Genomic DNA, 72,089 nt, shown 5'->3' with positions numbered 1-72,089 from the left:
CAAGAGGGTTGAGGTCAGGAGAGCGTGGAGACCATGGAATTGGTCCGCCTCTACCAATCCATCGGTCACCGAATCTGCTGTTGAGAAGCGTACGAACACTTCGACTGAAATGCGCAGGAGCTCCATCGTGCATGAACCACATGTTGTGTCGTACTTGTAAAGGCACGTGTTCTAGCAGCACAGGTAGAGTATCCCGTATGAAATCATGATAACGTGCTCCATTGAGCGTAGGTGGAAGAACATGGAAAATGAGCTCTAACATGGAAATTAAGCGTTTCCGGACACATTCCACATAACATCTTTTCTTTATTTGTGTGTGAGGAATGTTTCCTGAAAATTTGGCCGTACCTTTTTGTAACACCCTGTATATCTCGCGAAATAGCCGTGACTCGAAAATTACGGAAAGTAGAGATCATACAGTGGTTACGGACTATGGTTTTTACTATGCAGCATTCACGAACAGAATAGGGGAGGGGAAATTATGGCAGTACCTCAAACAGACATGTACGGACACTCACCAAGTGCCGACGGAACTCGGTGGGTGCTGCCTTCTACCGGCAAGTTCCTGATAACGTGCACAACATTTGAGTTTGGCAGAGCTTGTACAGGCACAGTTCGCGAATGTGAAGCTGGATGCCCAGGTCGCGGTAGTTGCGGAGCCTGCTAGCACTAACCGACTTACAAAAGAGACGCACTGGGACAATGGAAGTATTTTGGTATTTTTCGTGCCCATTATTGCCATACCTAACATGTGTGGAAGTGTTAAGTTCTTTCAGTTCTTGCGGCAAGCACGTGATCGAGGTAATTATGAAATAAAATGTCAGATGCGTTCGCAACTTTGCCATTTGAACAAAACGTACTCTGTAAAGTAGCCGGAAACTGAAAAACTTGCTTATTCCCTATTACACATTCGAAAAGAGGCATTCCACTCAAAATATACATCACATTACTGAAAACGTCAAAAACACTTACATTCACTGCTTAGTAGTTGGCAGCTTCTTCATAATAATGAATCAGTTTTTGCCAGAACTACACTGTTTTGTGTACTCAGTTGCTCGACAGTCCCATTGACCATTTTCAGTGACGCCATGTCCTGGGAATCAGATTGCTCTTATTTCTAAGTGAAAATTCAGATTTGTTTTGTTTTTGTCTTATTCCTTTTACGGTTTCTTGATAGTCACTGAATGAGACAAATACATCGATTTCACTATTGACGGCGGGTTTGAAAGACGTTCCGGTAACTGAATACGACATATCGTGTACTAAGGGCATAACTGTATGTTAATAATGATCACAAGATGAAAACGAACATGAAATAATCATTTTAAACAAGCATTTTGTTGAATTTCGTTCAGCGGGAGGCTCCTTGGTAATTGTTGTTAGCTTTTTTTGGAAGATTAACATATCCTGAACTACGGAAATTGTATGCTAAACATTTACCTCATTATACATCGCATATCTCTCACAGCTCTTGTTCACTGACATATTTCCAAAATAGTAGGAGATAACTACTTACCTCCAACCTCACACTCCTCCTGAATATTTAACAGCACGTATATGAAAAGCACAACATTGTGTATGTTCGACGATATCAACTTATTTTGTTAGCCGGCTTTCGGGTTACAAGTCCATCATCAAACGTTAACAGAGTATCGGCGTCACAGAAGATACAGTATTCATGATCAATATTGTGTAACATCTTTTTCAGTGTTTTTCAAGAATATTTTATTTTCTTCGACGACGATAATCAGTTAATGTCTGATAATGACCCTGTAAGCCGAAAATTAGTTAACAAAATAATTTACAGTGAAGACTTCAATGGCAGCGAAGGCGGGTAGAATGGATTTTGGAACGGCGGAACTAGCGGAAGAAGCAACACAAGAAAAAATACGCTATGCGTTTGAACTGCTATTGACGGAAAGTCATCGAGTAAAACAGAAGTGATTTCTGGCGTTCCCCAAGGTAATGTTTTAGGCCCTTTGCTGTTCCTTATCTATATGAACGATTTGGGAGAAAATCTGAGCAGCCGTCTTCGGTTGTTTGCAGATGACGCTGTCGTTTATCGACTAATAAAGTCATAAGAAGATCAAAACAAACTGCAAAACTATTTAGAAAAAATATCTGAATGGTGCGAAATGTGGCAGTTGACCCTGAATAACGAATAGTGTGAGGTCATCCACATGAGTGCTAAAAGGAACTCAAACTTCGGTTACACGATAAATCAGTCTAATCTAAAAGCCGTAAATTCAACTAAATACCTAGGTATTACAACTACGAACAACTTAAATTGGAAGGAACACATAGAAAATGTTATGGGGAAGGCGAACCACAGACTGCGTCTTATTGGCAAGACACTTAGAAAATGTAACAGACCTGCTAAGGAGACTGCCTAAACTACGCTTGTCCGTCCTCTTTTAGAATACTGCTGCGCGGTGTGGGATCCTTACCAGATAGGTCTGACGGAGTACATCGAAAAAGTTCAAAGAAAGGCAGCACGTTCTGTATTATCGCGAAATATGGGAGCGAGTGTCACAGAAATGATACAGGATTTGGGCTGGACATCATTAAAAGAAAGGCGTTTTACGTTGCGACGGAATCTTCTCGCGAAATTCCAATCACCAACTTTCTCCTCCGAATGCGATAATATTTTGTTGACACCGACCTACATAGGGAGGAACGACCACCACGATAAAATAAGGGAAATCAGAGCTCGAACGGAAAGATATAGGTGTTCATTCTTTCCGCACGCTATACGAGATAGGAATAATAGAGAATTGAGAAGGTGGTTCGATGAACCCTCTGCCAGGCACTTAAATGTGATTTGCAGAGTATCCATGTAGATGTAGCTGTAGGTGTAGAAGCGGCAAAGTGATCAGCGTCTGTTCACCAGATGACTGCTGGAAACACATTCCCGAGAGTTAACGCGCTGAGCAGTATCTTTAGGGGAATTGACCCCCTAATTGAACAAGCAATCAACAAGGGAGATGCACTTTGTAAAAGACTTTAATCCAGCGAGCACGCAATCGCCCATTTCCTAGGAAATGATAAGTAGGCATTCGTATTCTGCAAAGGATGAGTCGGAGTATTCTGAAGCCTGCGTTAAACAACAAACCCCTAAAATCATCACAGAAACGTAAGTTCCCGAGTCACTTTTAACGTAAATTCACTCTCAGAAACAGGAAAATTTAAAACTTTAATAAACTCTCTGAAGGAAACAAATGTAATGATAAAAGCACTGTAAACAACAAGATTTACTGATGAACGTCTTTTACACTCCTGGAAATTGAAATAAGAACACCGTGAATTCATTGTCACAGGAAGGGGAAACTTTATTGACACAATCCTGGGGTCAGATACATCACATGATCACACTGACAGAACCACAGGCACATAGACACAGGCAACAGAGCATGCACAATGTCGGCACTAGTACAGTGTATATCCACCTTTCGCAGCAATGCAGGCTGCTATTCTCCCATGGAGACGATCGTAGAGATACTGGATGTAGTCCTGTGGAAAGGCTTGCCATGCCATTTCCACCTGGCGCCTCAGTTGGACCAGCGTTCGTGCTGGACGTGCAGACCGCGTGAGACGACGCTTCATCCAGTCCCAAACATGCTCAATGGGGGACAGATCCGGAGATCTTGCTGGCCAGGGTAGTTGACTTACACCTTCTAGAGCACGTTGGGTGGCACGGGATACATGCGGACGTGCATTCTCCTGTTGGAACAGCAAGTTCCCTTGCCAGTCTAGGAATGGTAGAACGATGGGTTCGATGACGGTTTGGATGTACCGTGCGCTATTCAGTGTCCTCTCGGCGATCACCAGTGGTGTACGGCCAGTGTAGGAGATCGCTCCCCACACCATGATGCCGGGTGTTGGCCCTGTGTGGCTCGGTCGTATGCAGTCCTGATTGTGGCGCTCACCTGCACGGCGCCAAACACGCATACGACCATCATTGGCACCAAGGCAGAAGCGACTCTCATCGCTGAAGACGACACGTCTCCATTCGTCCCTCCATTCACGCCTGTCGCGACACCACTGGAGGCGGGCTGCACGATGTTGGGGCGTGAGCGGAAGACGGCCTAACGGTGTGCGGGACCGTAGCCCAGCTTCATGGAGACGGTTGCGAATGGTACTCGCCGATACCCCAGGAGCAACAGCGTCCCTAATTTGCTGGGAAGTGGCGGTGCGGTCCCCTACGGCACTGCGTAGGATCCTACGGTCTTGGCGTGCATCCGTGCGTCGCTGCGGTCCGGTCCCAGGTCGACGGGCACGTGCACCTTCCGCCGACCACTGGCGACAACATCGATGTACTGTGGAGACCTCACGCCCCACGTGTTGAGCAATTCGGCGGTACGTCCACCCGGCCTCCCGCATGCCCACTATACGCCCTCGCTCAAAGTCCGTCAACTGCGCATACGGTTCACGTCCACGCTGTCGCGGCATGCTACCAGTGTTAAAGACTGCGATGGAGCTCCGTATGCCACGGCAAACTGGCTGACACTGACGGCGGCGTTGCACAAATGCTGCGCAGCTAGCGCCATTCGACGGCCAACACCGCGGTTCCTGGTGTGTCCGCTGTGCCGTACGTGTGATCATTGCTTGTACAGCCCTCTCGCAGTGTCCGGAGCAAGTATGGTGGGTCTGACACACCGGTGTCAATGTGTTCTTTTTTCCATTTCCAGGAGTGTAGATTCAGAACGATTCAGAATATTTGAGGGAAAACGAAGAAAAGAAAAACGTACCCAAATTTGGAACGGGTTTCATTGTAAACGAAAATTTATTAAACTTAATAACGGAACTTAAATAGATTAATGACGGACTTTCTACACTAACATTTAAATCATCATACAAAGATTACACCACTTTAAATACACATGCAGCAACAAATGAGAAAAACATAACACAGAAAGAAAAAAACTGAAAATGTTTGGCAAAAATGTGTCAAACACGCTAGATCACAGCCCATTGAAAACCACAGTACTACTACTTGGAGACTTTAATGCACAAATTAGCAAAGAGCGTCACCACAGATCAATAGTAGGAAAATTCCCTGGACATAAAAGAACGAACGCAAACGACGAAAGACTGTTGAGCCTATGCAGACAGCATAACATAGTACTAAAATCTACATTCTTCAATGAACTTTGTGAAAAAAAACCTAAATTCGTATCTTCAAATCCGATTTGTGATGCAAAACAACTCGGTCACGTTTTCACCGATTTAAATTAATAGCACTTGCATGGGGGCTTAATTATAAAAAAAAATATGAATGCAAATATTTTTTAGTAGCTGTATGTCCGTTTACGCAAGTCTCGTAAACGGCTGGCCCTGACTAGTATTATTACGCAATCTGACTGCATAGAACAACAACAAAGAATGTAAGGAAATTTCTGTTAGCACAATTAATTAATTAAGTCCCCAGCAACTATAAAACCTACGAAACAACAAACACAAGTGTAGCTGTTCTGTATGTGGTAGTATGACTCAACGCACATCTGGCACGGTTCTTCTTCAACAAGACAAGAATTTTTAAATACCAATTATACAGACGTGATAAAAGAAAATTAGAAATACTATAATTGTGCAAGAAAACCAAAATTACACTCTAATACAAGAACACAAGCCAGATGCTTTGTTGACTGAACCTGTAATGACACATTATTCAGGACACACAAATAAATAAACAACATAATATTTATTACCTTCATATATATTGACGAAAAGCACTCTGACCATTACAATATCTCCATTGGAATAACATCTGCTATCTCTCCCATCAAACCACTGCATAAAACATGGAACAACACTCTCCACTACCACATCTCACTCTGACTTCACGACAAGCAGTGTCCACCACAACTTCTCGGTAAGAACTGCCTGCCGCTACGTCTCAATAAGCACTGCCAGTGGAGGCGGCGGAACAATACTCTCTGGCGCGATTTCTGGCCCTGTGGCTCAGTGTAGCCACCTTTCATATGCCCCTCCTCCACGGGCTAGAATTTGATGGTATTTTTGCCAGCATTGGTGGTGAAAATACCACCAAATTCGTCAAAAAAAAATACAGACAAAAATAAAAGATAATATTAATACGTAAGTATCATATAACTAGATAAAATTTTGGCTTTGCACTGACCTTTCAATAGCCTAATATATAAAATACACTAAGCAATACAAATTCTTTCATACATGTGACTTTACATAATAGTTTACACAAGTATTATGTGGTTAAACAGTTCAAGCAATAGCGTCAGCAATGACGAATATGTACAGGTAAGAGTCTCATAACTTTTCACAAACAGTAATACACAAAAAATCAGTTTATACAAATATTCACATAAACTGTTTACACAACAAGTGGTTGACAGTTCCAGCTGTTGCACCCAGCAATGTTGAGTAGGTGCAGACTCCAACAGGTGACATCATTTCAGTAGAAGCAGTCCATCAGTGGCACCCAGCATTGTGGAACAGGTGCAGACTCCAACAGGTGACATCATTTCAGTAGAAGCAGTCCATCAGTGGCACCCAGTAATGTTGAGTAGGTGCAGACTCCAACAGGTGACATCATTTCAGTAGAAGCAGTTCATCAATGGCACCCAGCAATGTTGAGTAGGTGCAGACACCATCAAGTGACATTATGTCAGTAGAAGCAGTTCCATCAGTGGCACCCAGTAATGTTGAACAGGTGCAGACAGCAACAAGTGACATCATTTCAGTAGAAGCAGTCCATCAGTGGCACCCAGCAATGTTGAGCAGGTGCAGACACCAAGAAGTGACTTCATTTCAGTAGAAGCAGTCCATCAGTGGCACCCAGCAATGTTGAACAGGTGCTACAGCAATAAGTGACACCATTTCAGTAGAAGCAGTTCCATCAGTGGCACCCAGCAATGTTGAACAGGTGCAACAGCAACAAGTGACACCATTTCAGTAGAAGCAGTTCCATCAGTGGCACCCAGCATTGTTGAACAGGTGCAGACACCAACAAGTGACATTATTTCAATAGATGCAGTCCATCAGTGGCACCCAGCAATGTTGAGCAGGTGCAGACATCAGTCCATAATATTCACTATCACTAATCACACTGTTGATCAGTTTATCAGCAGAAATGAAACATGTCCTAGTGGCACCAATCACGTAGAAAAAGTGCAAGTAACAGTCCATAATATTCACTATCACTAATTAGACAGTTCATCAGCAGTAATTAAACATTTCCAGGTGGCACCCATTATGTTGAACAAGTGCAGGTAACAGTCCATAATATTCACTATCACTAATCAGACAGTTCATCAGCAGAAATTAAACATTTCTAAGTGTCACACATCAATTTGAACAGGTGCAGGTGTGAACAACAGTTTGAATGCACACACAATTGCTTTTACAAAATTATTATCAATGCTCTTACACTAAACATACAAATCATAACAAACACACAAATGATATCAGAAAATTGTCATATTACTATTACAAATACACAAACATCAGTAAACCTATAATATTTATGGGTGTCAGTGCAAGCCACTACAAACAAATAAAATAATATTGAGGAGATAGGTGGGTAGGATTAGGAAAGGAAAACACACCAAACACACTCACTCATCTTTCATCCACATTAAGTACTACTGTGTAATTGACTAGTGTTAACTGTTTAAATCCACTTCTGTCAAAATTTCATGTTCATCATGTGTATCAAGTAATAGTGGCAGCAGTGTATAACAGTCAATAATAGTTAAGTCAGCGTCATAGTCATCATGTCAAGACCAATGTTTGCCAAGCCAGATCAAAATGTACGGTTGCTGAACAACTGTCAGTGTGCCAAGATATGCAACTTCCTCTCTCCAAAAAAAAAAAAAGTACATACTGCTTAGTGATTTAACAAAGTGTGTGTAGACAATCTTCCTTCCATTTCAGTGTTCTAGTCTGCTATCTTCATCCTCCTTGTTCCATATAGACCAACAACAAAAAAAAAAAAAATATGCACCTCACTTATTTTACCTCTTATACACCGTAACTCCAATCAACTTCATATAATCTCAATACCTCAATAATACCTCTTCAATACGTCGATACATATAAACCGTACTGCCAGTATCATTTCACTTCCATAACAACTCTTTCCTCTAGTCAGTCTCCTCGAATAAGTACAGATAAAATCCTAATGCAAACCTCATCATTCCATACAATCCGAAGACACACTGTCAACACACAACCTCTGTGTAATCCATCTGACCAAAATCTTCTACTCATTATGAATTATAAACAAAGAATGCATACATGACCTCTAACAGACTTAGTTCGAATAACTCTCAGTAATTAAGTACGATTACGGAGTGTGAATGATCCTAATATTTCACAGTGTGTACACCACTTCAAGAATTATGGCAAACAGAAGCAAACATGTGGAGTATTTCTTGTGTCAAGTGTCACTTCCTATTTCAATTGCTCACGAAAAATGCAGTGTAATAATTGTGTTGGTATGTCATGTCGTTAGCTTCCTTCCTATTGGCATACATTTATACAGCTTTCATAAAACCTCCAGCTCATGTGACTTCTATGAAGTTTCTTGTACTAATGTCATTCGTCGAATTATAGCAGTTCATTTTCTTATCTTAAAAATATAAAGCACTGAGCGTAAGCAAAACAAGCAATAGCGAGTAAATATACCAGTAGTGAACAGAATGTCAACAAGTGGATGCAGCACAATTCTTACAACGAGGCTCTGCCAAGTGAACAATCTGTAACTAATACCATAGTGTAACCTAAACTCTATGTTCATACACAGTACAACAGCATTGCTATATACCAAATTAAAGTATAGTTATGACAACAAGCAGAAATGTGTAAATGTGCAATCCATACGCATAGCAGTAAACATATATCTTACGTACTAAACAGGTCATTAGCATCGTATCTTAATAAGTAAACATGAAGGCACAAGCAGATAAATCACAAAGTATAACTTACATACCTAACCACATCAGCACAATTAATCAGGTGACAATTATAATTTAAATAAATAGGCACAGCAGGCACATAATTAAAAATATGACATCAGTGAAAAAGCAGTGCAGCCAAGCGATGCATAATATACACAAGTAACAATCCAGTTCATTAATAATCATTGTCAAAATCAGTTAACGTACGCAAGCACGTCGCTTCACAAGTAATTTCATTGAACATGTAATTAGCACAAAGTATGAATCACGTAATCGCGAGCAGCAAATTACGTCTAAAGTACGTACCTAAGTGGAAATATGTTACCTGAAAAATAAACTCAATTAATAATTACCTTTTTAGTTTATTACTTTCTTCTTCGAAATGACATTTTTCCTGAAATTTTCTCGATAGCAAGTCGTCTTAACGTCGGACACGCACAGAATTTACCTGAAGTTCTTAAATATTTTATAGAACCGTATCCTGAAAAATACTGAATGTTAATAACAGAATTCATCAAGTCACTATAGCTTTATACTGAATTTAGTCGGAGAAATTAGACTGTGTATTTATTTACGGCTGTCAGTGCATTCGCACTGAGCGCTCGATCAGCTGTAGGCGCGTGACATAGGAAGTGATTGTTTGCGGTCAACGACTGCCCTGTGCGGCGCGCAGACTTGACTGTTGCTTTGAGTATATGCCGCCGCCAAAACACAGCGCGGTTTCCTTGTACTCTCCGTGTGTTTACATACAACTGTTAGTTTCTCAAAAGTATGTCGTTCTACAAAAATTTTTCAAAAGTATATCATTCCACAAAAATTTTAACGTTAGATATATGATGTATTCCCTTAGAGCGTCGTGATTTAAGAGTTTCTACTTCGACAGTGTTATCATGAATAATTTTGCGAATTCTATATGGGCCGTTATAAAGCAGAAAAAATTTGCGACACAAGCCTTTTCCTTTGTGAGACAAACGATGAGACTTAATTAACACTTTCTGACCAACTGACAAGATTTTTAAACGACCAGGACGCTTAGCTGATTTCTCTCTTCTAGCAGCCGCAGATGCAATATTTCGTAGAGCCAGGTTGACAACTTCAGAATGCCGCAGTTTCCGTGAAGGCGGAAAAGGAACGATTTCAGAAATGCGATTTGTCGGTGCTTTGTTTTTTAATATCAGTATAGGCGGTAAAGAAGTTGAGTCGTTAGGAAGTTCATTCAGAATGTTTTGAAAAATATGAAGATACTGATCCCAAGTTCTGTGATTCTGATGACAATAAAGACGACACAATTTATTGATTTCCTTCATCCATCTCTCTGAAGCGTTAGATTGAGGGTGAAAAAGTGAAATGAAAATTGGTTTAATTTTACGACGCCGTAGAGTACGAACCCAAATTTTAGAACGAAACTGTGATCCATTATCTGATATAACCTTATCAACATGACCAACTTCCTTAAGAAAATGGTTAATGAAAGCATTAGATACTGAACGAGCTGTTGCTTTGCGTAACGGTGTAAAACACACATATTTTGATGTCAACTCCACTGCTACGAAAATGTACGCAAAACCATTAGTAGATCGAACCACTGGACCGAACAAATCAACTGCAGCCATGTCCTTTAATTTTGCTGGAATGATAGGAAACAACGGTGCTCTGTGAGAAACTGTCGGCGGCTTAGCCTTTTGACATAATTTGCATTTGGCAAGAACAAATCGAATACGTTTTTCCATATTATTGAAGTAGCAATTTTCTCGTAATTTATGAAAGCATTTTCTGGGACCAAAGTGTGCATAACTGAAATGCGTATACCAAATCAACTTATTAACCCACTCATCAGGAATACAAACTAACCAAACAGAGTTGTCGACCGATTTTCGTTTGAAAAGAATGCCATTGCGAACTAAATAATGCTGTCTAATCGCTACGCTTTCCTTTCTCCTCCACTTCTCCTTAATGTCCTTCCAGATTGGATCCTTATTTTGCTCCTTAGCGATGTCCTGGAGCGAAGACGAAATAAAGTTCTCAAACGCAACACCTTGAATATACATCAAACAATAATTGTTTTCCTTGCAGTCCTCTTCAGCACTTTGTTTCAAACCCATAGGTGCACGTGATAAAGCATCGGCAACAATATTTGAAGAACCCTGTATGTAAACAATACTAAAATCAAACTCCTGTAGGTACAACGCCCATCGTGACAATCTGCCATGAGTTAATTTTGTCGACATAAGAAACTCCAGAACTCGATGATCGGTGTAAACCTTAGTATGTCTGCCAAACAAAAATGTGCGAAATTTTGTAAAAGCCCAAACAACAGCCAAAGCTTCAAGTTACGTAATCGAATAATTCTTTTCTGATTTAGAGAGAACACGACTTCCAAATGCAATAGTCTTTTGTACTACAACGCCGTCTTCTTCTATCTCTTGAAATAAATGTGCACCTAGTCCTTTGTATGATGAGTCCGTCGCCAAACAAAAATCTTTAGATAAATCCGGGTGTGAAAGAAGTGGAGCAGCAACTAAAGCATCACGAAGTTGTTCAAATTCTGACTGAGCTTCCTCATCCCAACACCAATTAGATTTCTTTCCAGATAGTTCACATAAACGAGGTGTGGCCAAATCGTCCAATCTAACAAAGCGTCTAAGAAAATTACAGACACCAAGAAAACTACGAACATCACGTTTTGTGGTAGGAACAGCATAATTACGAATAGCGTCTAGTTTTTCTGGATCAGGAAGAATACCTTCTGTAGAAATAATGTGACCGAGAAATCTCACCTGAGAACGACCAAATTCAGATTTTTCTAAGTTCACCGTAATGCCAACTCTTGCAAAAATACGTAATAATGAATCCAAAATTTTGTTGTGCTCACTCCAAGAACGTTTAGCAATAAGAATATCGTCAACATATGAAGTAATGTTGTCACGAAGATAAACAGGTAAAATTTCATTGAAGCTACGAATGAATGCTGCTGAAGATACAGTAAGTCCAAACGGTAATTTCAGAAGTCACTTTTGGGTAAAATAGTCATATCCGGTTATTCTTTACACTCACTAGATAGATTGATAGTAGAAGAGTTGTTTTTGACAGATGCAAAGAATAGTAAAAGAGTAGGCAGCGGTACAGAAAACTAAAAGAGAAATAGCACCACTACAGCTCGGGGCCCTATGCTCGCTACGGCACATATTCACTTAAGAGTAGTGAATCCCCTGAGGACTTTAATAGCTGCACATAAATTTCAGTTTGTGACTTAGTGGCAAATTTGGCGGAAGTGCGTACAGAAATTGAGCTAACCATGAACATGGATGTATGTCATTCTTAGAATTGCGGAAGATCTTAAATTTCCGAACAGTTAAGAAGTGTTTATAGTCAAAGTTTTCTCCTAGTGGCGACAAAGACCTACAGCGTCTGTCCCAGTACGAATGTCGATTATTGTCAAGTTCGCGCGCCTGGCGCTCTCTTATTGCATCTCGTAAATGAAATAAATTACTTTCTTCAAAACCCGCTGCTATCGGTGATTCCAAATTTCTTCTACCGTCCTTTCCTACGATTTTGCTTTCAATTTGTTTGACTTGCTTTCCTAATGCCTCAAATTCCTTTTTAACGCGTTCATTAAATTTTCCCTGATTTTCAACATGCTTATTTATGTTCTGGTGCTCTTCGGTTTCTGCAAATGGTAATGGAGCTGTATCATCCGAATCTCTGTCCCCATTTAAACTAAGACTTGTATTTACTTCTTCCGTAAGTGTCGCGACTCGGGTTTCGGTATTGTCACATTTAGTAGTTAACTGTTCACACTGTTGCGTTAAGTTATTTATTCTGTCATTTGGTACGGATTCCTCGATTCCTTCAATTATTTTTTCCTTATCGTGTGCACGTTGTAAATTTAATTCTGAAAATTTTTGTACTATCACGCGATCTTTTTCTTCCTGTTCCCTGTCCTGTTCCCTTTGTCTAATCTCTACTGCAACTAATCTATTATTGTGAGCATTCAAAATCGGTTGTACCTCTTCTCTGATTTCTTTCTTTAATTCATCTTTCATATTTTTGAAACATGTCCCTATTCGTGAATCTAACCGTGTTTCCATTGTCCCCATCTGCGTTTTTAATTCAGATCTAAACTGCAATCCCAGTGAGTCTAACCGTGTTTCCATTGTTCCCATATCAGTTTTAATTGTTCCTATCTCAGTTTTGATTGTTCCTATATCTGTTTTTAATTCAGATCGTAACTGTGATCCCACATTTAATATAGCGCTCATCAACTGCTCCATAGTAACTGTTTCAAAATTCTTTTCACCCCTCACATTTCCCACAAAACCAGCTTCCTTCTGCATAGCCATAAGGCCATCTGTGTTCGATACTATTCCAGAATCTTCTGTCGTTAATCTGGAATTCTGAAAATTTTCTAGTTGTGAAAAGTTTTGAATTGGTTCTGGACTATTCTCCCGACTTATTAAATTGTCTTCAACTTCATTATTCATCACGCTGTTCTCCTGTGTTGGCGAGTTCGCCATGTTAACAATTTCGTCATTCTCACTATCCATCATTTTTGCCTTTTTCATCGACCGCGTAATCATTTACAAAACATAAAAAATTCGTCACTGTACGAAAATTACACACAATGACTCTTTATCTCCAACAATACCATTTACATGAAATGTTTCCCTCAAACACGATTAATCGAACAATTGAAATAATTACACTAAATTGTCAAACGCGTATACAAGACAACAAATCAAATTCTGAGAAAAAAAATACCATTAGAAGAATGACAATTACCAAATATACACATGCAACATAGACTACAATTACTAAACTACAGATTACTACAACAATACTACTGTCTACTATTTTTACAATCAGAAGAATTCCAAGGGACGATCCGAAGCAGCGGTCGCCACGTGCATGGGGGCTTAATTAAATAAAAAATTAAAATGCAAATAATTTTAGTAGCTGTATGTCCGTTTACGCAAGTCTCGTAAACGGCTGGCCCTGACTAGTATTATTACGAAATCTGACTGCATAGAACAACAACAAAGAATGTAAGGAAATTTCTGTTAGCACAATTAATTAATTAAGTCCCCAGCAACTATAAAACCTACGAAACAACAAACACAAGTGTAGCTGTTCTGTATGTGGTAGTATGACTCAACGCACATCTGGCACGGTTCTTCTTCAACAAGACAAGAATTTTTAAATACCAATTATACTGACGTGATAAAAGAAAATTAGAAATACTATAATTGTGCAAGAAAACCAAAATTACACTCTAATACAAGAACACAAGCCAGATGCTTTGTTGACTGAACCTGTAATGACACATTATTCAGGACACACAAATAAATAAACAACATAATATTTATTACCTTCATATATATTGACGAAAAGCACTCTGACCATTACAATATCTCCATTGGAATAACATCTGCTATCTCTCCCATCAAACCACTGCATAAAACATGGAACATTTCTGGCGTTCCCCAAGGTAATGTTTTAGGCCCTTTGCTGTTCCTTATCTATATGAACGATTTGGGAGAAAATCTGAGCAGCCGTCTTCGGTTGTTTGCAGATGACGCTGTCGTTTATCGACTAATAAAGTCATAAGAAGATCAAAACAAACTGCAAAACTATTTAGAAAAAATATCTGAATGGTGCGAAATGTGGCAGTTGACCCTGAATAACGAATAGTGTGAGGTCATCCACATGAGTGCTAAAAGGAACTCAAACTTCGGTTACACGATAAATCAGTCTAATCTAAAAGCCGTAAATTCAACTAAATACCTAGGTATTACAACTACGAACAACTTAAATTGGAAGGAACACATAGAAAATGTTATGGGGAAGGCGAACCACAGACTGCGTCTTATTGGCAAGACACTTAGAAAATGTAACAGACCTGCTAAGGAGACTGCCTAAACTACGCTTGTCCGTCCTCTTTTAGAATACTGCTGCGCGGTGTGGGATCCTTACCAGATAGGTCTGACGGAGTACATCGAAAAAGTTCAAAGAAAGGCAGCACGTTCTGTATTATCGCGAAATATGGGAGCGAGTGTCACAGAAATGATACAGGATTTGGGCTGGACATCATTAAAAGAAAGGCGTTTTACGTTGCGACGGAATCTTCTCGCGAAATTCCAATCACCAACTTTCTCCTCCGAATGCGATAATATTTTGTTGACACCGACCTACATAGGGAGGAACGACCACCACGATAAAATAAGGGAAATCAGAGCTCGAACGGAAAGATATAGGTGTTCATTCTTTCCGCACGCTATACGAGATAGGAATAATAGAGAATTGAGAAGGTGGTTCGATGAACCCTCTGCCAGGCACTTAAATGTGATTTGCAGAGTATCCATGTAGATGTAGCTGTAGGTGTAGAAGCGGCAAAGTGATCAGCGTCTGTTCACCAGATGACTGCTGGAAACACATTCCCGAGAGTTAACGCGCTGAGCAGTATCTTTAGGGGAATTGACCCCCTAATTGAACAAGCAATCAACAAGGGAGATGCACTTTGTAAAAGACTTTAATCCAGCGAGCACGCAATCGCCCATTTCCTAGGAAATGATAAGTAGGCATTCGTATTCTGCAAAGGATGAGTCGGAGTATTCTGAAGCCTGCGTTAAACAACAAACCCCTAAAATCATCACAGAAACGTAAGTTCCCGAGTCACTTTTAACGTAAATTCACTCTCAGAAACAGGAAAATTTAAAACTTTAATAAACTCTCTGAAGGAAACAAATGTAATGATAAAAGCACTGTAAACAACAAGATTTACTGATGAACGTCTTTTAGATTCAGAACGATTCAGAATATTTGAGGGAAAACGAAGAAAAGAAAAACGTACCCAAATTTGGAACGGGTTTCATTGTAAACGAAAATTTATTAAACTTAATAACGGAACTTAAATAGATTAATGACGGACTTTCTACACTAACATTTAAATCATCATACAAAGATTACACCACTTTAAATACACATGCAGCAACAAATGAGAAAAACATAACACAGAAAGAAAAAAACTGAAAATGTTTGGCAAAAATGTGTCAAACACGCTAGATCACAGCCCATTGAAAACCACAGTACTACTACTTGGAGACTTTAATGCACAAATTAGCAAAGAGCGTCACCACAGATCAATAGTAGGAAAATTCCCTGGACATAAAAGAACGAACGCAAACGACGAAAGACTGTTGAGCCTATGCAGACAGCATAACATAGTACTAAAATCTACATTCTTCAATGAACTTTGTGAAAAAAAACCTAAATTCGTATCTTCAAATCCGATTTGTGATGCAAAACAACTCGGTCACGTTTTCACCGATTTAAATTAATAGCACTTGCATGGGGGCTTAATTATAAAAAAAAATATGAATGCAAATATTTTTTAGTAGCTGTATGTCCGTTTACGCAAGTCTCGTAAACGGCTGGCCCTGACTAGTATTATTACGCAATCTGACTGCATAGAACAACAACAAAGAATGTAAGGAAATTTCTGTTAGCACAATTAATTAATTAAGTCCCCAGCAACTATAAAACCTACGAAACAACAAACACAAGTGTAGCTGTTCTGTATGTGGTAGTATGACTCAACGCACATCTGGCACGGTTCTTCTTCAACAAGACAAGAATTTTTAAATACCAATTATACAGACGTGATAAAAGAAAATTAGAAATACTATAATTGTGCAAGAAAACCAAAATTACACTCTAATACAAGAACACAAGCCAGATGCTTTGTTGACTGAACCTGTAATGACACATTATTCAGGACACACAAATAAATAAACAACATAATATTTATTACCTTCATATATATTGACGAAAAGCACTCTGACCATTACAATATCTCCATTGGAATAACATCTGCTATCTCTCCCATCAAACCACTGCATAAAACATGGAACAACACTCTCCACTACCACATCTCACTCTGACTTCACGACAAGCAGTGTCCACCACAACTTCTCGGTAAGAACTGCCTGCCGCTACGTCTCAATAAGCACTGCCAGTGGAGGCGGCGGAACAATACTCTCTGGCGCGATTTCTGGCCCTGTGGCTCAGTGTAGCCACCTTTCATATGCCCCTCCTCCACGGGCTAGAATTTGATGGTATTTTTGCCAGCATTGGTGGTGAAAATACCACCAAATTCGTCAAAAAAAAATACAGACAAAAATAAAAGATAATATTAATACGTAAGTATCATATAACTAGATAAAATTTTGGCTTTGCACTGACCTTTCAATAGCCTAATATATAAAATACACTAAGCAATACAAATTCTTTCATACATGTGACTTTACATAATAGTTTACACAAGTATTATGTGGTTAAACAGTTCAAGCAATAGCGTCAGCAATGACGAATATGTACAGGTAAGAGTCTCATAACTTTTCACAAACAGTAATACACAAAAAATCAGTTTATACAAATATTCACATAAACTGTTTACACAACAAGTGGTTGACAGTTCCAGCTGTTGCACCCAGCAATGTTGAGTAGGTGCAGACTCCAACAGGTGACATCATTTCAGTAGAAGCAGTCCATCAGTGGCACCCAGCATTGTGGAACAGGTGCAGACTCCAACAGGTGACATCATTTCAGTAGAAGCAGTCCATCAGTGGCACCCAGTAATGTTGAGTAGGTGCAGACTCCAACAGGTGACATCATTTCAGTAGAAGCAGTTCATCAATGGCACCCAGCAATGTTGAGTAGGTGCAGACACCATCAAGTGACATTATGTCAGTAGAAGCAGTTCCATCAGTGGCACCCAGTAATGTTGAACAGGTGCAGACAGCAACAAGTGACATCATTTCAGTAGAAGCAGTCCATCAGTGGCACCCAGCAATGTTGAGCAGGTGCAGACACCAAGAAGTGACTTCATTTCAGTAGAAGCAGTCCATCAGTGGCACCCAGCAATGTTGAACAGGTGCTACAGCAATAAGTGACACCATTTCAGTAGAAGCAGTTCCATCAGTGGCACCCAGCAATGTTGAACAGGTGCAACAGCAACAAGTGACACCATTTCAGTAGAAGCAGTTCCATCAGTGGCACCCAGCATTGTTGAACAGGTGCAGACACCAACAAGTGACATTATTTCAATAGATGCAGTCCATCAGTGGCACCCAGCAATGTTGAGCAGGTGCAGACATCAGTCCATAATATTCACTATCACTAATCACACTGTTGATCAGTTTATCAGCAGAAATGAAACATGTCCTAGTGGCACCAATCACGTAGAAAAAGTGCAAGTAACAGTCCATAATATTCACTATCACTAATTAGACAGTTCATCAGCAGTAATTAAACATTTCCAGGTGGCACCCATTATGTTGAACAAGTGCAGGTAACAGTCCATAATATTCACTATCACTAATCAGACAGTTCATCAGCAGAAATTAAACATTTCTAAGTGTCACACATCAATTTGAACAGGTGCAGGTGTGAACAACAGTTTGAATGCACACACAATTGCTTTTACAAAATTATTATCAATGCTCTTACACTAAACATACAAATCATAACAAACACACAAATGATATCAGAAAATTGTCATATTACTATTACAAATACACAAACATCAGTAAACCTATAATATTTATGGGTGTCAGTGCAAGCCACTACAAACAAATAAAATAATATTGAGGAGATAGGTGGGTAGGATTAGGAAAGGAAAACACACCAAACACACTCACTCATCTTTCATCCACATTAAGTACTACTGTGTAATTGACTAGTGTTAACTGTTTAAATCCACTTCTGTCAAAATTTCATGTTCATCATGTGTATCAAGTAATAGTGGCAGCAGTGTATAACAGTCAATAATAGTTAAGTCAGCGTCATAGTCATCATGTCAAGACCAATGTTTGCCAAGCCAGATCAAAATGTACGGTTGCTGAACAACTGTCAGTGTGCCAAGATATGCAACTTCCTCTCTCCAAAAAAAAAAAAAGTACATACTGCTTAGTGATTTAACAAAGTGTGTGTAGACAATCTTCCTTCCATTTCAGTGTTCTAGTCTGCTATCTTCATCCTCCTTGTTCCATATAGACCAACAACAAAAAAAAAAAAAATATGCACCTCACTTATTTTACCTCTTATACACCGTAACTCCAATCAACTTCATATAATCTCAATACCTCAATAATACCTCTTCAATACGTCGATACATATAAACCGTACTGCCAGTATCATTTCACTTCCATAACAACTCTTTCCTCTAGTCAGTCTCCTCGAATAAGTACAGATAAAATCCTAATGCAAACCTCATCATTCCATACAATCCGAAGACACACTGTCAACACACAACCTCTGTGTAATCCATCTGACCAAAATCTTCTACTCATTATGAATTATAAACAAAGAATGCATACATGACCTCTAACAGACTTAGTTCGAATAACTCTCAGTAATTAAGTACGATTACGGAGTGTGAATGATCCTAATATTTCACAGTGTGTACACCACTTCAAGAATTATGGCAAACAGAAGCAAACATGTGGAGTATTTCTTGTGTCAAGTGTCACTTCCTATTTCAATTGCTCACGAAAAATGCAGTGTAATAATTGTGTTGGTATGTCATGTCGTTAGCTTCCTTCCTATTGGCATACATTTATACAGCTTTCATAAAACCTCCAGCTCATGTGACTTCTATGAAGTTTCTTGTACTAATGTCATTCGTCGAATTATAGCAGTTCATTTTCTTATCTTAAAAATATAAAGCACTGAGCGTAAGCAAAACAAGCAATAGCGAGTAAATATACCAGTAGTGAACAGAATGTCAACAAGTGGATGCAGCACAATTCTTACAACGAGGCTCTGCCAAGTGAACAATCTGTAACTAATACCATAGTGTAACCTAAACTCTATGTTCATACACAGTACAACAGCATTGCTATATACCAAATTAAAGTATAGTTATGACAACAAGCAGAAATGTGTAAATGTGCAATCCATACGCATAGCAGTAAACATATATCTTACGTACTAAACAGGTCATTAGCATCGTATCTTAATAAGTAAACATGAAGGCACAAGCAGATAAATCACAAAGTATAACTTACATACCTAACCACATCAGCACAATTAATCAGGTGACAATTATAATTTAAATAAATAGGCACAGCAGGCACATAATTAAAAATATGACATCAGTGAAAAAGCAGTGCAGCCAAGCGATGCATAATATACACAAGTAACAATCCAGTTCATTAATAATCATTGTCAAAATCAGTTAACGTACGCAAGCACGTCGCTTCACAAGTAATTTCATTGAACATGTAATTAGCACAAAGTATGAATCACGTAATCGCGAGCAGCAAATTACGTCTAAAGTACGTACCTAAGTGGAAATATGTTACCTGAAAAATAAACTCAATTAATAATTACCTTTTTAGTTTATTACTTTCTTCTTCGAAATGACATTTTTCCTGAAATTTTCTCGATAGCAAGTCGTCTTAACGTCGGACACGCACAGAATTTACCTGAAGTTCTTAAATATTTTATAGAACCGTATCCTGAAAAATACTGAATGTTAATAACAGAATTCATCAAGTCACTATAGCTTTATACTGAATTTAGTCGGAGAAATTAGACTGTGTATTTATTTACGGCTGTCAGTGCATTCGCACTGAGCGCTCGATCAGCTGTAGGCGCGTGACATAGGAAGTGATTGTTTGCGGTCAACGACTGCCCTGTGCGGCGCGCAGACTTGACTGTTGCTTTGAGTATATGCCGCCGCCAAAACACAGCGCGGTTTCCTTGTACTCTCCGTGTGTTTACATACAACTGTTAGTTTCTCAAAAGTATGTCGTTCTACAAAAATTTTTCAAAAGTATATCATTCCACAAAAATTTTAACGTTAGATATATGATGTATTCCCTTAGAGCGTCGTGATTTAAGAGTTTCTACTTCGACAGTGTTATCATGAATAATTTTGCGAATTCTATATGGGCCGTTATAAAGCAGAAAAAATTTGCGACACAAGCCTTTTCCTTTGTGAGACAAACGATGAGACTTAATTAACACTTTCTGACCAACTGACAAGATTTTTAAACGACCAGGACGCTTAGCTGATTTCTCTCTTCTAGCAGCCGCAGATGCAATATTTCGTAGAGCCAGGTTGACAACTTCAGAATGCCGCAGTTTCCGTGAAGGCGGAAAAGGAACGATTTCAGAAATGCGATTTGTCGGTGCTTTGTTTTTTAATATCAGTATAGGCGGTAAAGAAGTTGAGTCGTTAGGAAGTTCATTCAGAATGTTTTGAAAAATATGAAGATACTGATCCCAAGTTCTGTGATTCTGATGACAATAAAGACGACACAATTTATTGATTTCCTTCATCCATCTCTCTGAAGCGTTAGATTGAGGGTGAAAAAGTGAAATGAAAATTGGTTTAATTTTACGACGCCGTAGAGTACGAACCCAAATTTTAGAACGAAACTGTGATCCATTATCTGATATAACCTTATCAACATGACCAACTTCCTTAAGAAAATGGTTAATGAAAGCATTAGATACTGATCGAGCTGTTGCTTTGCGTAACGGTGTAAAACACACATATTTTGATGTCAACTCCACTGCTACGAAAATGTACGCAAAACCATTAGTAGATCGAACCACTGGACCGAACAAATCAACTGCAGCCATGTCCTTTAATTTTGCTGGAATGATAGGAAACAACGGTGCTCTGTGAGAAACTGTCGGCGGCTTAGCCTTTTGACATAATTTGCATTTGGCAAGAACAAATCGAATACGTTTTTCCATATTATTGAAGTAGCAATTTTCTCGTAATTTATGAAAGCATTTTCTGGGACCAAAGTGTGCATAACTGAAATGCGTATACCAAATCAACTTATTAACCCACTCATCAGGAATACAAACTAACCAAACAGAGTTGTCGACCGATTTTCGTTTGAAAAGAATGCCATTGCGAACTAAATAATGCTGTCTAATCGCTACGCTTTCCTTTCTCCTCCACTTCTCCTTAATGTCCTTCCAGATTGGATCCTTATTTTGCTCCTTAGCGATGTCCTGGAGCGAAGACGAAATAAAGTTCTCAAACGCAACACCTTGAATATACATCAAACAATAATTGTTTTCCTTGCAGTCCTCTTCAGCACTTTGTTTCAAACCCATAGGTGCACGTGATAAAGCATCGGCAACAATATTTGAAGAACCCTGTATGTAAACAATACTAAAATCAAACTCCTGTAGGTACAACGCCCATCGTGACAATCTGCCATGAGTTAATTTTGTCGACATAAGAAACTCCAGAACTCGATGATCGGTGTAAACCTTAGTATGTCTGCCAAACAAAAATGTGCGAAATTTTGTAAAAGCCCAAACAACAGCCAAAGCTTCAAGTTACGTAATCGAATAATTCTTTTCTGATTTAGAGAGAACACGACTTCCAAATGCAATAGTCTTTTGTACTACAACGCCGTCTTCTTCTATCTCTTGAAATAAATGTGCACCTAGTCCTTTGTATGATGAGTCCGTCGCCAAACAAAAATCTTTAGATAAATCCGGGTGTGAAAGAAGTGGAGCAGCAACTAAAGCATCACGAAGTTGTTCAAATTCTGACTGAGCTTCCTCATCCCAACACCAATTAGATTTCTTTCCAGATAGTTCACATAAACGAGGTGTGGCCAAATCGTCCAATCTAACAAAGCGTCTAAGAAAATTACAGACACCAAGAAAACTACGAACATCACGTTTTGTGGTAGGAACAGCATAATTACGAATAGCGTCTAGTTTTTCTGGATCAGGAAGAATACCTTCTGTAGAAATAATGTGACCGAGAAATCTCACCTGAGAACGACCAAATTCAGATTTTTCTAAGTTCACCGTAATGCCAACTCTTGCAAAAATACGTAATAATGAATCCAAAATTTTGTTGTGCTCACTCCAAGAACGTTTAGCAATAAGAATATCGTCAACATATGAAGTAATGTTGTCACGAAGATAAACAGGTAAAATTTCATTGAAGCTACGAATGAATGCTGCTGAAGATACAGTAAGTCCAAACGGTAATTTCAGAAGTCACTTTTGGGTAAAATAGTCATATCCGGTTATTCTTTACACTCACTAGATAGATTGATAGTAGAAGAGTTGTTTTTGACAGATGCAAAGAATAGTAAAAGAGTAGGCAGCGGTACAGAAAACTAAAAGAGAAATAGCACCACTACAGCTCGGGGCCCTATGCTCGCTACGGCACATATTCACTTAAGAGTAGTGAATCCCCTGAGGACTTTAATAGCTGCACATAAATTTCAGTTTGTGACTTAGTGGCAAATTTGGCGGAAGTGCGTACAGAAATTGAGCTAACCATGAACATGGATGTATGTCATTCTTAGAATTGCGGAAGATCTTAAATTTCCGAACAGTTAAGAAGTGTTTATAGTCAAAGTTTTCTCCTAGTGGCGACAAAGACCTACAGCGTCTGTCCCAGTACGAATGTCGATTATTGTCAAGTTCGCGCGCCTGGCGCTCTCTTATTGCATCTCGTAAATGAAATAAATTACTTTCTTCAAAACCCGCTGCTATCGGTGATTCCAAATTTCTTCTACCGTCCTTTCCTACGATTTTGCTTTCAATTTGTTTGACTTGCTTTCCTAATGCCTCAAATTCCTTTTTAACGCGTTCATTAAATTTTCCCTGATTTTCAACATGCTTATTTATGTTCTGGTGCTCTTCGGTTTCTGCAAATGGTAATGGAGCTGTATCATCCGAATCTCTGTCCCCATTTAAACTAAGACTTGTATTTACTTCTTCCGTAAGTGTCGCGACTCGGGTTTCGGTATTGTCACATTTAGTAGTTAACTGTTCACACTGTTGCGTTAAGTTATTTATTCTGTCATTTGGTACGGATTCCTCGATTCCTTCAATTATTTTTTCCTTATCGTGTGCACGTTGTAAATTTAATTCTGAAAATTTTTGTACTATCACGCGATCTTTTTCTTCCTGTTCCCTGTCCTGTTCCCTTTGTCTAATCTCTACTGCAACTAATCTATTATTGTGAGCATTCAAAATCGGTTGTACCTCTTCTCTGATTTCTTTCTTTAATTCATCTTTCATATTTTTGAAACATGTCCCTATTCGTGAATCTAACCGTGTTTCCATTGTCCCCATCTGCGTTTTTAATTCAGATCTAAACTGCAATCCCAGTGAGTCTAACCGTGTTTCCATTGTTCCCATATCAGTTTTAATTGTTCCTATCTCAGTTTTGATTGTTCCTATATCTGTTTTTAATTCAGATCGTAACTGTGATCCCACATTTAATATAGCGCTCATCAACTGCTCCATAGTAACTGTTTCAAAATTCTTTTCACCCCTCACATTTCCCACAAAACCAGCTTCCTTCTGCATAGCCATAAGGCCATCTGTGTTCGATACTATTCCAGAATCTTCTGTCGTTAATCTGGAATTCTGAAAATTTTCTAGTTGTGAAAAGTTTTGAATTGGTTCTGGACTATTCTCCCGACTTATTAAATTGTCTTCAACTTCATTATTCATCACGCTGTTCTCCTGTGTTGGCGAGTTCGCCATGTTAACAATTTCGTCATTCTCACTATCCATCATTTTTGCCTTTTTCATCGACCGCGTAATCATTTACAAAACATAAAAAATTCGTCACTGTACGAAAATTACACACAATGACTCTTTATCTCCAACAATACCATTTACATGAAATGTTTCCCTCAAACACGATTAATCGAACAATTGAAATAATTACACTAAATTGTCAAACGCGTATACAAGACAACAAATCAAATTCTGAGAAAAAAAATACCATTAGAAGAATGACAATTACCAAATATACACATGCAACATAGACTACAATTACTAAACTACAGATTACTACAACAATACTACTGTCTACTATTTTTACAATCAGAAGAATTCCAAGGGACGATCCGAAGCAGCGGTCGCCACGTGCATGGGGGCTTAATTAAATAAAAAATTAAAATGCAAATAATTTTAGTAGCTGTATGTCCGTTTACGCAAGTCTCGTAAACGGCTGGCCCTGACTAGTATTATTACGAAATCTGACTGCATAGAACAACAACAAAGAATGTAAGGAAATTTCTGTTAGCACAATTAATTAATTAAGTCCCCAGCAACTATAAAACCTACGAAACAACAAACACAAGTGTAGCTGTTCTGTATGTGGTAGTATGACTCAACGCACATCTGGCACGGTTCTTCTTCAACAAGACAAGAATTTTTAAATACCAATTATACTGACGTGATAAAAGAAAATTAGAAATACTATAATTGTGCAAGAAAACCAAAATTACACTCTAATACAAGAACACAAGCCAGATGCTTTGTTGACTGAACCTGTAATGACACATTATTCAGGACACACAAATAAATAAACAACATAATATTTATTACCTTCATATATATTGACGAAAAGCACTCTGACCATTACAATATCTCCATTGGAATAACATCTGCTATCTCTCCCATCAAACCACTGCATAAAACATGGAACATTTCTGGCGTTCCCCAAGGTAATGTTTTAGGCCCTTTGCTGTTCCTTATCTATATGAACGATTTGGGAGAAAATCTGAGCAGCCGTCTTCGGTTGTTTGCAGATGACGCTGTCGTTTATCGACTAATAAAGTCATAAGAAGATCAAAACAAACTGCAAAACTATTTAGAAAAAATATCTGAATGGTGCGAAATGTGGCAGTTGACCCTGAATAACGAATAGTGTGAGGTCATCCACATGAGTGCTAAAAGGAACTCAAACTTCGGTTACACGATAAATCAGTCTAATCTAAAAGCCGTAAATTCAACTAAATACCTAGGTATTACAACTACGAACAACTTAAATTGGAAGGAACACATAGAAAATGTTATGGGGAAGGCGAACCACAGACTGCGTCTTATTGGCAAGACACTTAGAAAATGTAACAGACCTGCTAAGGAGACTGCCTAAACTACGCTTGTCCGTCCTCTTTTAGAATACTGCTGCGCGGTGTGGGATCCTTACCAGATAGGTCTGACGGAGTACATCGAAAAAGTTCAAAGAAAGGCAGCACGTTCTGTATTATCGCGAAATATGGGAGCGAGTGTCACAGAAATGATACAGGATTTGGGCTGGACATCATTAAAAGAAAGGCGTTTTACGTTGCGACGGAATCTTCTCGCGAAATTCCAATCACCAACTTTCTCCTCCGAATGCGATAATATTTTGTTGACACCGACCTACATAGGGAGGAACGACCACCACGATAAAATAAGGGAAATCAGAGCTCGAACGGAAAGATATAGGTGTTCATTCTTTCCGCACGCTATACGAGATAGGAATAATAGAGAATTGAGAAGGTGGTTCGATGAACCCTCTGCCAGGCACTTAAATGTGATTTGCAGAGTATCCATGTAGATGTAGCTGTAGGTGTAGAAGCGGCAAAGTGATCAGCGTCTGTTCACCAGATGACTGCTGGAAACACATTCCTGAGAGTTAACGCGCTGAGCAGTATCTTTAGGGGAATTGACCCCCTAATTGAACAAGCAATCAACAAGGGAGATGCACTTTGTAAAAGACTTTAATCCAGCGAGCACGCAATCGCCCATTTCCTAGGAAATGATAAGTAGGCATTCGTATTCTGCAAAGGATGAGTCGGAGTATTCTGAAGCCTGCGTTAAACAACAAACCCCTAAAATCATCACAGAAACGTAAGTTCCCGAGTCACTTTTAACGTAAATTCACTCTCAGAAACAGGAAAATTTAAAACTTTAATAAACTCTCTGAAGGAAACAAATGTAATGATAAAAGCACTGTAAACAACAAGATTTACTGATGAACGTCTTTTAGATTCAGAACGATTCAGAATATTTGAGGGAAAACGAAGAAAAGAAAAACGTACCCAAATTTGGAACGGGTTTCATTGTAAACGAAAATTTATTAAACTTAATAACGGAACTTAAATAGATTAATGACGGACTTTCTACACTAACATTTAAATCATCATACAAAGATTACACCACTTTAAATACACATGCAGCAACAAATGAGAAAAACATAACACAGAAAGAAAAAAACTGAAAATGTTTGGCAAAAATGTGTCAAACACGCTAGATCACAGCCCATTGAAAACCACAGTACTACTACTTGGAGACTTTAATGCACAAATTAGCAAAGAGCGTCACCACAGATCAATAGTAGGAAAATTCCCTGGACATAAAAGAACGAACGCAAACGACGAAAGACTGTTGAGCCTATGCAGACAGCATAACATAGTACTAAAATCTACATTCTTCAATGAACTTTGTGAAAAAAAACCTAAATTCGTATCTTCAAATCCGATTTGTGATGCAAAACAACTCGGTCACGTTTTCACCGATTTAAATTAATAGCACTTGCATGGGGGCTTAATTATAAAAAAAAATATGAATGCAAATATTTTTTAGTAGCTGTATGTCCGTTTACGCAAGTCTCGTAAACGGCTGGCCCTGACTAGTATTATTACGCAATCTGACTGCATAGAACAACAACAAAGAATGTAAGGAAATTTCTGTTAGCACAATTAATTAATTAAGTCCCCAGCAACTATAAAACCTACGAAACAACAAACACAAGTGTAGCTGTTCTGTATGTGGTAGTATGACTCAACGCACATCTGGCACGGTTCTTCTTCAACAAGACAAGAATTTTTAAATACCAATTATACAGACGTGATAAAAGAAAATTAGAAATACTATAATTGTGCAAGAAAACCAAAATTACACTCTAATACAAGAACACAAGCCAGATGCTTTGTTGACTGAACCTGTAATGACACATTATTCAGGACACACAAATAAATAAACAACATAATATTTATTACCTTCATATATATTGACGAAAAGCACTCTGACCATTACAATATCTCCATTGGAATAACATCTGCTATCTCTCCCATCAAACCACTGCATAAAACATGGAACAACACTCTCCATTACCACATCTCACTCTGACTTCACGACAAGCAGTGTCCACCACAACTTCTCGGTAAGAACTGCCTGCCGCTACGTCTCAATAAGCACTGCCAGTGGAGGCGGCGGAACAATACTCTCTGGCGCGATTTCTGGCGCTGTGGCTCAGTGTAGCCACCTTTCACACTACCTAGCTATCATTATATTTGAGATTATACTAATATTTAGAAAAGAGAACCAATTCAAACCCAAAAAGTTTGACGCGCAGAAGTTATATACACAAAAGGATCACGAAATGCAATTGGAAAAAGGAATACCCAAGTGATCGGAACAACTTCATAAATACGTTATTCAGACTGAAAAAGACTATTTTTCTTAAAAACAAATTGAAACATGTCCGATGGAATGATGACTGTGATGAGCTAATTATGATGAAACTACGAGCTTGGAATATATGGAACGCAAATAAAAATGATAAGAAAAGGGAAACATTTGTAGAAACGAGGAAATGTGCATCAAAAGTTCCCAAAAAAATCAGAGTACAATATATAAAAGATCAACTAACGTCAATTGAGTCACACTATAAGCAGGACAAAACAAGGAAATTTTATAAAACACATAAAAATAGTTTACAGACGTATACACCACCAACTTTACCGTTTATAGGCCCAAAAACAGGGAAGACTGCTGCACTAATCAACTCTATAAAGGAATTCGGACTCCACAATAAAAACATAAACAATTAAAGGAACTTTAACAAACACATCATCTAAAGTAAAATTTATGGGGAACTGTCAAACCCTTTCGAAATAAAATCAGGAGTCAGACAAGGAGATTGGTTATCATTCTACGCGTTAGAGAAGATAATGAGAGAATGGAGAAAATCCATGAATACTAAGGATGTTCAACTAGGCAGAAACTGAAATAAAATCAACATAGACTGTATAGCTTTTGCAGATGACATGGTAGTAATTAAATTACTGACTTACTGGGTAGTGCCAAAGAACAAATCACAGAGCTACAGAAATTATCAGACAAAGCAGGGCTAAAAATATCATTTGAAACATATCACACACTTCATGAAAAATGTCATTGATGCCCCTCCAAATCGTAAAATTCATAGTACAATACCTAAAACAAACTGTTCGAAATATCTAGTAAAATGGATGACAAACATGACAAAAGAAAAGGTTGTTGTTGTTGTGGTCTTCAGTCCTGAGACTGGTTTGATGCAGCTCTCCATGCTACTCTATCCTGTGCAAGCTTCTTCATATCCCAGTAACTACTGCAACCTACATCCTTCTGAATCTTAGTGTATTCATCACTTGGTCTCCCTCTACGATTTTTACCCTCCACGCTGCCCTCCAATACTAAACTGGTGATCCCTCGATGTCTCAGAACATGTCCTACCAACCGATCCCTTCTTCTAGTCAAGTTGTGCCACAAACTCCTCTTCTCCCCAATTCTATTCAATACCTCCTCATTAGTTATGTGATCTACCCATCTAATCTTCAGCATTCTTCTGTAGCACCACATTTCAAAAGCTTCTATTTTCTACTTGTCCAAACTATTTATCGTCCATGTTTCACTTCCATACATGGCTACACTCCATACAAATACTTTCAGAAACGACTTCCTGACACTTAAATCTAAACTCGATGTTAACAAATTTCTCTTCTTCAGAAACGCTTTCCTTGCCATTGCCAGTCTACATTTTATGTCCTCTCTACTTCGACCATCATCAGTTATTTTGCTCCCCAAATAGCAAAACTCCTTTACTACTTTAAGTGTCTCATTTCCTAATCTAATTCCCTCAGCATCACCTGATTTGATTCGACTACATTCCATTATCTTCGTTTTGCCTTTGTTGATGTTCATCTTATATCCTGCTTTCAAGACACTATACATTCCGTTCAACTGCTCTTCCAAGTCCTTTGCTGTCTCTGACAGAATTACAATGTCATCGGCAAACCTCAAAGTTTTTATTTCTTCTCCATGGATTTTAATACCTACTCCGAATTTTTCTTTTGTTTCCTTTACTGCTTGCTCGATATACAGATTGAATAACATCGGGGAGAGGCTACAACCCTGTCTCACTCCTTTCCCAACCACTGCTTCCCTTTCATGCCCCTCGACTCTTATAACTGCCATCTGGTTTCTGTACAAATTGTAAATAGCCTTTCGCTCCCTGTATTTTATCCCCGCCACCTTCAGAATTTGAAAGAGAGTATTCCAGTCAATATTGTCAAAAGCTTTCTCCAAGTCTACAAATGCTAGAAACGAAGGTTTGCCTTTCCTTAATCTAGCTTCTAGGATAAGTCGTAAGGTCAGTATTGCTTCACGTGTTTCAATATTTCTACGGAATCCAAACTGATCTTCCCCGTGGTCGGCTTCTACTAGTTTTTCCATTCGTCTGTAAAGAATTCGCGTTAGTATTTTGCAGCCGTGACTTATTAAACTGATAGTTCGGTAATTTTCACATCTGTCAACACCTGCTTTCTTTGGGATTGGAATTATTATATTCTTCTTGAAGTCTGAGGGTAGCCACAGAAAATAGAGTACATAAAATGGAAATAGCATTACATATGACAAAAAGCACATATAACAAAAAAACTTTGTCCTGTAACACAAAAGTAAGACACTGCCAAACAGTGGTTAAGCCTCAAACACGGTATGCGACAGAAACACTTAAACTAACAGGATTTGTGTGTCTTGAAAAACCGGAAAAAGTTGAAAGAAGAATTCTAAGGAAAATACACAAATTAAGATCAAACAGAAAGTTCTATTTGAAAATGTAAAAGCTAGCTAATGTAATGAGGAAAAGTAGACCACAGTTTTATGTGCACATAAACCGTATGGATAATAACAGACTAACCACGCCGATCTTCAACTTACTGTACAGCTACAAATCCAAGCCCACATGGTTCACTGAAGTTTTCAAAGATATTAAACACACTGTTATTAGAATGGACATAATCGACAACAGAATAGGTTTTAGAGTAGCAACACAAAAGGCAGGCCTTCAGCAGAGAAAGAGGTCTTCAAAAGAGAGAAAGCGGACCCAGGAAGAAAACGAACGACACTGTCGAAGTATGAAAGAAGTCTGGGAGCAACGAAAATTAAACACAAAGAAGCAAAACCAAAGTAGATTTTTCGTATCTTCCAAAATGGTTATTCCAATAAAAAAAGTAAAAATATTTAATGCTGTGCAACATACAAAATATTGTGTTTTCATTTTTAATTTTAGGTTGTTCTACAAACAAGTGACAGAAGAATCAGTTAACTTAATTTAATTAATTAATAATTGAAGATCGGCGTGGTTAGTCTGTTATTATACATTCGGTTTGTGTGTACATAAAACTGTGGTCTACTTTTGCTCATTACATTAGCTAGCTTTTACATTTTCAAATAGAGCTCTCTGTTTGATCTTAATTTGTGTATTTTCCTTAGAATTCTTCTTTCAACTTTTTCCGGTTTTTCAAGATCTACAAATGAAAAAATAATTTGATACGATATTATACAGACATTTCTAGTTAGCTCTTTCCCATTTTTGTGGAGGCCGCGCGCACTGTACATTTCAACGACGTTCAGTTTGCTTAACATTATACCGCTCATTACTTACAGTATTCATTAACTGAAGTATTGTATTAATCGGGTCTATTGGTACTAAGTTAATTATTGACTGATCTTGCCACCACATATATCACGCGACTATTTATCCTGCAGCGTAGGTCAGATTGTTCCACACTTACATTTACAATCTGATTCTCGTGCATGGGCTATTTGTGATAAATTACAAAAACTATAATAATATTCTCGAAGACACTCGCTCTCCAAAGCATTCAACGTAGTACCGTTTTCCTGGTTGTTTCCTAGAGGACCTGCTATATGCTCACTCGGATATTCTGTACATGTTACCCAGTCATGAAAAGAACTAGAATACCAAAACTCCAATCTCATTTTAAGAGCAAGTGCTTGCGAATGTGAAGTTGTGAAACCGAAAGAAATTCTAGCAACCATAGATTTCATCACTAAGCCATCTAGATTATTAGTAATCCGCCGAGTTTTGTACACAGGTAAAAATTTTCCCTAGTCAACTGTTTTCATGCTCTTAACATATGTGAGAAGTTAGAAATATGTGACAGACCGGGAGTCGAACCAAGTTCCTAAACGCCGCGGATTCTGAACTGTCAGTTGTACCATCCGACATTACCTCACGGATCGAATCAAAGCTTTATCTTGTTACTAGCTGCTCTCTAAACTTTCCAAACGCGACTGAATCTCCCGCATGCTGCCAGGATAATACCCCTGGGAGATGTAGTGGAGGATTCCACTTAACGACAAATCCGAGGGTGTCGCTAAGACAGTAATTACCCCAAGAACTGCTATTTTCACATCATCTTCCAAACTCTGTGGACAGAACCCAGTAATACATTCATTCAGGTTCTGAGTCGTTCCGTTCGCGAAAAGCAAAGATCCACTTCGAGTCCGATCCAGCACACACTATCTAATCAAACTTATTCGGACACCCCTGTGTAGTGCGGAACTGATGGCTAGATGCTACGGGAGGCGTATATGACAATATAGAAGGCGGTGGGGCTGTTGTGTTGCAGTAACAGCACAATACGTTGGTCAGTAGAGGTCAGTCACTTCGAACGTGGACTAGGCATTGGATGTCACCTGAATAACAAATTCATCAGGGACATATCAACCCTTCTGAAGCCGGCCAAGTCGGCTGTCGGTGGTGTGACTGCAAAGTGGAAACGCGAAGGAACAACCGAGACCAGGCAGACCTCTTGTACTGAAGGACAAGGATGGTAGGTCCTTGCAGAGGGTGGTTGTAAAATATTGCATGAAATCAGTGGAAAGCATCAGTCGTGGCTTCCAAAGTGCTACCAGCAGTCCAGCTAGCACAATGACTGTCCGTACGGAGCGAAAGAGAATGGGGTAGAATGATCGAGCAGTTCCTCATGAGCCACATATTTTTGTAGTCAATACTAAGCGACGCTTGACGTGGTGTGAAGAGTGACGTCACTGGTTAGTGGATGATGAACGTGTGATTTGGACCAATAATCGTGGTACACCCTGTGACAATTCAGTGAAAGGGTGTGGGTTTGGTGAATGCCTGGCGAACGTTACCTGCCATCATGTGTAACAGTTAAGTACACGGGAGGTGGTGTTACTGTTTGGGCGTATTTTTCGAGGTAAGGGTGTGGTCCCCTTATTGTGCTTAAGAAAAGGCTAAATGCTGAAGGATATGAACACATTTTACTACACTGTGTACTGAGTACGCCAGAGTTCGGAGACGCTGATTGGTGTATCGGGGTGACAATCCACCCTGTCGTAAGCAACATCTGTAAGGCAATTGTTTATGGACAATAACATTTCTGAAATGAACTGGCCTACGCACAGTCACGACCTCAACCAAATGGAACACTTTTGGGATGAGTTAGATCGTCGATTTCACCCCAGCGTTCACGGCATCACTACCTTCTATTTCAGTGAAAAAAAAAAAAAAAAACGGCTCTGAGCACTATGGGACTCAACATCTTAGGTCATAAGTGCCCTAGAACTTAGAACGACTTAAACCTAACTAACCTAAGGACATCACACACACCCATGCCCGAGGCAGGATTCGAACCTGCGACCGTAGCAGTCTCGCGATTCCGGACTGCAGCGCCAGAACCGCTAGACCACCGCGGCCGGCTGTTTCAGTGAAAGACTACTTAGTAATGAGATGGTGCACCCATTGTCAAGATCTTGGTCAACTGGCAAAACATTTTGATAAACAAGTAGTAATTTATGGACACTGTGGGAAAGAAAGCCATATTAGGAAGACTGCCATAAGATCAAACAAGGGGCAGTGGGTGTGCCATCTAAATATATGGGTAAAAAGTGCACGTCGAGCAGAGATGAATGTCACAGGTACCAAATCCTTCTAAAAAGCAGGTTTTTATGAACGGGCTATGGATATGTGTGTCATAACACTGCAAAACAATGATGACTCTAATGACACTATTACTTACAGTTTGTGTAAAAAACATTGATCACCATCGAGGAGGAAGAGGGATACTGAAAAAGAGAGGAATTTCAGACAGAAGGTGAGCAGCTAGTACCACTGAAAAGAGCGTACGATGCAGACCGAAGTAGAGGTTCATCCTCCTACAAGAAAGCAAGATACTTTTAGGCAAAAAGTGAGCAGCCAGTACCATTGGAAAAAGCATGCGACGCAGACCGAAGTAGAGGTTCATCTGCCAACAAGAAAGCGAGAGAGAAGTTTTTGGTGAAAATTCAGAACTATAAGGTATAATGGAGAAGCAAGATCAAAGGCAGAAGCAGAATTGACATATGCTACAGGCGAGCAAGATTTGGTGACAGAAACTGGGCAGCTGTATGTAGAACGCCGGCCGAAGCGGTTCTAGGCGCTACAGTCTGGAACCGCGCGACCGCTACGGTCGCAGGTTCGAATCCTGCCTCGGGCATGGATGTGTGTCATGTCCTTAGGTTAGTTAGGTTTAAGTAGTTCTATGTTCTAGGGGACTGATGACCTCAGAAGTTAAGTTCCATAGTGCTCAGTGCCATTTGAACCATTTGCATGTAGAACGTGGCAACACAACCTGAGGAAAATATAGTGCTACCTTCTGAAGCAAAATAAAATTTACAACTGCAGGATATGAGCCTGCAACAAAAACAGCACGAGACTGAGAGCCACTTAGTACAGCGAACAAACACCTGCTACAAAGAAGTAAACAACAGAACACAGACCAGGACAGATCCCCGACAGATTTATGGAAGAATTGAGAACGTGATGCAGCTCACTAGGTTGGAAAAGCCAGTGACGCTTACTACAGCGTTAAGGCATCTAGTATGGAATATACGCCCAGAACGAGAGTATACTACTTTTCCTGTACCCAATTCCGTAGATAGAATCCATCTCAAATTGAAAAATTTGTCAACTGATATAAAAAACTAGAACAGTTACTGAAACAGGATTCTACCAGAAGAAATAAACCTGTCTCCTTAGATACGTCATACAAGCCCTTTGCGATGAGGCATGGTCGTATTGTTTGGGATTATAGGCGAGACTTGCCAGATTGTCGAAAATATATCCATCATCCGTAATGGAGATAAAAATAGGACAGCTTATTGCCATGAGAACTGCCAGCTTAATGTATGAGACTAAAATAGCAGAAAAGTTAGATGTATTGTGCCTCCAAGCACCCTACACTAAGGCAGAAAGGTCCCCGGTATGCCAATAACTGCGCTGATTGTCACCCAAGGGTAACATCATACGGGAGCAATAATGGTATTTAACATGGCCATCGTAGTGACAAAAATATGACGACAGTATTGTTCAGTATTGTTCAGAACACGTAATCCGTGTGTCAGTGTTAACCAGAAAGGAGATTTGCATCCTGGCTACTGTATATTTTCTGTTTAGTGACGAAATCGATGAGTATTTGCAAAAGTTAAAGGATATTAGTCACCAAGGACGAATTAAGCCCCTCCTGTACGCCACAGTATCGTGGCACAACCGCTTGACGGAAGATTGTGGAAAACAACTAGAAGAAACCATCATGGAACTCAACCTACAGATATTGAATACACCTCGCAATCCGCTGATGTATGAAGGGAGGGTCGAACAACGTCAAACGTAGACGTCACTCTAGCAAACATGTCAGAGGCGCGCTGTGTGAAAGGCTGGAAGGTTAGAGTGGAATGACATAGATGATCCCAGTATCATACATTATATCATCACGGGAAGGGAAATCCAAGATACTATAGAAAATGTGTGCATAAGGCCCAAATATAACATCGAGGAGGCTAACTGGGAAGAAGAGTGTTTCACTGTCCAGGAAGTCTATCGCTGGGTGGTGATGTAGATGCTAAAGCGCAAGAACTGACAGCGGCCGTACCTACTGCAATAAAGGCATCGCGACCCACCAGTGGAGATCCTCCTTGCATCTAGACTGAGGCGCTGCAAAAATGAAGACGCGAAACACGAAGGACGAGGAAGCTATGCCATAGCAACATGACCCAAGAAGAAAGAATCCGAAGGCTGCATAGATACAGGCACCTTAAAAACGTTTTAAGGGAGAGTTATGGAAATCAAAAATGGAACAATGGAAACAATTCATGGAAACTAACTCAGAAATCGATCCCTGGAGAATACCATACAAAATAGTCTGCAAGAAAATAGGATCACCAACAGTCTTCCCCGCGCTCAAAAGAAATGATGGGACAATAACAGAAAGCTGAGAACGGTCGGCTGCCCCGCTAATGGGAACACTGCTTCCCGACGACGAAGGAAAAGACGAGACAAAAGATCGGCGTCGATTACGAGCCATGTTTCAGGAACACTGTAGAAACAATAAACTTGTGTTCCCTTTCGCATGAGAAGAAATTAGGCAAATAATTCTAAGGGGTTGGAAAAGGAAAAAATAATGTTCAGGACTGGATGGAATCGCAGCCGAAGTAATACAAGCTTTATATGAGCAAGTAGATATCTACCTGTGTGAACTGTACTACGAGTGTCTCTTGCAAGGAAGGGTCCCTGCACCGTGGAGGAATGCCGAGATATTGGTTATCAGTAAACGGGAAGATAAGGATCCGATAATACCAATATCCTACTGACCAATTTGTCTGCTGAACATTCTTGGTAAGGTATTCGAAAAACTATGATGCAAAAGATTACAGGCTGGCAGACTACTTGAAGGGACGAGAACTCGCCAGTAAGGGTTTAGAAGACGCAAATCAACTGAAGACACAATTAATAAGGCGATTTCGCCAGCGACAGATCTTGATTTTACGTACACTCTAGCGATAATGATCCATATTACTGGTGCTTTCAATAACATGTCGCGGCCTCTTTTCTTTCATCTCCATAGGGAGCTGGAGTGTCCAAAGGCCCTGTATAACTTCCTGAGAGACTGTTGCCGCAGGAGACATGCAACTTCAGTATGCCCAGAAAAGGAAATAACGACGACCATGACAGAAGGCTTTCCGCAGGGATCAGTGTGTGGACCAGAGTTTTGGGATATAGCACTGGAACCCATACTACAAGTTACATGACAGCAGTAATGTAAGTGCTCTGGCAGCATTTGAAGATGACATGCCATTCGTTGTGTTTCATGCAAGGAGGAGGTCGACCCCATCGAAGCAGGAGAGTGTTTGATGTCCTGAAGGAGTACTTTGGGAACAGCATTCTGGCTTGGGATACCCAGAGGCCACTGGCATGGGCCTCGATTGGCCGCCATATTCTCCAGATCTGAACACATGCGACTTCTTTTTGTGGCGCTATATTAAAGACAAGGTGTACAGCAATAACCCCAAAGTCATTGCTGACCAGAAAACAGCTGCTACTCCGGAGGTCATCGAGAGCATCGATGTTCCGTGTTCCGACATTTTAGTGGGCCATGCAAAATTTCGCTATTCGTCTGCGCCACATCATCTCCAATGGTGGTAGGCATATCAAATATGTCATAACCTAAATCCGAATATCTGTAGTGACATTTACATGTTGAATAAAGTGTGTAGACGGCCTCTGTGGCCGAGCGGCTCTAGGCGCCTTCAGTCCGGAACCGCGCTGCTACTACGTTCGCAGGTTCGAATCCTGTCTCGGGCATGGATGTGTCTGATGTCCTTAGGTTAGTTAGGTTTAAGTAGTTCTAAGTCTAGGGATCGATGATCTCAGATGTTAAGTCCCATAGTCCTTAGAGCCATTTGAACCATTTTGAAAGTGTGTACACGCGGTAGTTTGAAACTAATTTACGTTTTTTTCCTGTATAGTTCAGTACTTGTCATCCGGTATCTATAGGTGTTCATCTCCATCTCGGCTACAGGAGATCCTCAACATATAGAGGGAAGATAACTGAGATCCACGATCACTGAATGAAATGGATTTTCAAGCATCTCCATTGCATTGGTGCAAATGATAAAGGAAGTGTGAATGCTAAGACGTTACAGTGAAATGTAGAACCATTTGTAAAGTGGAAACGCTGCTGACGTGCTGCCCTATGCCCAAGGAATACAGTAGACAATGGCGGTTGTCATGGGCAGCATAAGGGCGGACCCAGCAGCAGAAACAAATATGAACAGTTTAGATGCACCCTAATTAATGAACATAAAGAGAGCGGGATCTACAGCACTAAAGTAGTATTAATAGTTGAGTAACTAATTAAGGTTTTTCTATTGCAGTTTTGTAGTGGTAGGGAATAACTGTAGCATTAGAATTTTTGTAGAATTAGCATATTCTTTAAATATTTAAAGTACCAGAAATAAATAATTAATAAATGTATTTATTACGATCCATTAGCTTTCTATATAACAGGTTGTAATGTGAAGAACAAATAAATAAATTAAATTGTTACTGGTTTCAGCTCTTGAAGAAGAATACGCTGACATTCCTCCATAGAGATTCACACAGCTCATAGAAAGTGCCCCTAATAGAGTTCAAGTCGTCAGAAGCGCGAAGTGTGGGCACACTCCAAATTAATGACCACTAATAGATGTCCCTATACTTTTCATTAGAAGGTAGGTTTAACGTCGACACAAATATTCATCTCAAGACTACGATAAAGAGTAAGAAAGTAGCATCTCAGTTGTCAAGTACTGCTTATCTAGAATGGCAGAGACCCTTTCTCCTCTCCCACCTTTTCCCCCGCCACAGATACATCGACCTTACATTACATTTGCGTTAGTCTCCATTTTCGTGTTGGTTGAGTCAGTGTAAGAAGAGTTCTTTGGTAACAATCGAAATTATGTCAGCTACGGGATTTCACTGTCACCCAACACCCCACAGATTTTCTTTAAAGTAACTCCTCAGTAACTGGGTAAGTTGGTACGTATTTCACTTCACCGGTTTTCCTTCGAACGAAATTATCAATTTTTCTTCTTTTTTTCTTTTAGAACTGATCGTCCATTCGGAAGCCTTTGAGACATACCACTTAAAAGAGAAAATGTTATTCTCTGGCCCATGTGTATTTCAGCATTTATATTTCTCAGCACAGTTTATTTATTCTGTGGAACGTTTTCCTATAGCTATAGGAAAGTGAATCTAATTCCATTTAATTAACAAGTAACATTATTACATTCACTTTAACTGCTTTCTGGTGGCTTTTGTATAGTTTCAGGTCGCTTAATGCGAGTAAAATATGAGTCTCGGACTCGAATAAGCATAGATAACAAATCGTGAAAACACTGCAGTTCTGAGCAATGACCTCGTTGGAGTCGTTTCTTCCGATCTGTCATCAAATATAACTTTGGTGATGACTTAGCGGTTGCAATGCAATGTTGTTTTAGTGTATTGTTAGGTAACTGCGGTTGATTCTTCAAAGAAAGAAAGAGAGACAGAGAGATACAGGAAGTTGGCGTACACAGTTTCTCTAGGGGGATTTGTGTTGATCTATGACGGTTTGACGAATTTGTAGCTTTGTGAGATGAAATAGTGAAGGCAGGTAAAAAGGCAAGGCCTAGTAGAAATCATTGGCTAATACAGGATATAATTAATTTAAATGATGAAAGGAGAAAATATAGATATGAAGCAAATGAAGCAGGTGAAAAGGAATACAAACGTATAAAATGAGATTGGCTAAAAGTGAAATTGGGTAAGCAGGAATGGCTAGAGGAAAAATGTAGAGATTTAGAAGCGTGTTTCACTAAATGAGCTGAGGTGGGAAACCAGTCTCACGCAAAGAAGAGAATGCTGAAAGAGTGCAGAGCGGCTCTATACAAGGGAAGTGAACTTGAAGGCAGTATTACAGAAGTCGAAGAGGACGTAGATGAAGATGAGATGGGAGATGCGAAACTGCGAACAGAATGATATATCTATTGATAGTCTTGGGAAAGCCAGCCATGACAAAATTCTTCCATATCGTTTTCAATATGTATTAGGCATGCGAAATTCTCTGAGACTTCAAGAAGGATGTAATAATTTCAATTCCAAAGAATGCAGTTGCTAAGAGATGTAAATATTGCCGAACTATCAATGTAATAAGTCATGGTTGTAAGATTCCAACACGAATTCCTTACAGAAGAGTGGAAAAACAGGGAAAAACCGACCTAGGGGAAGATCACTTTGGATTCCGGAAAAATGTAGGAACACGTGAGGCAATATTGACCCTACGACTTTTCATAGAAGATAGGTTAAGGAAAGGCAAACCTAAGTTTATAGTATTTGTAGACTCAGAGAAAGTTTTGACAATGTTGACTGGAACACTCTCTTTGATGTTCTGAGGGTGTTAGGGGTAATATGCAGAGAGCAAACTGCCATTTACAATTTGTACAAAACCAGACGGCAGTTATAAGAGTCAAGGGCCATGAAAGGGAGGCAGAGGTTAAAAAGGGAGCTAGACATGTTTGTACCCTATGCCCGATGTTATTCAGTCTGTGCACAGCACAAGTAGCATCAAAACCAAACAAAAAATTTGAGTCGAAATTACAGCTCATAAAGAAGAAATAAAAGAAACTTTAAGGTTTTGACAGCAAAGGACTTGGAAGAGTAGCGGAACGGAGTAGGCAATGTCTTGAAAGGGGGACATAAGATGAGCATCAACAAAAGCTAAACAAGGATAATGAAATGTAGTCGAATTAAATCAGATGATGCTGAGGGAATTACATTTGGAAACGAGACACTTAAAGTAGTAGGTGACTTTTGCTATTTGGGCATAGAAATAACTGATGATGGCCGAAGTCGAGAGGACACAACATGTAGACAGGTCATGGCAAGAAAAGTGTTTTGGAACAAGAGAAGTCTTTTCTGAAATTATTTGTACAGAGAGTAGCCATCTGTGTAAGTGAAATGTGGACGATAAACAGTTTAGACAAGAAGAGAACAGAAACTTGAAATGTTATGCTACAGAAGAATGCTGAAGATTAGATGGGTAGATCACGTAACTAATGAGGAGATACTGAATACAATAGGGAAGAAAAGAAATTTGTGGCACAACCTGACTAGAAGAAGGGATCGGTTGATCGGAAACATTCTGAGACATAAAGGGATCACCAGTTTAATTAAATATATGAGAGAAGTGCGTGTGGGGGGGGGGGGGGAGGAATCGTAGAGGGAGACCAAGAGATGACTACAGTACGCAGATTCAGAAGGATATAAGTTGCAGTAGTTATTCGGAGATGAAGAGGGTCGCACAGGATACAGTAGCACGGAGAACTGTATCAATCCAGTCTTCGGACTTGACACCACAACAGCAACAACATGGAAAAAAGTAGGTAAACTGTTCACCACTTCAAAAGTTGTGAATGCTGTTTCGAATACGCTGCAGGATTTTCGATGAAAAGCCCGTAAACATCCTCCCCATGCGATTTCCTTAGTTTTGGAACCATGAAAAGACATTCGTGGCCGCCGATGTGCTTTGGACGAAGATGTGCATGCCTGGGTATGATCATGGTTCCAAGGCAACCGCAAACATTTTTCCATGGAGCCACTGACCGTTTTCTCTCATAGTGGGATAAAGTTATCAACATTTACGACAATTCCTTTTGAAATAAGTTTGCTCACTGTTTTCCGTTCGCCTCGTTTTCGTTTGACTACCCCTTATACATGTGACCGGCACGGCAGAAACTATGAATGCCACAGTTCACATCAGTTATTAGAATCCATAATGCACGAAGAGTCTCTGTTCTGTTATTTTACAAACAGCTCAACAGTACAAAGCCGAAACCCAAAACCAAATTACATCACATAACTGTTACAAGACTGAAACGAAAAGACAGTGGTAAAGGAAAAGAAGAGAGAGAAGGGAAAAATAAATTAAAAATGTGAGAGCGAATTGGGGTAGAGAGGGAGAGAGTTGTGGGACATCGGAATTAAAAAAAAATTGTAATAAACAATAATAAGAATCTGGCGATACAATGCAAAAATAAATAAATATTTATATGTGGCACTTTTTGCCAGGCTATTCACATAGAGGCTACAGGCTACTCACAACTGACATGCAAACATTATAGGTAACAGGCCTGTTCCAAACATGGAATATTTCATTATTCTACAAATCGGGTAATTACACTTTATGGGAAATCTGTTCTTATTTTTCTCTTTGCTTGAGTATACTGAGTTCATTTAGACATTAGTGTAGAGCCACATGTCCCGGCATGGTGCGGAACTTAGTTATGAATGTTACAATTGTTTCCCAATTTTGATATATTATTCACAACAAACTTAATAAGGAAGCAAAAGTATTCTGAGGTTGTTTATCAGTTTACCTGTAAATCCGACAACAAGTATCCACAAAGCTTTAGGAGAATGAAAACATTTTCTACCTTCTACGTATCAGAAGTACACGTCCTTCCTGAGGCTAAGAACTGGAATTCTGGCAAAGGAATGCTCGCTTGCTACTAGTTAAAAGGCCGGCGCCCGTAGAAATAATGACAGTGGCTGTCAATTAGTGTACGTGTCAACTAAAATTTCTGTTATAGTAGAATATAATTACTAAAGTAATCGCAACACGAATGGTCCACTGCAACAAAATGAAACACTCCTATACAGAAGGCCATAAAATAATGAGTTGCCGTTTTTTTCCGTGTCGTCACATTTTCAACTACAATTTTCAGCGCAAGCTGTATGGAAGCGCCACTTGCAACGCGTAGCTTGCAGCGAGTGTTCGCAGGAGAGGAGGCAAACAGAAGGGAGCTGCTTTGATAGCGGCGCCTGCTGCAGCTGGCTGTGTCCTCGACTTGGGCGACGGATATGAGAACTCCAACTCCCTTCTCGATAAGTCCGGCGTGTACTACATAAATTAAATATTTGCTCTCCTAAATGTTGTTACTGTAGTTCTCAGCCCGCAGACGTGTTTGACGCAGCTCTCCAGGATAGCCTATCTTGTGCAAGGCTTTTCTTTAGAACCACTACGATTTTAATGCACCCTACACTATACCCCGTTATCAAATTAACCATTCCTTAATGTCTCAGGATTTTTTCTGTTCCTCAAGTTGTCTCACGATGTTCTTTGGTTCAATTGGCTCTGAGCACTATGGGACTTAACATCTGAATACATCAGTCCCCTAGAACTTATAACTACTTAAACCTAACTAACCTAAGGGCATCACACACATCCATGCCCGAGGCAGTATTCGAATCTGCGACCGTAGCAGTCGCGCGGTTCCAGACTTAAGCGCCTAGAACCTCTCGGCCACAACGACCGGCTCACAGTGTAAATTCCAGAGATTCTGATGATTTTACAAAGCGAAATCGGTTAATGAAACCTACTGAGTGCGACTTATGGCTACCCTTGAAAAACTTAAATTCACATCATCAGAAAAGTCTGTTATTTGGTACTGGACTATAGACGGGTAAACAAATACGTACATAAAGAAGTGTACAATATAGGACAAACAACATTAAAACTAGTACAAACTACCCGACATCTTAGGCATATCAAGAAAAATCACTTATCATGAAGAATCAACTGTGAGAAATTGTTGCGTAGAATGAGTGTCGCGCTTGTTGAGTACGGGTCCAAAGAAAAAGCTGAAACAAATAAAAGGCAGTAATGTTTCGACCGTTTCTAATAGAACCCATATGAAATATTAGGCTATTTGTTACCACAGATGATACGTGGCTTCACAACTTCACACCAGTAACAAAGCAGCAATCAAAACAGTGGTTAGAAGACGTTGGCCTTGCACCAAGAAAAGGCGAAGCTGATATCATCTGCCTCCAAAGTTCTCTTGCGAAGAATAAACCGTGGCTGCTGAGTAGTACTGAAGAACTGTATACCAAAGGGTGAAAAAATAAAGACTGAAACTGAAAGAAGAAAGTGATCTTTCATCAGGACCCTGAAAAATCTCAAAAATATGCTTTGAAAATGGAAAACTGGCATATTTCAAGCCCGAGTAGTTGTAACGTCCAAGCTGTGCACCAGATTTGGCCAACTCACGCTTTCCCTTATTTCTTTTTCTAAGGAAATCTATGATTGGAAGACATTTTGAGTTTAATGAAGAGGTTATGGTATTAGCAGATGGGTATTTTGCTCATCTTTCACAATCATATTACAGAGGTGGAACCTACTCAATGGAAAAAAATGGATAAAATGTGTTATTCTAAAGGGGTACGATATTCAAAAATAAGCTCCTATCCAAACTAAAATTGATAGACTAGGCTCAGAAATTTTCTTCTCGCCCACGTATAAGAAATTACTGTAATCCATACATATTATAAAAATGGATGTACTAATATATGTATGTATGTTCCACATCACCAAAACCATTGGACAGATTTGAAACAAACTTGCTACACACGTCAGTTACTGTTTGGAGATCATCGCTGTGGGGGCCAGAACCACCTACTTATTAATAGGGTCGGGGTGAAAAAGCAGTATAGTCCACGACGTGCAAATATCTACAGTTTATTTATTCAGTATTTGAGAATGAGAGCACTTAGAGACTTGCAACAAATTTTACACAATTTCAAACCTGTACGAAATTTTTGTCACTGACGGCCCTCCACAAAACGATGAAAGGAAAAAAAATTTTATCGCTTACCACATTTTCGCTCTTCATGCAGTAAAGCTGCCGCATGAAGCATCACGTTTTATATTAACAGAATATTCCGTCGGTTCTTGGTAGAACAACAATTTATTATCATCACGTTTTAATTTATTACTTAATTACCACTAACTCTATTCGCAACACATTTTGTACACAATAGCCACATATATCACTAGATCCACCTGCAACATTATATCATTGTACACAACTTAATTCAGCAGATACGACATCATCAACATTGAGCTGCGTGAAAATGAAATTTCATGACGAAATTCTGCAGCTCGAAATTCGCTAGAGATACAGGTGAAATATGTGTACAAATACGTGTGAAATATATTTTATATTTATGTGAAATATATTTGACATCTGCGTACGCGGCCAAAACTATGGGTAAAAAGCTCATCCTAAACCACTAGAACAATTTCAGCTAAATTTGGTATACACATTAGTTACAGTGTGGAAAGAAATACTGTGGGGGTACGAACCACCAGTTTCTTATTGGGGTGAACGGAACCAACAGCCTGTTATCTGGGTGAATGTGGTAACGTGGAGAAAAAAGAGGGGAGAAGGAAATGGACAGACAGTGAGGAAAAGGAGGAGATGGGCAGAGGCAGGGGAAAGGAGCAGATGGACAGAGTAGAGGGAAATGGACAGAGAGGGGGAGAGGAAGAGATGGACAGAGAAAGGAAAGAGGAGATGAACAAGAGAGGGGGAGGAGGAGACGAAAAAACAGAAGGGGGGAGGATATGGACAGAGAAAGGGAGAGGAAGAGATGGACAAAGAGAGGGGCAGGCGGAGATGGACAGAATGGGGAGGGGGGGGGGAGGAACCGACAGAGATAGCGGGAGGAACACCTGGACATTGACAGGGGCAGGAGGAGATGGACAGGGAGTGAGGGTTGAGGAGGGGGCAGGGAGAGATGGACAGAGAGAGGGAGGAGGAGGAGGAGATGGACCAATTTGAAATAAAATCATTCTGCAGTCTAAAATATTGTTCCATATGGGCCATTGTCTCTAAAGTGGTTTCGCAATAGTGAAACGTCAAAATGTGTGTTAGATGCCACACTACCTTAAGTACTTCTTCCCTCTACTGCGTTACATGCAGCACCAGACGGTACACGAAGACCGCCACCAAGACCAACAGCACGACCACAAGCTGTACCAGGGCCACCTTCTGCATCATTACCTGCATCTGCAACAATCGAAGTGGAAACACCATCATACAACACCCCTTCCAACTTCAAAATACAATAAACACAAAAAAGACTCTTGACACTTATTACTGACGCTTTCATCACTTTCTTCACTGTAGCTCTCAAGAAAATCTATGAACGTTTCAAAACAAAACGGCCCTTTCTTCTTAGCCAAAATAAGCGCCTCTACAGACGTATCACACGGAATATGCCTACTCGCTCTCCACTTCAAGTAGACTCACACCATTCGAATCACCACACTCCACATTTCCACACTTGCCGAAAGTTTGTACTGTCGAAACAGTATCTAATACAGAGATAGACTGAGGGCTCCACCCTCACCCTCAGTAATAACCAAGAGAATCGTCACACAGGTTAAGCTATCAAGTCTGGCTGCATTACGTGCTCCCACCTTGCGCCATATGAGCGTACGCTGTACACCAGGTAGTGCAGGTGTTATGATGTTTTACACGAGCGCATTCATCGAACACGGTACACTCATCAGTCAACGTTCCTTTGACACTGTAATCCTTCCCCATGTGCGTCTTTTAGGGTTGTATTCGGTGCTGAATTTGTTTTTATGGATGACAATGCGCGAGCGCATCGAACTGCGCAGGTGTAGGAGCTCCTGGAACGACAGGAGTTTTGGCGAATGGACTGTCCTGCTCATTTCCCCGACATAAATCCAATCGAGGACACGTGCGATTCGTTGCGGAGACATTTTGTAGCAGGTTCACATGCACCGACGACCATCCAGCAGTTGTTAGCCGCGTCGATGGAGGAATGGGAAGATAGAGCCCCTCCATAGTCATGGAACACCGTAACTGTGCTTTTCTTGATCAGTGTATTGGTCGTATTACCGTTATCTCGTCGTCAAGCTCTCAAAGCATAGCGCCATTATTTTTGTTTTTATGAAGCTGTATGAAGAGAGAAGCTCGATATTATAAATGGTTCAAATGGCTCTGAGCACTATGGGACTTAACATCTATGGTCATCAGTCCCCTAGAACTTAGAACTACTTAAACCTAACTAACCTAAGGACAGCACACAACACCCAGCCATCACGAGGCAGAGAAAATCCCTGACCCCGCCGGGAATCGAACCCGGGAACCCGGGCGTGGGAAGCGAGAACGCTACCGCACGACCACGAGATGCGGGCTTCGATATTATAGTGTTTGTGTTATTCGGAATTACGATGCAAAGGAACTTAATACACAATGAATGTAGGTCGTAGACGCAGGGTTGACGGCATATGGATGTTTGGCTCTCGCCGTGGGTCATGCACGGATAGTCAAATGGTAAGGCGACTGTTCGCGATGAGCGGGAAATACGGATTCGAGTCCTGCTCCGGCACAAAATTTCACTGTCGTCATTTCATTCTACAGCTTGTGGCTGTCCATATTTGCAACTGCGAATACATTTAATGAAGAGAGAAATGGATAGGAGAAAGGCGGAATACGAGATGAATCGCTGTCTTCATGAGGGAACACAGAGAGACACTAAATTAAGAATTGAAACATCACTTTCCGACAGTTTACTGAAGTTTCAAAATTTTTTATGAATTCCCCGAAATGGCGCGGTGGTGAAGAGCCAGACTACGGAAAAATGTCACGTTTTCGATCCCTGGTCGGCCCTACAATTTTTATCTGAAACTTACCACTTTTTCTTCTCTGGCAATTTTTCTTAATTTCAAAAATGCCAAGATCGAGTGTGATTCGAAGTGCGCGTTAGACCGTTGCTTCCCCTGTAAATGGCCGAGTATGTCAGTTCATAAGGTCTGCTTACCACCACCAACAGGTCCGTGCTGTGTAACGTTCAAAACAACGTTCGGGTTGACGTTAGCTTGAATTTCTTTTAATCAAATATCATTGTGAATTGCCGCAATCATTGTAATATATGCTACTGAAAATCTGCAGTATATCAAATAAATAATAACAAACACACAAAGTTAGACACTGGACTCGCATTCGGGAGGACGACGGTTCAATCCCGCGTCCGGCCATCCTGATTTAGGTTTTTCGTGATTTCCCTAAATCGCTCCAGGCAAATGCGGGGATGGTTCCTTTCAAAGGGCACGGCTGACTTCCTTCCTCGTCCTTCCATAATCCGATGAGACCGATGACCTCGCTGTCTGGTCTCCTTCCCCAAAACCAACCAACCAAACACACAAAAATAAACTATCGAATAAACACATCTCGTTATGGTACTGAAGGCTCAGAAGCGTTTATCAAGGGTCGTTCGAAATTGGGAATGTGTCTACATGAAATGCTTTGTTTCAAGCGACCTTTGTTTTTACCTATGTGGATCTGATTTTTTGTCGTAGTACACCCTTTGATATACGAAGCAGCTGCATCCTTCACCTACCCGCTCAGTCTGCTGATAGACTTGGTTTGTGTAACTGGTCATCTACTACCTAAATCAGCATTACGAACGTGTGACTGCGAAAGGTGTGTGGAACCACTCTTATAAAACAGGAACAGGTGGATAAAGGTAAATTTAAAGTCAAGAAGTTGAGACATGAAAATGGGAAAACCGGTGAGGTTATGTTATCAACTCGGCTGCTATTTCGGAAGCCACTATCTTGGATGCATCTTGTAATTTGAAATTGAAAGGGGTCATGTGATACAGCAAAGAGTTGGAGAATTACACAGGAAGAACAATGAGGCGTTTCATTTGAGCACAACTTTAGTCATTTTCGAGTTATGACCGATTTCTCTTCTTCACAAGTGACGTGGAAGATGATGGCATTAACACAAGCCGAACGCATTGAGATGTTTCCGATATCAGGATAGAGGAACAACCGTGTAATCGCAGTGGATTTCAACCAACGTCTTGTAGACATGCTACCCATTGTTCACAAAGCGATGGTTAACTTGTCACGAAATTTCGTAAGCACGCTGTGTCGCAGACAACCCGTAAGCGGGGCGATCTAAAACGGCTACGGAAGAAGCAACGTGAACCGTTGTCCTGGCATCATTCAGCAAGAGGTCAGAGCACAGTAATCCTCGTATGTCGCAAGATACTGGCGTCAAGCAAACACCGATAGTAAAAGTTTTCACCACACATAAACGACGTCCTTAAAAATGCAAATGTTATACCTCACCGAGGACGACCCAGATAGCCTGGGTTCAGTTTGCAGACCAGGTGGCACTCAAGCTAGACGAAAACCGTCGTTTCCCATATGACGCGCTGTTTACACATGAAGTTAATTCTTACGTGAATGGAGATGTAAGTGAACAAAATCATACATACTGAACGTATGTCAGCCCTCACTGGATCGGTCTATCGAAAATCGTTGGTGATGGTTTGATGTGGAATATGGGGTTCTCGTATTGTCGAGCCCTTTTACATTCACGGTACATCAATGACTGTCCATTGTCTGCAGTTGTTCGGTGCCAATGTGTGTCTCATTGCTGTCTGGAGACGCAACTTTTCCAACTTTCTTTCAGCACGAAGGTTTTCCAACTCATTCATTACTCGCTGGCTGTCCGGGCATGCCGGGATAACCAGTTTGCCCGGTGGATTGTCCGCCACGTTCTAAGGACTTACGGTTATTAGATTTCTATCTGTGGGGATACGTGAAACCAATATTGTATGCGCTGAAGATCAGGAACCTTCCACAACTCACAGAGAGGATTGTTATTGCTTGTGTTCGGATTCCGGTACATATCCATGACGAATAGGTGAAGTAGAAACAACGTTCTGGACAAGATGTCGAACACATCAGGTTGCCTCTGTACGTTATCGCCGGCCTCTGTGTCCGAGAGGTTCCAGGCGCTGCAGTCTGGAGCCGCGCGATCGCTACGGTCACAGGTTCGAATCCTACCTCGGGCATGGATGTGTGTGATGTCCTTAGGTTAGTTATGTTTAAGTAGTTCTAAGTTCTAGGGGACTGATGACCTCAGAAGTTAAGTCCATAGTGCTCAGAGCCATTTCAACCATTTTTTTGTACGTTATAATATAACCACCATTTGCCCTATTCTGTACAAAATGCGACATAAGTCGATCATGAATTAAGCAATGCGTAAATGAAAGACACCGTTGTCTTACTCGTGATATTCTCTACCTATATGATATGCCATGTGAACACCATTCCATCTGAAAATAACGAACTGCGTTTAAGATAGTGGCTTCCAAAATACCCGCTACGCATAGCTCCGTAGCTTCATATGTAGTACAATAATTTTTCCCTTGTAAATGTACATTCATAATTTCTCACGAGGAGCGGGAAATAACTGTACTCATCCAATCAGTCGCCGCATACCTGCATCCTAACTAAACCCTCTCTTACCCACCCATAGCTGAAAACTTCATTAGTTTCATTGTAATTGTTCTCCAAAGTATCAACATCATTTACACAGAGCCTGTTGTTGATTACTCAAACTCCCCTATAAGAACAGGACCAACGACGACTGCAGAGAATCGTTCAACGTGACGTAAGTGCAACCCTTCCACAAATTGCTGCAGATTTTAATGCTGGGCCATCATACAGTGTCAGCGTGCGAACCATTCAACGAAACATGATCGATATGGGCTTTCGGTGCCGAAGGCCCACTCGTGTACCCTTGATGACTGCGCGACACAAAGCTTTACGCCTCGCCTGGGCCCGTCAACACCTACACTGGAGTGTTCATGACTGGAAACATGTTGCCAGGTCGGACAAGTCTCGTTTGAAAGTGTATCGAGCGGATGAATGTGTGCGGGTGCGAAGACAACGTCATGAATCCATGGACCCTGCATGTCAGCAGGGGACTCTTCAAGTTGGTGGAGGCTTTGTAATGGTGTGGGGCGTGTGCAGTTGGAATTATATGGGACCACTGATACGTCTAGAAACGACTCTGAGTGATAACATGTACTTAAGCATCCTGTCTGATCACCTGCATCCACCCATGTACATTGTGCATTCCGAAAGAACTTGGGCAATTCCAACAGGACAATTCGACACCCCACACGTCCTGAATTGCTACAGGGTGGCTGCAGGAACACCTTTCTGTGTTGAAACACTTCCGCTGGTCACCAAACGTCACGGACATGAACATTATTGAGCATATCTGGGATGCCTTGCAGCGAGCTGTTCAGAAGAGATCTCCACCCCCTCGTGCTCTTACGGATTCATGGACAGACCTGCGGGATTCATGGTGTCAATTCGCTCCAGCACTACTTCAGATATTAGTCGAGTCCATGCCACGTAGTGTTGCGGCACCTGTGCGTGCTCGCGGTGGCCCTACACGACATTAGGTATGTGTACCACTGTCTTTGGCTCTTTTTAGTATCTGACGGAGGTCGGAGATACAAACCATATCTTACGCTCACGTGCGTAGTATAAAGCTGCCAGGGAAAAAGATCATACAACAAGCAGGAATATTGCATAATCAGTTACCAGAAAGTATCAGCTCTATTTTCACCCAGGAGAAGAAGTTTATTTAGAAAAATGATTTTATTGTATCTGTTACGGCTTATGTAAATTGTTTTCATTCTTTTGTGAGATGTCATTATATAAATTGTTAAATGTGCCTCTCCATTATGTATGAAATATTGTTGTGAAGTTTAGTTACATCGCAGAAAGATGCTTGACATCACAAACAGATTTTAAAAAATGTTGTTTGAAATGTAAGATAATTATTGTAACGTACTAATATTAATATTGAAAGGATGACTGTGAGGTCTACTGAAACAAATGTCAAAACTTTAATTAATGAAAGAAAGAAATAAACAGTCTTCATAGCTGATATTACCTTAAGATAAACTGGGAACCTTGGAACGTCTTCCATCGTCCATTTCAAGAGAGGGAAACTGTTCAGTATTCTATCGGAAATACGAATATTTTAAATGATTTATAATTTACTCCATTTCAGAAAATGAGAATAGTGAGCACTACATATAATTAAATTTTATAGCAGTTTCTGATTCAAGATAATACCTTGGTTGCTCTGGTAACACGAATAGGCTGTGTTGAGAGCCCAATAATAGCTGTGAGGTTGCTGAAAAGCCAACCTCACCACGCTAAATCCAAACTCCCAGTGTGCTAGACGAGAGAGTCGCTGCGGAGGTACGAAACCGTGACTTTAATTAAGGCTCAAACTTTGTATTAGTCAATAAGTTGTGCTGAGATAAGTCAACTGGTAACGAACGGTATGTATCCACTCTAGATCTGCTCCAGTACTAACTCAAAAGTAATCCGCGCAATGTATACTCTGCAAAAACATGCAGCTTTAATAAATACACTAAATGTTATGGTATATTTATACGTCGTGTTTCATATTTTATTCCGATCATCGTAGACGAATTGCTGGTAACGCCATAAGCTAAAGAGCTTAGTAGCTAGAAGAACGTAATTTTAGAGTTTGATTTAGTTCGTCCAATGACAGGTAGCATATTGAGAAACAAGTTTCCTCCAGATAACTCGATCAGCTGCCAAGTTTTCAGCTTCTTCCCAGTTCATGTCCATGCATTGATGATCCTTTGCAAAAGTTCGTTTCCAGGTGCTACAGGTTCTTCCTCTACTTCAGCATCAATCCGTTGGTTTCCACAACAGTGCTGATTTGGAAATTATTCCATCTTTCATGCGTAGAACTTGCCGCAAAAGTTTCAGTCTTCATTCAGCCACTATTTTGTGTAGGCTATGTATACCACGTCTTCTAAGCACTTCATCATTTGAAACATGGTCCCGAAAATTCACCTCAAGCACTGTTGGTGAAAAACACTGAGCTCGTGTGTTGATTTTACTGGCATTTTTCATGTCTCATATGCGTATATGGCCTTCGGTGGGATGTTAGAGGAGTACAGCCGAAGCTTTGTGGACCTACTTATATTGTCTAATTGCCATATGGATCGCATTCCTTAGAAGAGTACAGAAGTTTTCCCAGTTCTGCTGGTGCTGTCTGCGTCTACGTCCCGTTATCGCAGATACGGCTGCCTAAATATGGAAATCGGTCAACATCTTGTAGTACCTTCTGCTGCCCTATAATTTGAGTAGATACATTTCCACTTTTTATGCAAAGTGTACTTGTCTTATCACCATTTACTTTCAACCCTACAAAACTGACCACTCCATCCAGCTTAGTAGGCATTAGTTGCAAACTTCATGGTACAGGGCTATTACAAATGACTGAAGCGATTTCATAAATTCACTGTCGCTCCATTCATTGGCATATGGTCACGACACACTACAGATACGTAGAAAAACTCATAAAGTTTTGTTCGGCTGAAGCCGCACTTCAGGTTTCTGCTGTCAGAGCGCTCGAGAGCGCAGTGAGACAAAATGGCGACAGGAGCCGAGAAAGCGTATGTCGTGCTTGAAATGCACTCACATCAGTCAGTTATAACAGTGCAACGACACTTCAGGACGAAGTTCAACAAAGATCCACCAACTGCTAACTCCATTCGGCGATGGTATGCGCAGTTTAAAGCTTCTGGATGCCTCTGTAAGGGGAAATCAACGGGTCGGCCTGCAGTGAGCGAAGAAACGGTTGAACGCGTGCGGGCAAGTTTCACGCGTAGCCCGCGGAAAATTGGCTCATGCCACAACTGGAGACCGACAGCGCCGACTTCATCTTTCAACAGGATGGTGCTCCACCGCACTTCCATCATGATGTTCGGCATTTCTTAAACAGGAGATTGGAAAACCGATGGATCGGTCGTGGTGGAGATCATGATCAGCAATTCATGTCATGGCCTCCACGCTCTCCCAACTTAACCCCATGCGATTGCTTTCTGTGGAGTTATGTGAAAGATTCAGTGTTTAAACCTCCTCTACCAAGAAACGTGCCAGAACTGCGAGCTCGCATCAACGATGCTTTCGAACTCATTGATGGGGACTTGCTGCGCCGAGTGTGGGAGGAACTTGATTATCGGCTTGATGTCTGCCGAATCACTAAAGGGGCACATATCGAACATTTGTGAATGCCTAAAAAAACTTTTTGAGTTTTTGTATGTGTGTGCAAAGCATTTTCAAAATATCTCAAATAATAAAGTTATTGTAGAGCTGTGAAATCGCTTGAATCATTTGTAATAACCCTGTATTTCTGCCAGAGGAATGATATCATCTAGAAAATCCAGATCTGGAAGCCTAGCCTGCTCATTATAACGTGTGTTCATGTTGGAGCTGTCCAAATTTATTCACATTATTAAATTTGTGACTAATATTAAAAGGAATGGTGACAAAATGCATCCTTGTTTGACGCCTGTCAGAATGTTACAGAAAGGGCTGCTCCGATCTTCTGTCCTTACACACCAGCTCAGGTCCAAATATATGGTAGCTTTCTGAAAACATCAGTGAGATAGTCAGGAAATCCGCGTGGGTTTACGATATTTCACAATGGTTCTCGGTGTATACCGTCAAAAGCTTTTTTAAAATCAGCAAAGTTTGGATGAAATGTACAGATGAATTCTGTGCTTCGTTCTATTACATTTCGCGAAACAAACATTTGTTCAGAGCAGGACCTCCGACTTCGAAAGCCAGCCTATTTTTATCATAGTCGAAAATCTGCCGCATTTTGTATCCTTTTCAGAAGAACGAGGCAGAAAACCTTGCCTGCACCGACATAAGCATGATACCCCTGAAGTTCGAACATACCCGTGGATTCCCTTTCTCCGATAATTTCTCAACGATGCCACGTCCTCAGTCTTCTGGAACTTGCATTGTTTGCTAACAGGTATTGCACAGTTTGGTAAAGTGTTGAATCAAGTAGGGGCCTTCATACTACAAACCATGTGCTTTATTGTATTCGAGTGTTGCGATTGCCCCGTATGACTGTGCTTATGTGATACCACCGGTTTTTACCATTAGCTCTTGCGTTTTTGCCTTATTTTCGAAGCAATAAGCATTTCAGTATTCGGCGAATGAGAAAGATTGGAGCTCAACGTCCTACAGGCGACGGGTTATCACACATGGAATACACTCCCGAATTAAAGAAGGATTTTGATAGTAGCCATACATTTCCCTTAACTAATTTAGGGAAACTCGGAAATCCCGAATTTGGATGGCTGGGCAGTAATCTGAGCCACCATCCTCCCAGAGTCTGACCACGGTGTTAACTCGCTCCGGATTAGCCGAGCGGTCTCAGGCGCTGCAGCCGTGGACTGTGCGGCTGGTCCCGGCGGAGGTTCGAGTCCTCCCTCGATCATGGGTGTGTGTGTGTTTGTCCTTAGGATAATTTAGGTTAAGTAGTGTGTAAGCTTAGGGACTGATGACCTTAGCAGTTAAGTCCCATAAGATCTCACACACATTTGAACATATTTTGAACTCGCTCCACTGACGGCTAGGCGCTTTCTCGTCGTTCAGAGAGCAACACATTATCACGTGAACCAAGTATTTCATGCCTTGCAGTCTAAAGTTATCTTTAATCGCTACAGCAGTGCAAAACTTGAAATGAGGCCAAGGTGCATCAAAATCTTCTTCGACTAGCGACAGCTGGTGAGGTATCGTTACGGAATGTGTATTTCGGATAAGGAAACTGCGAATTTCTTCAACATACCCAGTTATACAGCAGACAACAACAGAGACTGGTAAAGGAATGAAGGTACACTCGTTGTTCGATATAGGCTGATTATGGAAGATTAGGTCGTAGCTTGAACACGTCTCAATGCGCAAGTGAACTTAGTAAGGAGAGCGGAAAGAAATTCAATCCACAGAAATGTGCGAGTGTAAATTTCCGCAGTCACTTTCAATAAAGTGTCATTTTCAGTAAAGTATTTACGAGTACACGATCGCGTTGTGCTCTACTTGCACAGACCCGTCTCTCCACTCCTCAATTCCAATTAAAAATAACATAAATGACATTCTGACACTAGGAGCAGCAGAAGATAACACTACAAAAGCTCTGAATACGTCCACGCGACGCAACTGTAGTGGATTGTAGCGACCCTAGATTTACTGCTAGGGGAAGGTCGAACACATACCACAACACACATAAAACACAAAATCACTTTATTAAAGTTTGAGCGATTTAAAATACTTAACTTGAAATAATCCATGTCCGCAGGGATGACAAATATATGCGCTACTATCGCTGAACTCTGTAACTTACATTTACGAATCACTGACTGATCGTTCCAAACTGCGTAACCACCAAGATCACTACACTTGAATCCTCTCATGTGGAAATGGAAATGTGTTTCTTTCAATGGTTTATTCGTTATTTCTCTTCCGTATGTCCTTAAAGATATTTCCACAAAGTTACATTGTCCTACGATGACTCGTTTTTCTTGGGGGCCCTATCAAGTAGCGAAAGTCTCATTATAACCAACCTGTATATTCCAATCAGAATTTATGATTTCGCTGCTGTCAATTCCGGTTTCAGCAAACTTTCTGTTGCTAGCACGATGTGGATATTGTTATCTTTAATAAGTGTGACTAATTCTGGGCCCTTTCTATGGATGCACCAGCGGATTACTAACAACTACTGCTGCTGTTGTTGACTGTGTTTAATGTTTTCTTTCATAAACTTATAAGAAGTTCTCCGTCTCAGGGACGAAAAAGCAAAATAAGACTCTGTAAATAAAATTCCAGTTTCCTAGCGTTCTCCCGACTACGTTCTATATAGACAACCAATTTAAGGCGAGCAGCTTGCTAAAAGACCGTAAGCTTACGCTTAACAATACGTACACCAAAGCTCGAACATTGCTTCGGTTGAACGTTTCAACAGCTTCAGCTTGTAGCACTGTGAAAATATCAGTAGAGAACTGTTAAAAAGAAACAGTACTGCACGTTCACGTCGGTTTGCTCCTCTCTGTGCCTGTAACCGCAGAGCGGACCAGAGCAAGCCGTGGTAAAACTGAGCACGTAAACGGATATGTGTGTAATTTTCCGACGGGTCTCGGAACGGAAGCCGCGTCCCCGGAGCGTGTAAGGGAAACAGGAGGAGATAAATGGAAAGCGCAACACGTGCCTGGGGGCGGCGTGCGCAGGTCGCCGCTGTTTACTCAAGCCCGCCTGGGATCAACAGCAGGCGTCACAACACGGGCACGTGGCTTGCGCTCAAACACAGCTCACGGCTCCAGATTCGCCGTGCGAAGCGACTCCAACAAACATTGACACACCACCTGTACATCAGCCCGGCGGCTACCTAAAGCTCAAATTCCGCTCCCGCTCGGCGTATTTAGCACTGGCACGTTCACGGCGTGATCGGAAATCTGAAAACTTCTGTGCCTCATTAAGGGAGAGGGTGCCGTTTTGTTATATCCTAGCCAGTAATGCCAACCGAGCCCGCTGCCAAAAGGTTGGCAGCATCAAAGTCCGGACGCCGTCCGCATAAGCAGCGCCAGCGATACAGGAAATCGCCGCAAGTCTGCGCGCGCCACCGCTGGCTTCTGGCTTCTTAAGCGCTGGAGTCGCGAGCGCTAGGACAGTTCTGTATTCGCCGCTCAGTGGTATACTCGCCACCGATTTGTGTACTTGCTAGTCAGTTGTGTGTTCATCGCAGCAGAATTGTTGTTTGTCGTCAGCCGACGCTGACCTAGCCGCTCCGACTCGAACTAGACAGATTTCTGTAGACACGGAGTTCACTACTGTGTTTCTGTATCTTCGTTAATAAAGATAAGTACCGACTTTTATTTAATCAGAGTGTTTGGGTTTTCATCTTTCTGTTCACTGTTCCAGCGGACCGGTCGGCCCGCTATTAAAAGTGTGGCGGTGACTTCGTAAGCCGTTTCTACAGCGAAGTGTTTGTCGCTACGAACGCCGCCACAAAACGTTTAAAATTTCTTCACAGTTAAAAACTACGTTCCGGAGCGTGTTTCGATCCCGGACGTTTGCTGTTCGCATGCTGTATTGGGGGGCTAAGAGGGCTAGTCATCAAGTTCTAATTACCATCTCGAAAAAAATGTAACTATATAATTTTTTTTTTTTTTTTTTGCAGGTTTGGTAAAGATTGAAATCCTCGCACCACAATCTCGTAGCACCATTTGACAGGAGTCAAAACAAATTGGCGCCACTCATTGAGAGAGCTGCTCCTGGAGAACGATACTGGCTCAAATGCCTCTGAGCACTATGGGACTCAACTGCTGAGGTCATAAATCCCCTAGAACTTAGAACTACTTAAACCTAACTAACCTAAGGACAACACACACATCCATGCCCGAGGCTGGATTCGAACCTGCGACCGTAGCGGTCACGCGGTTCCAGACTGTAGCGCCTAGAATCGCACGGCCACTCCGGAGAACGGTACTGCGACATTTTTTCGAGGTGATATGTGAAACTGTATGACCACCCCTCGTACATTCTGGAGTAATTACGACTAGTAACTCCAAACCCAATAATCAATTTCTTTTTTCCTCATGTCTTCATTAGGACACCAAACGACTAATATATAAAAGCAGACACTGTTAATCATACGAATAACAGATAATCGTGATTTCATTTATGTATATTGTGTCTCACTAAAATATTAAGAAAATATTCCCAACATTGAGTGGCCGAATTTTACTCGCACAGTTACTAACAAAACCAATAGCTTGCAATACACATTTGATTCACCGATATTAATTACAAATTAAAAAATAAAAAGCCGCGAATATAAATGTAACGTAACAGAGACCATAAATGGGCGTGGGAAAGGTGTTAGTGTCTTCGGTGGCTGCATATTTAAGTATGGTAACTGAAAGCTACGAAGTTTGAAACATTGAGCTTACATGCTTGGACACAAACCTTCTAACTTTCTGCGGGGTGTCTGTTTGTTCTATATCGTGTCTCCCTACCACTTTCGCGCAACGACGCTCTGAGCGTGTTTTTTAGGGGATTGACTAGTTTGAACCTGGGACCTGTTGCTGGTAAGGAGACGCCAGACGACACATGACATGTAGAATTCAGAAGAGTTCAGTGAGACTAGCGATGATATAACCAAATACTTAATGATTTCAGCGTCAGCTCCACTGCACTCCCTGTAAAAGAATCTTAATACTAACTAAATTTAGTGGAAGGGGTTCAAGGCTTTCCTATTTTTAGTTAGCTGGTAAAATAACGTCGAAAAAGCAGATAAGTTTACCATTGGAAATTTTATTCTACTCACAAAACATTGTTTATAAATTGCACTATTGATAAAAGGAAATGTTTTAATACAGGATGATAAAAACCAACTGCGTTCAACAAAAATGTGAACGAATATTCTCTGAATGGGTTTCCAAGCTCTACAATGGATCGAAGGATGACCTATGTCATATCACATCTCTAATTTAGGTTTAAATTAAGTTTCACAAAAGAGAAAACTATCAAAATGGTCTACAGTGACCTTAAATTATCTTTAATTACCTATCTAACTTGTCGTAAATTACAGTGGCTGATGTGGCTTCTCAATAACTATATAACAGAAAAATCATCGCGTTTCAGATTTTTACTTCAAGTGGCAAATGTGAACACCATGAGCTTTAATTGACGATCGACACTAGTATTACGCAAAAAAGGGGTGTAACAGATGAGACTTCTGCAGTTCTGAGTGAAGCTTTATGCACTGTTATGCGGCATCGCGTGCGTTCATTACCTTGTCGGTGTTCGTCAGGGGGCGGCGGGCAGCACAGCTCCGCTCACCTCGCCGTCTCGGAAGCAACTCTCTCCTAACTTCTCCTTACTACAATTTACCGAAGTTGGTTTTAAAAAAACCTATCTGGCTGTGTTTTCATCTGACCAATCAGGGTCTCAATGTTAACCTTAAGCTCTGCCTACAAAAATTCTGTCTATCCAATGAAAAACGTTATACTTTTCGTGGTGGGGCAATGTTTTTAAAGTTTGCAACATAACAGAGACGCGAATAAGTCTCACGCTAAAACTTGCAGCTGGTGTGGTCCTTTTAGCGTTATCGTAAGATCTATACTGTCTTCTGGAAGGCTCTATCTTTTAACATGGGCTGGGGTGTGGTCCTGACGTAACAGAGACGCGAAAAAGTCTCACGCTAAAACTTGCAGCTGGGGTGGTCCTAGTGGTCAGCTGGCGACGTGGGTGTCCAGTCCGTCCCTTATCGTAGGGCCTTCTAGCTTAACACGGTTCTGCTCTCGGCTTCTGTTCTCGTTTCTCCCCTCGGAAATGCGTCTGTCTCACGGTGGGAAGGTATGACATGCATTTAGGCATTCTTGTGTTAGTCTGTGGTATTCCATTAGCTCACTCGTTACTCGTATTACTTTGGTTAATTTAATGTCACGATTTATTCGGAGCTATGTGACATACTACTGGATTTGCTTATCATGTCAGGGTTTTCATGGAAGGTGTTGGATTTGCCTGACACCTTACAACCTTCATCACGCCATCATATACTATTTAAGAGGTGGTTTCAGTCGGGAGGCAAGAAAAATAGATGAAGTTTAGAACTTTATTCACACAAGGATTGCTTTTATTATAATGGGAAATTACCACTTTATTATACACAAATTTTTCAATGGAAAAAGTTATCTCGTAACAAATTAAAAATGGGTGCTGCAGCCATTGTCAAAGTACGCAGCTCGCGGTGAGTCCTAATTTGCGCGAAGCGTTTACAGAATCGTGGGTATTTCTGAAACACAGCAATAGAAAATTCTTAAATCAGAATGAACTTGGGAGGCTTTAACCAGGGGTTTTGGAAAATACCTCGAAAAATGGCAGGTATTTGACAAACATGTCAATTACTTGAAATGTTTTTCTAAGTTCAAATGTTTGAAAAATATTTAAAATTCGGATAAAAACAAAAGCTCTCGCTAAGATCGGCTAAATTTAATCGTTTACCATTAAAAAAATCAAATGAATCGGTTAATCTGCCGAGACTCTAGAGCTCTTCCCGCGCTGAAATATTTCGAGAAAAACGCGTCTGAAGTTCGGAGTAACCAAGATAACCTTGTTTCAAAACTTACGGTTAATCTGCAATCCCAGAATCATACAGGCATCCTTCCTCTTTCTCGCACATGCCCTGGTTATGAATCGGGTGCTGTATTTTCCATTCCTCGCCACGCGTTTCCCGTCAGATAACTCCGCGAAGTTTTGCTGTTCCTCCCTGAGACGATTCATAGCACGATCGTGATCTTCAAAATAAACGAAAAATCTTCGTATAACATACCTGCTGCTATATCAACAGTTTTTGACCCACAATGAAGATGTTTCAGTGCCTGTTTCCAAAGGCACGCGTTGAAGCTCTCGTTCTCACTTTGCGTATTGGCACCGGTGTATCTTTTAAGTAAATCCTCACTGGACAGAAATTGATATACTAGACGAATCTTTTCTTGAATCAGTTCATTGAGTGCCTACAGCTGCCTACGTTTTGGTCGGTGCACGGTTCGTCAACACACTGTAACTTCTAAAACACTTTCACAATAAAAAAGGCATAATCTATATACTTCAGGGATGCAAAGTGTGCAAAAAAAGTCCATTGTTCATCTGCCTCGAACGAAACCTCCCCTTGGGCATGTATTTTCTGAAATACTGTACAGAAACATTAGCTTAAAACGGTGCTGCGAGTCTCACACACTACACTCCAAAGCTAAGCTGCTTCACTAATACCGAGTGAGGTCGCGTAGTACTTCAGCCACTTGATTCGCAGCTGTGAGCACTGCGCTTAAATACCCGCCCAGTCATCGAGATTTACATTTCCATGTCGTGATGCGTGACCGCATACGGCAGCTCTCCTCCAACAATAATGTTTCTCCCTTGGAACGGGTGGCTGGCCCCTTGCAATCAGGGAGCCAGCAGACAACACATTCCACCACAACGCCCACAGCAGCGCGCAGAAAACCGATGGGATGATGCCACAGACTGGCGAGCGAGAGGGTCTCTTTAGGGATGTAGCACCGGCCGCTGTGGCCGAGCGGTTCTAGGCGCTTCAGTCCGGAACCACGCTGCTGCTACGGTCGCAGGTTCGAATCATGCCTCGGGCATGGATGTGTGTGATGTCCTTAGGTTAGTTAGGTTTAAGTAGTTAGGGGACTGATGACCTCAGATGTTCAGTCCCATAGTGCTTTGAGCCATTTAAACCACTTAGGGATGTAGCAAAGAAAAAAAAGTTTTTGATACAGTTTACCATGTATATCGAAGAATCTAAGCGCTGGTAATGTGGCAGGAGAATGCTAAAAATTAGATGAATTGACAAGATAAGAAATGAGGTCCTACGTAGATTAGAGTCAAGTAGAAAACTGTAAGAGGGAACAGGCTGAAGGGACAGAATGAAGGAACAGCGCGAAAGGCTTGTCTTAATACATCGGGAAATAACGTCCATGGTACTAGAGCCGGCCGGAGTGGCCAAGCGGTTATAGGCGCTACCGTCCGGAACCGCGGGACCGCTACGGTCGCAGGTTCGAATCCTGTCTCGGGCATGGATGTGTGTGATGTCCTTAGGTTAGTTAGGTTTAAGTAGTTCTAAGTTCTAGGGGACTTATGACCTCAGCAGTTGAGTCCCATAGTGCTCAGAGCCATTTGAACCATGGTACTAGAGAGAGCCGCAGAGAGCAAACTTCGTAGAGGAAGACAGCGATTGGAATGTATCCAGCAAATGATCGGGGACGTTGAATGTAAGTGCTACTCTCAGACGAATGGGTGGGCACAGGAGAGGAATTCGTAGCGCGCTGCAACAAACTGAGGATTAAAAGATAAAATATAAACTTTCGGTTAGGCATAGTGACCAGTAGCGACAAGACAATAGTGGAAGACATATAAACTTTCTGTGTCTCCTCACATTTTATTAATCGGAAAATAATTAAAACTTTTGTATAGGTAAATGCGGGCTTGCGCCTTACGACTTTTTTTTTTGTTGATCTCATTTCGTTCGTTAATGTTCGTTGCATTTGTTAGGGGCGGACGTCCCATGACCCTCGCTGAAGTTCATCGTTGAACGATTCAGTCAATTTTTTACTACAGAGGGCAAGTAACCCTCTGACCGCACACGCTGAAGCGCTCGAAGTGTTTCTGAGAAATACATTTGCGCATAATTTCACTTTTGTCAGTCTTCAACTACGATTCCGTAGAATGGTTTCTCATTGTTCACTTTTCATGTAAAATATACCGTAAATCTTCCCCTCTTCAACATAAGCACTTGCAGGTCCGAATTCGACTGTTACTTCTGAAACACTGAAAATAACGGAACTAATTCCTACAGACACTGAACAACTTAGGGTGAATATCAGTTGTTGGTGAAGAATCCAAAGCAAAGAATTGTATGACGGTACAATATTGCAGTTATTTTAACAAAACATACATAATCTTAATACTTTAAAAAAGAACCATACAAACGAACTATTCCGCAGTTCAATTTCGCTCTTAATTGTATTATAGTGCACCATAAAAGTAAAAGTTCACTGATATCAATACACCTTCATGTCAGGTCGAGAAATTTTTACGTTCTCCAATTAGCTTTTGCTGTAGTTGCTCGGCCATCAAATGCAACGGATGAAGGACGCCCACGCTGCCTAGACACTTCTAACATTTCATAAGTGGTTCAAGGCGCCGAAAAAAACATTTTCGAGTAGTAATGTTATGTTGCACTGTATTGCATGTATGTTAACCGGGGGCCTAGAAACGACAGACAGGCTCCGTCCATCCGCAGGCGCAGTGGTCCACAACCCCACGACGGCTACCGCAGTCCGCTTCACCCCTCAGCCACCCCACACCGAACCACTCTCTCAGGGTTATTGTGCTGTTCGGCCCCCGGTGGACCCCCCCCAGGAAACGTCTCACACCAGACGAGTGTAACCCCTATGTTTGCGTGGTAGAGTAATGGTGGTGTACGCGTACGTGGAGAACTTGTTTGCGCAGCAGTCGCCGACATAGTGTAGCTCGCATTCGCCGAGGCAGATGGAAAACCGCCTAAAAACCGTCCACAGACTGGCCAGCTCACCGGACCTGGACACAAGTCCGCCGGGCGGATTCGTGCCGGGGACCAGACGCTCCTTCCCAATCCGGGAAGTCGTGCGTAGACAACACGGCTAACCGGGCGGGAAATAGTACGTTAACCGGTGGATATTTTGCTTCATTACACGTAACTTATAATTACTGACATCCTGAAGAAACTAGTTTTATTACAGAGAGAGATTCTCTTGAGTTGCACTCAATCGCTCTTTAATAAGAGTAGTAGTTCTGTGATAGATCGCTTATTAATGTTCATAATGAAAATATTCGCAAAAAATAACAGAAAAGTTTTAAAAATGAAAGCAAAGATATCACTCCAAACTCCGTTTCGCGATGTTCATCAGTTAATGGAGATAAACTGAGTTGATTGACTTAGACTCCCTCATATTTTAGTTTTACTCTAAACACTAACATGCATTTAAAAAACTATACCTTTATTTTACAGATATTACGAAATCAGTTATGAAAAGTATATCGTTCAATACAAAAACCAATTTTGTCACTATATTTCTAGATTAAAAATTTACGACTATTAACCGTAAAGCATGATCTTCCGATTACATGTATTATGATTGATTGAGAACAATATCTCTAACTGTGGTGCCACAGCCAGACACCACACTTGCTATGTGGTAGCCTTTAAATCGGCCGCGGTCCGTTAGTATACGTCGGACACGCGTGTCGCCACTATCAGTGATTGCAGACCGAGCGCCGCCACACGGCAGGTCTAGAGAGACTTCCTAGCACTCGCCCCAGTTGTACAACCGACTTTGCTAGCGATGGTTCACTGACAAAATACGCTCTCATTTGCCGAGACGATAGTTAGCATAGCCTTCAGCTACGTCATTTGCTACGACCTAGCAAGGCGCCATTACCAGTTACTATTGATACTGTAAAACATGTACCGTCAAGAGCGACGTTCACCATTTATGGATTAAAGTTAAATATTCCACCAGCTACGTCAGTTTTTTCTACAGTCTAATTTCCTTGTTGTTCCAGCTCCCACGCCAGCCTGCGTGAGCTAAAACGCATGCCTTTCGGGTTCCCCTCATACCGGTGTTGGCTCTCCTGCCAACGCACAACATTTGGCGACAAGGATGGGATCTGCCGCTCCCCGTCTGCTTTCAGCGACGGTGCCGTCCGGTCAGCGCCCTGGGGACCCATCTACTGGCTCGCCTCAGCCCCAGGTGTTACCGACGCTGCCTTCCATTTTGCCCCATGACGACGCGCCGCCGCCGCCGCCGCCGCCGCCGCCTGTTCTCCCGCCAGCGACGCCCGCAGTGGACGCGTCGCTGCAACCGCCGGGCGCCTCCCTGGGTCACGCGCCGCCGATCGCTTCCCGTGACCAGTTGTCCTCCGACATGGAACTCTTGCCCGCTCCGGACCATATGTCGTCTTCGCCCGTCGGGTGCCCCGGCCCGATGGAGGTCGACCCTTCGGTCCCTCCTGTCTCTCTGCGGGCGCATACACCGCATGTTGGCGTGCACCCTGGAGCAGGTTTTCAGGCGTTTCCTATCTCCCGGCGGTCCGAATGGCAGGGTGCGGGTGGCACAGCCTCGCCTGTTGTTAGGCTCCCCACCTCGTCGCATACGTCAACATGGGGTCCTCCCCACGGCGGGCGGAAGCCTTATGCCACAACCGTCCGCCGATTTGCGGGGGAGGAATGTTTTGTCATAGCCAGACACCACACTTGCTAGGTGGTAGCCTTTAAATCGGCCGCGGTCCGTTAGTATACGTCGGACCCGCGTGTCGCCACTATCAGTGATTGCAGACCGAGCGCCTCCACACGGCAGGTCTAGAGAAACTTCCTAGCACTCGCCCCAGTTGCACAACCGACTTTGCTAGCGATGGTTCACTGACAAAATACGCTCTCATTTGCCGAGACGATAGTTAGCATAGCCTTCAGCTACGTCATTTGCTACGACCTAGCAAGGCGCCATTACCAGTTACTATTGATACTGTGAAACATGTACCGTCAAGAGCGACGTTCACCATTTATGGATTAAAGTTAAGTATTCCACCAGCTACGTCAGTTTTTTCTACAGTCTAATTTCCTTGTCCTGTTCCAGCCCTCACGCCAGCCTGCGTGAGGTAAAACGCGTGCCTTTCGGCTTCCTCTCATACCGGTGTTGGCTCTCCTGCCAACCCACAACAGTAACTACCGGTAAAATTCAAACGACAAAAGTTTATCACAGTAACAATACTGTAATTATAGAAATTACGTTTTTTAAGTTCAGAGGTCAAAGATGTTCAGTAACCTCTAAAAGATAGTAAGAAGATAAGGGGAATGGTAAGGCACTCTTGGTAAATAATGGGGATGGAAGATCTGCATGAAGAGAGGCAAACGGAGGACCAGAAGGAAGTATTCAGCAGAGAAACGAAAACTTTAGAACAACCAGCAAACAGTATTCCTTTGGGGAAGAAGCTGCTGCCGCTTTATGTCACTGAGAAAATGTGCGTCCTTACCGCCGAAGGAGTAGCTTAATCTTATGGAAAGTTCTTTATTTCCTTCAAGTGTTACATTTTCTGTGTTGTCTAGTAATGAAAGTGTAAAATCGACTGTACAATAACAATAATTTAGCTTCACCTATTCTTCTTAAAATGCATACAGCACAAGTTATTTTTATGAAAAGTATCCCATTTCTGCAGACTTTAGCATCTCCGTACGAGAATAATAGAAAACATTTCTCTCTTTGTTGTTTGGCTGACAGAGAACCACTGGTATGATACTGCATGCCGACGTCTTGTGTAGCAAATCCTCATGGTAACTGAATGGTACAGTGATTATGGCGATCCAACCTGTTCACATGGTGGAACGTGTGAGAGGACTTGAGGCAGTCGTTGGTCCTATCGACGCGGCGTATCAGTACCCATTCGTCCGGTACTGCGTCCAAAAAAAAAGGTTCAAATGGCTCTGAGCAGTATGCGACTTAACTTCTAAGGTCATCAGTCGCTCTGAACTTAGAACTAATTAAATCTAACTAACCTGAGGACATCACACACATCCATGCCCGAGGCAGGATTCGAACCTGTGACCGTAGCGGTCGCTCGGCTCCAGACTGTAGCGCCTAGAACCGCACGGCCACCCCGGCCGGCGCCTGCATATTTAAAAACTTGTTGATGTGCCCAACCACCAGAGTCAGGTGAGCATATTACAGTTGGACCATCATTCTTACGATTATATATTTTACGGATTTTACCTGTTTCAAACATGTATTAAACATACGTTTAGATAATTTTCAGTTTGATATGTAATTATTACTGCTAAACATTTCAAAAGTCTAACTTTTATTTAGACTTAGCTTTATTTAGCTTTCCGCTGCAGTACTACGCTACTAAAATATTCGTCTTTGAAACATTAATTTTCTAAATTCTCACTAAATAAACACACTGGGACAATAGGACAAATCATTTACGCAGTTGCTAGTCTATAGTGTATTTACGGAGAACCCTCTGTTTCGCTACAAGTTTCTGAAATACATACAACTGATTTATAACATTTTGTGTATCTGTTAAATTATTCTATAAACATGGTTACTTAATAGCTGCCTTCAATATCTACCCAACTGTGTCTCGTACACGTAAGTATCGTGTCTGTAGCATTTGTTACTGATTTAGTAAACAATTTTGCATATAAATGTTAATAACTTTTTTAATGACATCTTGGGTTGTCGGGTGTTCTGCCGGATATCAGCGTCGTACTTGCACGATATTTCTGTCATGTAGCTCGTGGCCTTCATCAGGTGCGACCTGAGACTGTGTCTCAGGTCGCACCAGACTGATGAAGGCCACGAGCTACGTGACAGAAAATCGTGCAAGTACGACGCTGATATCCGGCAGAACACCCGACAACCCAAGATGTCATTAGATCGCCGGGAAAGCCTGAAGAGTTACAACTTTTTTAATGTTTACTCAATGAACACAGTACCGTAATAATTTTAGTGAGCTCATCTCTTTACTGTAATATCGATGTTATCATTAGATTTTCTGTAGCCTGTCCGTAAATGGTTTTACTGTTTTTAGTCGACACACGAAGTTTTAATTTGGGCACAGGAATTATCTGGACTTATTGCTTCGCGTCCGTGAGTATGCGGCGGCAAAGTTTAACCAACCGCGACGGGATTTCCAATTACCGTCGCCACAGCGATACACCGGACAGCTTCCCCTCCTCCACACACGGATCACTGCAGTGACCCGGGTCACTGCTCAGCGCCTGCTAGTTTACCTGGCCCAACCGCTTCACGGCAACTTATCAGCCACATGATTCTTGTCAAGCCCACTTGTAAAATTACAGTGTCACACCTCACAAGGAAAACAGAGTTGCTCCGCTGCGATACAGACATAAAAGTCGCACAGAGCAAATGCAGCTTCTTATTCTGTCAGAGTAATTCAGCTGCATCGTGCGCTGGTTACTTCATGCAAAAAATGAATTTCACAAACTACACTGAAGAGCCAAAGAAACTGGTACACCTTTCTAATATCGCGTAGGGCTCCCGCGAGAACGCAGAATGCTGGAGGGAACTGACACAATGAATCCTGCAGGGCTGTCCATAAATCCGTAAGCACCTAGCAATATGCTGAATAATGTTCATGTCTGGGGAGTTTGGTGCCAGCGGAAGTGTTTAAACTCAGAAGTGTGTTCGTGGAGCCACTGTGTAGCAATTTCGAATGTGTGGGTTGTCGCACTGTCCTGCTGAAATTGCCCAAGTTCGTCGGAGTGCACAATGGAGATGAATGGATGCTTGCGTACGCGTCACTTATCAGAGACGTATCTAGACGTATCAGGGATCCCATATCACTCCAATTGCACACGCCCCACACCATTACAGAACCTCCACCAGCTAGAACAGCCCCCTGATGACATGCAGGGTCCGTGGGTTCATGAGGTTGTCTCCATGCCCGTACACGTCCATCCACTCGATACAATTTGAAACGAGACTCATACGACCAGGCAACATGTTTCGAGTCATCAACACGGGTAGCGTGGCTGCGTGGAGTGAATGGTTCGTTTTTTTAGTTTAGAGGGGCTCGGAAAAGTACAGAGAGAGCTTCAGTTTCAAAGGGTGCAGTGCAAACAGAGGACGAGGGTAAACTTAGCAACAATCAGTCTTTTAGTTGCAAATTTTCGTAGCTGTGTTCGGAAAGAACAAGAGTTCCAAGCGCTAATAGCAAATACTGCAGCTCAAATCATTATAGGTACTGAAACCTGGCTAAAACCGGAGATAAGTTGTATGTACAGAAAGTATAAATAAAATACAGTTGGTAGTTGAGTGTTAGAAGTAGTTTACCTCGTAGTGAAATTGGAGTAGATAGTTCCTGCAAATTAATATGGGTAGAAGTTGTATTTGTAAACTAACCCCTCCCTCCCTCCCCCCCACTCTCCCCTGACTCCGATGGTATGGTTATCGAACAGTTCAAAGAAAGCTTCAGTCGCATTGTTAATAGGTACCCACTCATTAAATCTTTTTGGTGGTGACTTTAATCTACTCTCAATATTTTTGCGCAAATATATGTTTAAACTCTGTGGTAGGCATAAAAGATCGTCCGAAATTGTACTGAATAACTTCTCCGAAGATTTATTTGAACATTTTATTCAGGAGCCCACTCGAAGTGTAAATGGATGCGAAAACATACTTGACCTCTTAGCAACAAATAATCTTGATCCAGTGGGGAGCATCATGACAGACGCAAGGATCAGTGACTACTGATACGGTAATCCACCAAAAATAAACCCGAGGTATACCCATTTTAAAAAACTCAGATAAAAATTCGTTTGACGCCCCTCCAAGAGACCATCTCCAGTCCTTCAAAACTGCCTATGTAAGTGTAGACCAGATGAGGACTGAATTCGCAGAAGTACTTCCGAGGCAGTAATTGAGAGACATGTACCAAATAAGTTGACAAGAGATGGTAGTGATACCCCATGGTACACAAGATAGTTCACAACACTGCTGCAGAAGAAACGAAAAAAAACATGCCAAATTTAAAAGAGCAAAATGTCCAAGATTGACGATGTTTCAGTGAAGCTCGAATGTTAGTGTGGACTTAAGTGCGAGGAGCAATTAATAGTTTCCATAACGAAACTCTGTCTCGAAATCTGGCAGAAAGTCCACAGAGATTCAGGTCATACATAAAGTACGCTAGCGGCAAGACAGTCAATACCTCCACTGCGTAATAGCAATGGTAATACTACTGATGATAGTGCCACCAAAGCGAATGTACTAAATACAGTTTTCCGAAATTCCTTCACCAAAGAGGACGAAGCAAATATTCCATAATTCGAATCAAGAACAGCTGCCAACATGAGTAACTTAGAAGCAGATATCCTCGGTGTAGTGAAACGGCTTAAATCACTTAATAAAGGTAAAGTCTCCAGTCCAGACTGTACAATAGTTAAGTTGCTTCTAGATTATAATGATACAGTAATTTCATATTTAGAATCACACGCAACCGCTCGCTCGAAGTTCCTGGCGAGTGCACACTTGAAAGAGTCACGCCAATACTCAAAAACGGAAATACGAAGAATCCGCTAAATTAAGCGCCCATAGCATTGACGTCGATTTGCAATAGGATTCTGAAACGTATACTGTACTCGAACACCGTGAATGACCTCCAACAAAGCGATCCATTGACGAATAACGATCACGGTTTCAGAAAATATCTAGCTTGTGAAAAACAGCTGGCTCTTTATTCTCACGAAGTAGTGAGTTCTATCGGCAGGGGATCTCAAATTGATTCTATATTTCTAGATTCGACAACGTAACTCACAAGCGACTTCTAAACAAATTGCGTGTCTATTGAGTATCTTATCAGTTGTGCGGATGGTTAAGTGATTTTTCGTCGAAAAGTCATAGTTCATAGTAACAGACGGAAAGTCATCTAAAAAAAAAGAACTAATACACTCCTGGAAATTGAAATAAGAACACCGTGAATTCATTGTCCCAGGAAGGGGAAACTTTATTGACACATTCCTGGGGTCAGATACATCACATGATCACACTGACAGAACCACAGGCACATAGACACAGGCAACAGAGCATGCACAATGTCGGCACTACTACAGTGTATATCCACCTTTCGCAGCAATGCAGGCTGCTATTCTCCCATGGAGACGATCGTAGAGATGCTGGATGTAGTCCTGTGGAACGGCTTGCCATGCCATTTCCACCTGGCGCCTCAGTTGGACCAGCGTTCGTGCTGGACGTGCAGACCGCGTGAGACGACGCTTCATCCAGTCCCAAACATGCTCAATGGGGGACAGATCCGGAGATCTTGCTGGCCAGGGTAGTTGACTTACACCTTCTAGAGCACGTTGGGTGGCACGGGATACACGCGGACGTGCATTGTCCTGTTGGAACAGCAAGTTCCCTTGCCGGTCTAGGAATGGTAGAACGATGGGTTCGATGACGGTTTGGATGTACCGTGCACTATTCAGTGTCCCCTCGACGATCACCAGTGGTGTACGGCCAGTGTAGGAGATCGCTCCCCACACCATGATGCCGGGTGTTGGCCCTGTGTGCCTCGGTCGTATGCAGTCCTGATTGTGGCGCTCACCTGCACGGCGCCAAACACGCATACGATCATCATTGGCACCAAGGCAGAAGCGACTCTCATCGCTGAAGACGACACGTCTCCATTCGTCCCTCCATTCACGCCTGTCGCGACACCACTGGAGGCGGGCTGCACGATGTTGGGGCGTGAGCGGAAGACGGCCTAACGGTGTGCGGGACCGTAGCCCAGCTTCATGGAGACGGTTGCGAATGGTCCTCGCCGATACCCCAGGAGCAACAGTGTCCCTAATTTGCTGGGAAGTGGCGGTGCGGTCCCCTACGGCACTGCGTAGGATCCTACGGTCTTGGCGTGCATCCGTGCGTCGCTGCGGTCCGGTCCCAGGTCGACGGGCACGTGCACCTTCCGCCGACCACTGGCGACAACATCGATGTACTGTGGAGACCTCATGCCCCACGTGTTGAGCAATTCGGCGATACGTCCACCCGGCCTCCCGCATGCCCACTATACGCCCTCGCTCAAAGTCCGTCAACTGCACATACGGTTCACGTCCACGCTGTCGCGGCATGCTACCAGTGTTAAAGACTGCGATGGAGCTCCGTATGCCACGGCAAACTGGCTGACACTGACGGCGGCGGTGCACAAACGCTGCGCAGCTAGCGCCATTCGACGGCCAACACCGCGGTTCCTGGTGTGTCCGCTGTGCCGTGCGTGTGATCATTGCTTGTACAGCCCTCTCGCAGTGTCCGGAGCAAGTATGGTGGGTCTGACACACCGGTGTCAATGTGTTCTTTTTTCCATTTCCAGGAGTGTATATGGCGTTCCACAAGGGAGTGTTACAGATCCTCTGCAGTTGCTAAACTACACTGAAGCGCCAAAAAAACTGGTACAGGCATGCGTATTAAAATACAGAGCGATGTAAACAGGCAGAATACGGCGCTGCGGTCAGCAACGCCTATGTAAGACAACAAGAGTCTGGCGCAGTTGTTGGATCGGTTTACTGCTGCACGTACAATGGGACACAGTACCTCCGAGGTGGCGATGAAGTAGGGATTTTCCCGTACTACCATTTCACGAGTGTACCGTGAATATCAGCGATCCGGTAAAACATCAAATCTCCGACATCGCTTCGACCGGAAAAATATCCTGCAAGAACGGGATCAATGACGACTGAAGAGAATCGGTCATCGTGACAGAAGTGCAAACCCTCCGCAAATTGATGCAGATTTCA

The sequence above is a fragment of the Schistocerca cancellata genome, chromosome 4, assembly GCF_023864275.1.
Source record: "Schistocerca cancellata isolate TAMUIC-IGC-003103 chromosome 4, iqSchCanc2.1, whole genome shotgun sequence".
NCBI lineage: Eukaryota > Metazoa > Arthropoda > Insecta > Orthoptera > Acrididae > Schistocerca > Schistocerca cancellata.
This window is presented reverse-complemented; position numbering follows the sequence as displayed.